The sequence below is a fragment of the Ixodes scapularis genome, unplaced genomic scaffold, assembly GCF_016920785.2.
Source record: "Ixodes scapularis isolate PalLabHiFi unplaced genomic scaffold, ASM1692078v2 PGA_scaffold44__24_contigs__length_19508400, whole genome shotgun sequence".
NCBI lineage: Eukaryota > Metazoa > Arthropoda > Arachnida > Ixodida > Ixodidae > Ixodes > Ixodes scapularis.
Window position 1 is genome coordinate 19,230,347 of NW_024609873.1, and position 72,089 is coordinate 19,302,435.

At 47.7% G+C, this 72,089-nt stretch overlaps 2 protein-coding genes across 2 annotated transcripts; one reads left to right on the forward strand and one right to left on the reverse strand.

Annotated features, from left to right (window-relative positions):
* Positions 1–5,268: 5,268 nt before the first annotated feature.
* Positions 5,269–35,686, forward strand: LOC115325195. Its single transcript, XM_042293104.1, has 2 exons — positions 5,269–6,042; positions 35,558–35,686. The coding sequence occupies exons 1-2, from the start codon at positions 5,269–5,271 to the stop codon at positions 35,684–35,686; spliced, it is 903 nt and encodes a 300-aa protein (XP_042149038.1).
* Positions 35,687–38,325: 2,639 nt separating this feature from the next.
* LOC121837502 lies at positions 38,326–40,563 on the reverse strand. The gene has a single exon (XM_042293105.1). It carries the CDS (start codon positions 40,561–40,563, stop codon positions 38,326–38,328), a length of 2,238 nt encoding a protein of 745 aa, XP_042149039.1.
* Positions 40,564–72,089: the final 31,526 nt, after the last annotated feature.

The window sequence follows — 72,089 nt, forward strand, 5'->3', positions numbered from 1 at the left end:
ACAACTACCAGCTAGGTTGCTCGCGTCGCTGTTTCCCATGAGCTATGATCTGCCCACGCTCTATACTTCCTCTCCAACGTTTCCCTAAGATACGTTGATTGATTGGCACCCTTCCGCAGATTTGCGGCCAACTATTTTTAACAAACCCCTCCCACATCTTTCTTTCCCACTTCCCCGTTGCCTATGCGAATCTTTCCCCTTCCTGGAGGATAACAATCTGCATAGGCATTAAACCCCCTTTCCCGTTTTATACAACCCCTTCCCCCCCCCCCCCTCGCCAACCGTCTGGAGCGTGCGTGACGCAGTCATAGTTGTACTTCACAGGAGGCAGCGGTAGAGCACGAGACGGCTCGTGATCGATACTCGCAAGCCTACAGCGGCGCTCACCCTCGTGCGGAAAGACTCCACTTCCCGCAATGCATTGCGCCGGAGGAGGCGTAGCGATACTGGCGGTGGGTCGGTCTATTACCTCAAGCCCGGTTCACACATCTGCATTCCGAGCAACAGAAACAACACGACACCGGGACGATTCTGTTCGCATTACATAACGTGACGGAGATGGCAAAGAGCAGCTTTATCAAGCAATCATGTCCCACGGTTGTCCCGGTGTCATGTCGTTCGTGTCGTTTCTGTCATTCCTTTAGCTCGGAACGCAGATGTGTGAACCAGCCTTTACGAGCCTACTCTGATGTTACGCTTGAACCTAACGGAAAATAGGTCTTCCCGCCTTTTCGAGGTGTCGCCACGGGTACGAATACTAGCGGGGTCTATTTAAATGATTTGTTCGGCACACAAGCGTCAGTACAGGTTATGACTAGGGATGCCGCGAACCTCTTTCGAACCGAAGGTTCAATGATCGAATCAGGCGGTTTGAAAGATCCGAAAGATTTCGAATTTTTGAACTTTCCATATCTAGAAATTCGACGGGTCGAATTTTCGAACTTGTTAAACTAAGAAGTTCGGCGCTTTTAGAAATTTCCAGCTCTACACATTCAGAAACCGAATGTTTTTCGAGCCTTCGAACTTATTATGCTAAAAAGTTCAATCCTTTTCGAACTTATTACGCTGCGAAATTTGATGCTTGTTGAACTTTCATACTTGATAGACTAAAAAATCGATGATTTTCGAACTTTCGAATTTCTTCCACTAAAATGTTTGAAGCTTTTCGAACTTCGAAACTCCCTACGCTTAGAAATTCGATCATTTTCGAACTTTCGAAGATATTTATCTAAAGAATTCGAAAATTTTCGAACTTTCAATTCTTGAAAAGTCAAAAGTTCGAAGCACTTCGAGCTTTTAGGGTAAAAGTTCCAAGTTCGTCGACCTTCGAAAGACGGGCGGGCGGTTCCATTTGGATTCAAGTCGTAATGTACATTCGTAATTTTTTTCTCGCATGTCGACATGCGGTGCCGCATTCCTTGCGAAAGACAATGCCGTTTATTTCAATGTTCTGGCATGCTTAGTTTTAATGAAATAAATTCCCGAAGGAGCAAGCAAGGACGACGGTTTTTTGACAATTGTCGTTCGTGCCATATTTGAAGCGCGCTATAGCCGAAGCTATTTTTGTTAAAGATGTTAAACGTTTTAAGACTTATCTAAGTATAGCCTAGGTAAGTGTCGTCTTAAGATATGAACATCTGTTCAAGTTGAGTTTGGAAGAAATGTCCAAACATGTATCTACGGGCAATTATGCCCTAAACTTGGTAATTTGTTTCGTCTAAATTCTTTGAGGTATTGCATTTAAATTAACACCACAGAGAGTACATATTATTGCCATCTGCAGAATACAAAATGATGTATTCATTGTTTTTTCACGTTCAGGAATAAATTAACTCATGGGAGAAGATTTCTAATATAATTCAAGTTCAGCACATCATTAAAAAAAATAATTTTTCGTTTTTTTTATTTTCGTTTTTCGTTTCTTGGAACGTGTTTCTTTTAGCCTGTACACATCTTGGTAGGAGAAACTTGTTTCGTTGTTCTGGGCCTCTGAATCTGCAAGAATACAACACTTCCAGGGGATTCTTGGGAGTTTCTTTTTTTTTTTTTTGCCAGCTTTTTATTTCCGCATTTATTATGTTTCATTTTTTTATTATTATTGGCACAGTTATTTAGGTTGCAAAGACATAGCTTTGAACTTCCGAACCACTAAGCATGTCACGAGTAGTGCCTTCTGGGCCCGTTTGCTCGAAGCGCTAACCGCAGCTAAAGTTAGCCGCACTACCTAGGAGAGGGATTTTGAAATCACGTGAGTGGCTCGGTAGGGATTTGGGGAAACATGGCGGTGCCCCGGTGAGTGAGCGCCGCTCACTTTGGAAATAATATTTCCGCGCGCGCAGCTGGCCAAGTAGGCAGCGCGCGCGTTGCCTAACGGTTATCGTACCTGGCTCCCACGCGAAAAGCCAGGGTTCGATTCCTGGGAGCGTCAAATCTTTTGTTATTCCTGCAATTTAGTTTTTTGGTGGATTCGAGAATCATGTTGCGTGTTCGAGGTCCGAATGTTCTACGCGTCCAACATTCTACGCCGATTATTCCAGAAGCTCACGCATGTACAGTCGGCACGGAACGAAACGCGAACAGTGGGTGCATGGTTTTCGCTAGATGCTGCACCATTTGAACCAGATGGGAGCTGCAGGTTGATGGCTCCTCCTTCGATGTGTTAGACTCTTGCTTGCATCCAAACCTTCGGTGTTGCGTCTCTAGGTGACTCAGCGTGGGTCGAAAACCATGCGCTCCTTGTTCGCGTTTCATTCCGTGCCGACTGTACATAAGGGGCGCCGCGTGGCGAACCGGACTCGGGCCTGGTTCACACTTGCAGCTAATCGGCTGCCGCCGAACCGGAATCGGCCGCGGCAATGCACAGTGGATGCTACGCCCGGCGGCCGAATCCTTGCAGATTCGCCCGCCGATTCGCAAGTGTGAACCATGCCTCAGTCTCGCCCCAGCGCTCGATCCTGTGGTTTCGCCGACATCGACGCCCGCGACGCTCTCCTGCTTTCTTTTTTTTCCTTTTCCTTTTATTAATTTGGGCAAAAGTTCGCCCCCATTAAACGTTTAGTTTACTTCAGTTTTCGTCGCCTCATCACTTGTCATCCGTGACATTTTGGTGGAGGTGCGGGGTAATCGTCCTATGCCCGTAAAGCGTACCCCTACGAAGACACCCCGCCCGAGTGAGGTGCTCAGCCCCGGAAGGCTACCCTTTAGCGGAAGACGGCGAAGCCTGAAGAAGCCGTCGGACCAGAGGTCAGTCCCCCGAATTGGGTCTGAGGGGTAAAGGCTTACCCCTCATTTTATTTACATATATGCGTCTACCAAAGGCTACCGAGGGTCCACGGTGAATCGCTCGAAAAGGCTCTTCCACGAGCTGTGTCTGGTCAAGCTTCTGCTTCTTCTTTCTCGATGTCCGATGTTCCTACAGGTCTCTTGCACTGGTTCATGGTGAGACGTGCCCTGTCAAGTTCGTCGTTCTGCAAGACTGTTCGAGGGGCGTTATCCTCGGAATGGACTTTCTCTGCGACTATGGTGCCGTCATCGACCTCGGAGAAAACCGGCTGACGCTACGAAAACCTGCTCCATCACCGGAGGAACCCAAAGCGACGTCATCCCCGGTACGAGTCCTCGCAAACCATGTGAACCTACCACCGCGGTCAAGTGTTTTCGTACCCGTCGGGGTTGATGAGACGTTCTGCGGCGACGTTTTGCTCGAAGGAAGCCTCCAGTTGCTTCTAGGAAGAGGGATCGGCATGGCAAGAGGCGTCGCGGAGCTCCAAGACGGCACACTGTCGCACTCGTAACGAACTACCCACAGGAGGCCCAGCACCTTACGAAAGGCACCGGCTTGTGTCACGCCGAGGAACTCCCGGACTCAGCCCCAATTGCCGGAATATCAGAAGACCTCTCTTCATGGCCACCCAAAACAACGCCGCCTTCGCAGTTTGACATCGACCCAACCCTGCCTGCCCCACAATGACGACAACTCAGCGACCTTCTCGCCGAGTTCATTGAGTGCTTCTCCACGTCGTCAAAGGTGCGCCAAACGACCGTTGCGAAACATCGAATTGTTACTGAAGATGACGCGCTTCCTGTTCATCGGTCACCGTACCGTGTCTCTGTGAAAGAGAGAGAAGTCATCCAGAAGCAGGTCCAAGAAATGCTCGATGACGACATTGTCCAGCCCTCAAGCAGCCCGTGGGTCTCACCGGTAGTCCTCGCGAAAAAGAAAGACGGGACTCTTAGGTTATGCGTGGACTATCGCCGACTGAACGCTGTAACAAAAAAAGGACGTCTACCCGCTGCCACGCATCGAAGACATCCTGGACCGGCTGCGCCACGCCCGAAACTTTTCGTCAATGGACCTGAAGAGTGGGTATTGGCAGATCCAGGTCGACGAACGAGATCGTGAAAAGACTGCCTTCGTCACGCCGGACGGGCTGTACGAATTCAAAGTGATGCCGTTCAGACTATGCACAACACCGGCGACGTTCCAGCGCGTAATGGACACAGTTCTTTCCGGCTTGAAATGCAAAGTTGTCTCGTCTATCTCGACGATGTCGTGGTATTCGCCAGTGACTTTGACGAGCACCTCAGTGTGATAGACAGCCAGGTGGCGCCCCCTGCACACCTGGTATATAAAGAGCATGTCGCACGAGATTAAAACAGATGAACACTTGGCAAGCTTGTGTGCACTCGTCAATGCCCCGCTGTCCCGGGAACTCGCCGAACATTACAGTGCCGACGAGGAAGTGGAAGTGTTGAACTGCTGCCGTCGGACCGTGCGCCTGTTCTGAAATGCCGGTGGTCGGCAAGCTAGAGCCGTTTGACACTGAAACGAACTGGAGCGAGTACCGGGAGCGGGTTGAACAGTACTTCATCGCCAACGATGTCAGGGATAAGAAAAGGCGAGCTGTTTTACTTATGTGTTTTGGACCCGCCACATATTCGTTGCTTCGAAATCTTCTGGCTCCTGTCAAACCGTCGGAGGCCAGTCTAGAAACCATTTTCGAGGTATTAGGCGAGCATTTCTCACCGAAGCCTTCAGAAGTCGTCGCAAGCTTTAAGTTCAATTCACGGATGCGTCATGACGGTGAGACAGCGGCGGATTTCTTTGCTTGTCTGAACAAGCTGGCGGATGATTGCGGATTCGGCGCCTTCCGAAATAGAATGCCGCGAGACCGAATCGTCGGAGGTATTAACGACGAGATGATACAAAGGCGACTCCTAGAGATTCCAGATTTGACCCTTGACCTCGCAAAAAAGACGGTCGTTGCAATGGAAGCAGCGAAGAAAGATTCGCAGATGCTATCGACGTCTATTGAGCCAAACCTCGCGTCAGCCAACACAGTGTCACGCGATGCAGCTGTGAACCCGAAGCGGAAGACTGGCACCACCTCGTGTTTTCGTTGCGGAGGCGAGCATTACGCCACACAGTGCCGTCATGCAAGTACCACTTGTCACAAGTGTCGGGGAAAGGGGCATCTGGCACGAGTGTGCAAGGGGAAGACAGCGGATGCGACCGCCGGTGGCCCGACGACGTCCACTAGAATACCGAGATCGGTCCACACCTTGGACGAAGCGGGCCAGTCGCAAGATGTCTCACTGCCAGAAGTCTACGAGATGTGGGAAATGACATCTTCTGCAGTCGACGGCCAACCTTTCCGAGTGGAAGTTACGGTGAACGGGACTCCATTGCTGATGGAACTTGGCACGGGAGCTAGCGTGTCTGTTGTGTCTGAGGAGACATTTCGACGCGAATTTCCATCAAGGCAGCTGGAGCCGTCGCGCATCATGCTGAAAAACTATTCAGGTGAACTTTCCCCAGTTCAGGGAAGCCTTACTGCAACGGTGAGACTTGGAAACCGCGAATGTCAGGACATCCTCTATGTTGTCCCTGGCACGTGCCCATCTCTGCTAGGACGTGGCTGGATGAAAGGCCTTGGCATCAAGCTTTCCAACGCGAAGGATGTCAACTTCGTGACTTCTGTTGCGAACCTCGTTGCTGAATACTCCAGTATCTTTGATGGAGGTCTAGGAACTTTCAAGGGGGTGGCCGCAAAGATAACTCTTCAGGACAACGCCAAACCAAGGTTTTTCAAGCCTCGTTCAGTTCCATTTGCGATGCTTGACAAAGTCAACGAGGAGTTGCAACGCATGGAACGGGAGGGAGTCCTACGTCCAGTGAAGACTTCGGAATGGGCTGCCCCTATTGTACCGGTCCTGAAACAAAATGGGCAGATTCGCATCTGTGGAGACTTCAAAGTCACTGTGAATCCTGTGACTGCACCTGAAAAGTACCCCATCCCGCGAGTGGAGGACCGGTTTGCTAAGCTGAGCGGAGGCGAGAAATTCAGCAAGTTGGACTTAAAAGATGCATACCTACCAGTGTTGCGGAGTTGCCACTCCGGAATTGGAATGATTCCGGAATCATTCCGCATTTTCGCAACCCGGAATGGAATGGGAATGGAATGGCGGCAACGTTCAGGGGAATGGAATGGGAATGGAATTATATGCCTTTTGCCCGGAATGGAATGGGAATGGAATGGGCCAGGTTCTTTATATTTTATTTATTTATTTATTTATTTATTTATTTATTTATTTATTACGTTCAGCTATACCGAGCCAGTAAGGGGGTCGGTTGTACAGAAATAATTGAGCGGGAAACTGCGAACCCGCGTAAGGCCCTAGCAGACTTGTGCGCAAAAGAAAAACATGCAATACGAAAAAAACAAGCGTCAAAGCAAAGAAGAAGAGGGGGAGGGGGGGGGCGGTGGCGCCTTTCACCAGTGAAGTTGAACACATATCCGAATGTGTCTGTGCCTGTAATATTGCACGGCTGGTACGTCATCAGCCGACGTGAACGTGACCCGCTGCTCTGGTGATCCGATAACCAGGAAGGAGGCCAGACGAGGCCTCGCTGTGCGGACCCAGACTTCGCACACTTTCGACTCGTCTCGAGCGCGCTGTTTCTCGAAGAGCTCGATCTGTGCCGGCAGTATAAGGTCGCAATCCACGAGGTCCCTGTTTGAATGATGCTAGGCGAAACTTAAAGACTGCCATTCATGCGTTGGAGGCGGAGAGTTGGCAGGTAGGACCGTCACAACAGGGATGCCACCATATCGATTTTTCAACCGTAACAGAAGATAAGACATGTGCTACAGGATGCTTCAGGTGGTCCACTTTTCTCGAAAATTCCAAATGCAACTGCCTGCATGGTCTTCAACGAGGTCAGCTACAACGAAAGTATGTCTTGTCCTTTCATACAGCAGCGTGGGTAAAGTTTCATGTTCAAGGCAACACCTATACAGATCCACGAATACTGGTTCATCCCACCGTGACGTCATGCAGTGCTGACAGGGGCGCCCTTATTGGACAGAGAAGTGGCGATGTTTTGATGGAATTTATTTTAGAGGTCGAAGTCTTTTCGCATCACTGGTCAGTCAGACAGGACGCCAGGGAAGGGACCGCGGTCAATCCTTGATGGAACGTTTTTTAAACCCATTTAGGACTCTTCGTCCGGAACCACTACCTTCAAGACGAAGTGCCAAGCCTGCAAAAAAGTAATTTCGGGACAAAAAAAAAAAGAAACTTCCACTTCAAACTTAAAGCCTCATCTCAGTTGGCGTCTCAAAGAAATTTGAAAAATGTATTGTTTATCAGTATTTATATTTCTGCCCTCTCTAAAATGTCTTCTTGTATTTGTATTTCCAAGGACTTTTCCTCTTTTAGAATGTATTTCCGATACGTATTACGATACATTTTTATAGATATATTTGAGACTTGAGTGTCAGTATCTTAACAACTATTTTCATCTATCTCAGTATTTGTATTTCAAAATACATTTCTGAATATTTCTGCCCAACCCTGCAACGTAATGCAGCTGTCAAGTGACACTTTAGCGTTTAGGAATTGGAGGAATGGAATGGAGTGACTCAGCCATTCCAGGAGTGGGAATGGGCCCAGTGTCCCCATTCCTAGGAGTTGAAGGGAATGGAATTATCGAAAACTCTAATTCCCCGGAATTAAATGGGAATGGAATGGGGGTGCCCATTCCGCAACACTGATACCTACAAGTTAAACTTGATGAGAAGTCGTCACAACTGGTTACCATCAACACTCCACGAGGTCTGTACCAGTACAGTCCCCTGCCGTTCGGTGTGACCTCTGCACCATCGATCTTTCAACGAGAGATGGAGAACCTATTGCAAGGACTTAAGCACGTCGTTGTATATTTCGACGACATTCTCGTGACAGGGCGAAACGATCAAGACCACCTGGAAAACCTGAGCCAAGTGCTGAGTCGGCTGCAGCAAACTGGGCTGAAGCTGAAGCTGTGCAAATGCGATTTCTTGGTTCCCCAGGTTAAATACTTGGGTCATGTCGTTAGCTCTGCGGGATTTCAACCAAACCCAGAAAAGACTGACGCAGTACTGAAAGCTCCAAGGCCTACTAATGTAAAAACGCTGCAGAGCTACCTGGGACTGGTCAATTTCTACCGTCGGTTCCTGCCTAACTCGTCCAGCGTTCTACATCCGTTAAACCATCTTCTGGGGGCAAAGACGCCTTGGACTTGGAATGCGGACCAGGAACAGGCTTTTCGTCAGAGCAAGGAGTTACTGCTGTCTGCCGCGGTATTGGCGCATTATGACCCGAAGAAAGCAGTGGTGCTTATCTGCGATGCGTTGCCGTACGGAATTGGGGCTGTCCTTGCTCACCGAGAAGATTCAGGTGCTGAGAAACCAATTGCGTTTGCATCTAGAGGTCTTCTGCCGGCTGAGCGCAACTACAGTCAGCTTGACAAGGAAGCCCTGGCTCTGATATTTGGTGTGACTAAGTTCCGGCAATACCTGTGGGGCCGTGACTTCGAAGCGGTCACAGACCACAAGCCCTTGCTGGGGCTGCTTGCTACGGACAAGCCTGTACCTGAGACCTGTTCGCCACGTGTGCTGCGTTGGGCACTGATGCTGTCGGCTTACAGCTACAAACTGAAGTACAGACCTGGTTCACACATAGCAAATGCGGATGCCTTGAGTAGGCTGCCGCTGCCAGTTCCTCCATGTTCCATCAAGCGGCCAGCCGAGGTATTTATGCTCGAGGGGGCCTATCCTCGCGTACTACTTGCGTCTGTCGTGGCCGACGCCACTTCAAAAGACTTTATTTTGGCGAAGCTTCGAGATCATTTGTGGTCTGGAGCTGAGCTGCATGACCCAGACTTAAGAACTTACGCTCCTCGAACAACTCAGCTGTGCGTACAAGAGAACTGTATCCTGTTGGGGTAAAGAGTCGTCATCCCAGGAACCTTACAACCAGAGGTTCTACGACTCTTGCATGAAGGTCATCCAGGGATCGCCAAAATGAAGGCCGTGGCTAGGAGTCATGTATGGTGGACATCATTAGATGAAGACATTGCGGCTACAGTAAGGGGATGTCGTGTGTGTCAAGAAAACCAGCGACTCGCACGACCAGCACCAATGATGCCATGGCCATTCCCAGAAAAGCCATGGTCTCGTCTTCATATCGACTTTGCTGGACCAATGAAGAACCGATATCTACTCATCGTGGTCGACGCCTACTCAAAATGGATTGAGGTCGTTCCTGTGTCCACGCCGTCGGCAGAAGCCACGATCCCAGGCCTGCGGCTGATGTTTGCCTGTCACGGACTACCAGACCTCGTCGTATCCGATAACGGGCCGGCATTTGTAAGCGGTAGCTTTAAGAACTTCCTTCAACAAAATGGAATAAGGCAGATTCTAACACCACCGTATCACCCTGCGTCAAATGGAGCCGCTGAGCGAGCGGGTCAAACCAAAAAGTTGAAGCTGAAGAAGGCAGCTGATGGAAGTTTCCAGTGTCAGCTGGCCCGAATCCTGCTCAACTACAGAACTACACCTCATGAAACCACAGGGTGCACTTCGGCGGAGTTACTGATGGGCCGCAAGTTTAAGACTGCTTTGGCTCTACTTCACCCGTACCTGAGGTCAAGCGTACCGAAAAAACAACTCATCCAGAAGATGGCGCACGACAGGGGTGCTCGACTGATACCAACTGTCCAACCCGGTGATGCCGTTTATGCGAGAAATTTTCGACAAGGTCCACCATGGGTACCGGCAATTGTGACCGACACTCCAAGTGACCACATCAAAGATGTCGCACTCCCTGATGGTCGGTGTTGGAGACGTCATGAAGGACATCTGCGTCCTGACCTATCCCAAGCTAGGGCATCGTCGGGTCCGCGACCAGAGCCGGTGGATCAGGCCGCTCCTCCTAATGAGAATGTGCCTGTACCACTAGAGGATTCTGCCCAAGCGGTACCTCAAACCGTAACAGCTAAATATCAGCATGACGATACTCAGCCTGTTCCTGGCATTCCGCTACCAAGGAGTCCTGGTACTCAACTACCGAGGAGAAGTAATCGAGCACGAAAGCCTCCTGTGCGCTTTTCACCGTGAAAATCGATGGGACCTTGGCTCATTTTTGTTAGGGGGGGGGGGGGGGAGGAATGTGATAGAGAGCCAGGTGGCGCCCCCTGTACACCTGGTATATAAAGAGCATGTCGCACGAGATTAAAACAGATGAACACTGGGCAAGCTTGCGTGCACTCGTCAATGCCCCGCTTTCCCGGGAACTCGCCGAACATTACACTCAGACGTTTGCGAGCCGTGCTACAGGCTATCCAGAATGCCGGACTGACACTGAAGCCGTCAAAATGTCGGTTCGTTTACGGTGAGCTCAAATTCCATGGCCATGTCGTGAGTGCTCAAGGTGTAAGTCCTGACCCTGAAAAGACATTCGCTGTCGCCGAATTTCCGAAGCCATCAGACAAGAAAGCCGTACGAAGATTTCTTGGGCTGTGCGCATACTACAGACGTTTCGTTCGCGATTTTGCCACGATTTCTGCACCGCTCACGCATCTGACAAAGGACGACGTGAACTTCCTGTGGGAGGAGGAGCAAGAACAAGCGTTCAACGAACTGAAGGACAGACTCCAGTCGCCCCCTATCCTCCGACACTTCGGTCTATCAGCGGAAACGGAAGTTCACACAGACGCCAGCAACGCCGGGCTAGGTGCGGCGCTCGTCCAAAGACAAGAAGGAGCAGAGAGGGTGATCGCTTACGCAAGCCGGGCACTGTCCAAGGCAGAGAAAAATTACTCGACAACCAACAAAGAATGTCTCGCTGTCGTCTGGGCGTTAACCAGGTTCCGCCCATACCTGTACGGGATCCCGTTCCGCGTTGTCACGGACCACCACGCTCCCTGCTGGCTCGCCAACCTCAAGGACCCGTCAGGACGCCTTGCTCGCTGGAGCCTTCGACTGCAAGAATTCGACGTGACCATTGTGCACAAGTCTGGCCGCAAGCATAATGACGCCGATTGTTTGTCTAGGGCCCCAGTCGAATCTCCTCTCGACAGCACCGATGACAATGATGACGCCCGTTTTCTCGGAGCAATTACAGATACCGACATGGGAGCACTTCAACGAGACGACCCCGAACTTCGCGCCGTGATCGACCACTTCGAAGGTCAAAGAAGCTCAGTTCCGCGAGTCTTGGCCCGAGACTTGCCAAGCTTCGTTCTGCGGCGAGGCGTGCTCTTCAAGAACTTCGGAACGAGCAACCCTGCCTGGCTGCTGGTTGTTCCGGCCAGCCTGCGTGAAGAAATCATTCAAGCCTGCCATGACGACGTGACGGCTGGACACGTTGGCTACAGCAGGAGGCTCGCCCGCATTCGTGACAAGTATTACTGGCCGAGACTCCCGAAAACAGTCCACCTGTACACGCGGTCGTGCCATGAGTGCCAACGACGTAAGAAGCCTCCGACGAAGCCAGCAGGACTCCTGCAGCCGATACCTGCACCGACTACGCCCTTCCAGCAGGTCGAAGGGATTTACTTGGGCCGTTCCCAACATCGACGCAAGGAAATCGGTGGATTATCGTCGCGACCGATTACCTTACACGATACGCCGAGACGAAAGCCCTCCATCGGGAACAGCGGTAGAAGTCGCCAAGTTTTTTGTCGAGTCTATTCTCCTTTGACACGGCGCACCTGAAGTGCTGATCACAGATCGCGGGTCATCCTTCATGGCACAGCTGACTCAAGAAGTTCTTCGGCTCAGTCATACCAGCCATCGACGAACAACCACTTATCATCCGCAGGCCAACGGGCTAACGGAGCGGCTCAACAAGACGATCGCCGACATGATCTCCATGTACGTCGACGTAGAGCACAAAACAGGGGACGAGGTGTTGCTGTACGTCACGTTTGCGTACAACACAGCGGTGAAAGAAACCACGGGAATGACACCGTTTCAACTGGTACACGGCCGGACGGTCGCCACACTGCTCGACGCCATGCTGCCTCACGTGCCGGCCGACGATGGCAACGAAGATGCTCAACTGATCTCGCAACGCGCGGAAGAAGCTCGAGAACTGGCAAGAATCAAGATTCATGACCAACAGCGAGTCGACGCACGCCGCTATAACCTTCGTCGCCGGGACGTCCACTTTCAACCCGGAGACCGGGTGTGGGTGTGGACGCCCATCCGTCGCCGCGGCCTCAGTAAGAAACTGCTGAAACGGTACTTTGGCTCATACAAGGTACTTCGTCGCCTCGGCGAACTGAACTACGAGGTGATGCCCGACGGAACACGAACATCGGCACGCCGCCCACCACGACCTGAGGCCGTCCACGTCGTGCGCCTGAAGCCGTACTACGCTCGATAGGACTGTGGCCCTTATGTGCTCCAAAGGACTCTTTAGTTTATTGTTCTTTTTTATTTTTTTTTTGTCTTGCGTTGCATCGGGGCGATGCACTTTTAAAGGGGGCGAGCAGTGCCGCGCGCGCAGCCGGCCATGTAGGCAGCGCGCGCGTGGCCTAACGGTTATCGAACCTGGTTCCCACGCGAAAAATCAGGGTTCGATTCCTGGGAGCGCCACATCTTCTGTTATTCCTGCAATTTAGTTTTCTGGTAGATTCGAGAATCATGTTGGGGGGCGGGTTCGAGGTCCGAACGTTCTACGCGTCGAACATTCTACGCCGATTATTCCAGAAGCTCACGTATGTACATAAGGGGCGCCGCGTGGCGAACCGGACTCAGTCTCGCCCCAGCGCTCGATCCTGTGGTTTCGCCGACATCGACGGCCGCGACGCTCTCCTGCTTTCTTCTGTTTCCTTGTCCTTTTATTAATTTGGACACAAGTTCGCCCCCATTAAACGTTTAGTTTACTTCAGTTTTCGTCGCCTCATCACTTGTCATCCATGACAATATGTCGTTGTAGCTGCAACATTGGGCGCGTTAGTCAGCACGAATGGTGCAGGAGGCTTTCGCTTGGCCTTAACTCACTTAAATCACAAAGCATGAGCAATGATCTCGCCGCATTTTTTAGATATTCTTTCGATTATGGCCATTCTTAAGCATAAATGAACGTGATAATTGTCGGCATGGCAACGCCTTGACTCAATCGGCCGGGTATTGATAGCACACGAAAGCAGACAGCGTCCATATTAGCTGCGAGATGTTTCGGTGGCGCCCTCGTTTGGTTACCTTTCGTGACGTCATTGCTTTGCGAACAGCAAGTTCGATGGTGTTTGTAATGAGCATGGTGAAAGCCTGAAATCATAGCGCTCTCAAAGCAACACTGCCAACACCGTCAAAATTAAGTTCTTACATTCCTCTTATTTCCGTCGTTGAGAAAACCTTTGCTGACGTCATAGTCACCACTCGGCCAATCGTAGAACGCCGACCAAAGCGACGCTCTTGATTGCGCACGTTGCCAATAGACCTCTTTCTAAATTTCCCAAGCACCTCTGCCAAGCACCGAGGTGCATGCTACGAGCGTAGTTACACGCCTTGCACGTGCTGGCGTTTGCAGTAGTAATTTTTCTAAAGCAAAAACTCTAAGACAAATTTCGCCTTGCACGCGGGTTCGTCAAAGCCGTTTTATGATTATTTACTTGGAAACTTTATAAGAGAAAGGCCAGCACACCCGGACCGTAGAATTACACTACCAGTGTTCTCCCCGATGCTTGAGTAATTTAGAAAAAGATCTATTGGGACGCTGTCTACTTCGGTGTGCTATCAACACCCGGCCGATTTAGTCAAGGAAAGCAATCCGCTTTCCAAAGACGTTCCCATGCCGAAAATTGTCGCGTTCATTTAGGCTTAGGAACGGCCAGAATTGAAAGACTATCTGAAAAATGCGGCGAGGTCATTGCTCATGCTTTGCAATTTAAGTGATGCAAGGCAAAGCAAAAGCCTCCTGCACCATTCGTTGCTGACTAACGCGCCCGATATTGCAGCTACAACGAAATATTAGTTCCAAAGCGAGCGGCGCTCACTGACTGGGGCACCGCCATGTTTCTCGCATCCCTACCGAGCCAGTCATGTGATTTCAAAATCCCTCTCCTGGGTATTAGCGGCGAGATTAAAGCCCCTTGATAAAAGCGTTTTTTACAAGTACCGCCAACCATTGTTGTGGAAGCGCTCGAGATACGTGCCATGAGCAGGTGCACCGCCGCCATTCGCTTCCAAGGCCCGCTCATTTCAGTGCTGCGCCGCCATTTGCTTCCAAGAGCCGCTCGAGACATGGGTCTCGCGCACTCGCGCATTTGACGCTACTTGCAAGACAAGCGAAAACACATCGAGGGGCTTTAGGCGAGATGTTTTGGTGGCGCCCTCCTATGGTTCCCCCTTGTGACGTCATTACCTTGCGAACAACAAGTTCGATGGTGTTTCTTATTAACATGGTGGAAGCTTGAAATCATTGCGCTCTCAAAGGAACACTGCCAACACCGTCGAAATTAAAGTTCTTTCATTCCTCTTATTTCCGTCGATGGTATACCCTTCCCGACGTCATAGTCAGCTTTTGGGCCAATCGTGGAAGGCCGACCACAGCGACGCTCTCGGTCGCGCACGTCGCCAATAGCGGTCAGATTTAGCCGCGGTTAGCGCTTTAAGCAAACGGGCCCAGACAACGAGTTTCTAACAACGACCATCTACGCGATCTTTTATGCTGTGAAGAGCGACAGTAGCTATACATATGCATAAATAATTTCAGATTAAAATAAGCTCGACTACATCGTCTTTCCCCGTATTGTTTTCTTTAGTGTCCGAAATACCCCCCTCCCTCCCCCCCCTTTTTTCGTCCCCAGTTTTTCTTCTTCCGACGTCACTGGTATGGTAGAACGCTCCTCGACCTCGAGTTGTTTCGGCTTCTGTGCTTTTTGCTCAGCGTTTCTTCCGTCCCGGAAAATAGACATCTAAAGCAATTACAATCTAAAAATTGTCAAGGTGCAGGCGAGCTGGTGCATGTTGATCGTGATGCAAAATCCTGAGACTGGGGATGAAATTTGGAAGAAAAAGTGTACGAAGACAGAAAAAAGGGGACAGGACAACGTCTCAAACTCGACGTTGTCCTGAGCTGAGTTTGAGACGTTCTCCTGTACCTCTTTTCCTGTCTTCTTGCACTTTTTTTTCAAATTTCATTCTCAGTCTCAGGATTTTGCACCATGTACAAACTAAAATTACTATAGGCCAGCGTCACTCGGGCGGCGTTCGATCGGATTTCTACCAGCGTGCAAGGGGGTAGGGCGCAGTTTGGCCAGATAGCTTCAAGATTTTTCTGAGCCTCAATCACTTGCCTTCCCCTGGCCGTTTCATACTGGATGAGTACCGACTGTTTTGTTAAGCATTGCGTTCATGTGATCACTACTGCGTGATGCGCGTTAATGACCCCCCCCCCCCTTCCCTCCGACCGGGCTTGCGGTCACAATCAAAGTACTATGGTCACACGTCACTCTGCACTGGCAAATATTCCAGCACATCCGGGACACTCGTTGTCTCATATAATTGCCTGACCAACTTCGCACAGTCTAAATATCGCACCCGAACTTTTCTAAGCCTGATTTCGCGAAAACCACTGAGGCATATATTATAATTTATGCTAGATAATTATAAAACTCGCGTCGTTTATGTAATCATCGGTTCGAGACAGGTTTTTCGTCGCTCGGTTGACAAGTATTCATTCAACGCAGTAGCTTACTTCAGGTCTTCAACGACCCGCTGATCAATCTTGCCCTGTGCTACACCATTGTAAAATTTCATTGCGGGCTTGAATCATCGCGATATGTATCACAGGCCTTCAAACGATAAGAAGTGTTTTAGAATTTAATTGTAAAATGTTGAATCTCAAATATATTATTTTTGTTTTACAAGAAGTTCTTACCACCCTCTGAGTACCCATGCATTTGTAGCGGCCCGCTAGAGTGAAGAAGAAGAGGACTACTCAGGCAAGCAATCGGGTGCGCGTGTTGTGCTCCCGGGACTCGAGCCATTCTAATCCTACGGATAGGCCCGTAGCTCTCAAGTTTTGAGCAGCGCTCCAGGCGAGCAAAATAGAATATTTGGCTCGCGTTTCGAACGTGCGTCATTACACTTCCCCCCACTAGTGTTTTTTAATACTCCGTTCCATTCTATACTCTGTTTCACCTTATGATGTACCGCAGGAAAGGCTACAAGCGCGAGCTCCTTGCTCTAGGACACATCTCGGCGGCACAAGCTCTCGTGCGTAAAGAGTAGCTCCCGACGCTATGAGCTCGCGCTTCCAGCTTTGTCTGCGGTACAACATAAGGTGAAACGGAGTATAACCGCCAGCGTAGCAGAGGCTACAAGAGCGAGCTCCGATCTTGCAGTGTCCCTTCCAAGCACGCGCGCTCGTGCAGTGCAAGCACCGTTCAGGGGAACATGTTTTTGCAAGTAGCTTCAGCGTCGCTATCACGTAAAGTGAACATACGGGCTCACGGAAGCGATGAAAGAACGCAATAAAATAATGAAGCTGAATGGGACGCTGAGTCCGCGAGCTGCATAATTCTTTTCTTTTTTTAATTTTAGTTTTTCTTTTTTTTGGACGTTTTGTTATCGCCCGTCCACAGATGCTGACAGATGCTTGCATTCGAACGTTGCACGTGCAAAATCGAACGTTACAGCGCCGCCTGGATTGTGCTACCAGCATAACATGGTCGCGTCTTGCGGACGCGCTCGCGCCCCCTGCCCGAGAGCAACGGGCCTATGGGATAAAGCGGCTGTTTCAGACATGACGTCTCACGACTCCACAATGGTGACACGGACGTGATCGACCCACACGTCCGGCGTCGTCGAACAACGTAACCATGCAAGCTAACGGTGAGCCTACATCACTAATTGGAGTTGTCTCCCTCAAACTTCCACCCTTTTGGCCCGCTTATCCGGCCTTGTGGTTTGCCCACCTCGAACCCCTATTCGCTACGCGAGGCATATCATCGCAAGTGACCAAGTTCCACTACGCTGTCAGCGCGCTCAGCACCAGGGAAGCTGCCGAAGTCAGGGACATCGTCATGACGCCGCCCACAGAGGTGCCGTACGACAGGCTCAAGCACGAGCTTGTCAAGCGTACAACGGCGTCGGAACAGCGACGTCTTCGACAACTCCTCACCGAGGAAGAACTGGGAGATCGCAAGCCATCTCAGCTACTGCGACGCATGAGACAACTGATAGGGACTGCGGCCATAGATAACTCGATTCTTCGCGAGTTGTTCCTTCAACGCCTCCCATCAAATGCACGCATGATTTTGATTACCTCATCCGGCGTCTCCCTGGACCCGATGGCAGAACTCGCGGATAGAATTTGGCAGCGGCGGCAGCGTCTTGTCAACACTGCTAACCGAACAACACGCCTATTGCAGTTGCTGATTCGGAGGCCTGTGCCCGCTTTTCGCCGTCGTCTACATTCTTCGACGCTGCTGATTTCGAGGACCATCTCCTGCCCCGTCATCATTGACCCTGCGCTACACTGCCAGCGAGTTTGGAAACCGTGGCGAACTTTGTCTGCGCAAGCGCAGTTTTTGGGCGTCGAGGCAAGGTAAGCGGCGGTTTTCTCCGTGCTAGTCATTTGGCAGCGGCGGCAGCGTCTTGTCAACACTGCTAACCGAACAACACGCCTATTGCAGGTTGGTAAACTTCTTTATTCTTTCATCTTGACCGAATCCATGCTGTCACTGCTGCCGCTGCCACTGGGACTTCAGTAACGTCTTGTGTTGTGTTTCCTCGTGTTGTGTGAACGATGTCTGACGCCTGTTCATCCTGTCAGGTACCGTTCCTTGAGGATGACGGGCCTGTGGAATGTAGCATGTGCGCGTGCAGGTACCATTTCGGGAAATGCGCCGGTATAAAAAAGAAATCCTTTAATGGGAAAAGTGAAGCGACAAAGTCGACATGGCGGTATCCTCCTTGTAGAGGCGCCGGACAGCGTGCTAATAACAGTGGGGATGAGGAACCTGAACCTGATGTGAAATCTTTACTTGCATCCATCAACCAGAAGCTGGACAGTCTGCCTCTGCTTAGAGAGAAAGTATACAGTATGGAATTGTCTGTCCAGTTTCTGTCGAAGCAATTCGACGAGTCCGAAAAGAAAATCAAACACCAAGAAGCTGAAATCAAAGAACTGAGAAAGAAGGTAACAGACTTGGAGGAAAAAGAAAAAAATGAGCAGAGTAGTAAACGGTGAACTCCAGAAAGAAGTAAATGACCTAGAATTCCGAAGCAGGCGTTTGAATCTAGAGATTCACGGCATCCCGGTGACAGAAAATGAGGACTTGATTACCGAGCTAAATAAAGTTGCTGACAAAATAGAGGTTCCTCACCTAGAGGTTTCCGACGTTGTAGCTGTACACAGGTTGCCGGCAAGGAAAGACCACGTTCCCGGAATTATTATTCACTTTGTTAGACAAGACACCAAAGACATATGGCTGAAGAAAAGAAGCACTCTAAAGGACGTTACCCCACGTATATTTATTCAAGAAAACCTCACTCGTTTCAACAGAGAACTTGTTCGGGCCATAAAAACATGGCTAAAGAAAAAAGCTACGCTTTCGCGTGGTACGGGAATGGAAAGGTTTTTGTTCGAAAGTCTGCAGGCATGCGTGCCATTCCGATAAAGGACAGAGATGACCTTGACAGACTCTAGATAAGATAGGCTGAGGCGTTTATGTGTTTTTCTTGTTTGTTTCTGTGCAGATGACCAACTTAGACGTCTGCTTTCCTTCCGATTTGGGAAGGGTTTTTGATAACAAGAGAGTAAAACCATATCTTTTTTTCATTTAAACGTACGTTCGGCACGTAATAAAGGCGACGAGCTTGGCATTCTTCTTAATGACTTCGGATTTTCTTTTGACGTGCTAATGCTGACCGAGACGTGGTTTATGCAAGAATCAGATGTTTTGAACTTCGATAATTATTCGACATTTTATTTAAATCGCTGCTCAAGGCGTGGTGGCGGAATAGCCATGTATGTAAGAAAAGATACTCAGTGCAGTCTCATAACAGACATTACTTCTATGACTAAAAATTACGAATCCCTATGTGTGAAACTCGGAAACACTCTACTTGCAGTATTGTATAGACCTCCAAATGCTGATTCATCTGCTTTTTGGAGATTTCTTGAAAGAGTATTTCAGTTAGTTTGTGAAAACTGTTACAGTTTAATTTTGGGTGGTGATTTTAATATAGATATGAGTTGTGCTACCGCTTGTCAAGTTGAGTTTTCTTCTTTGTTTCAATCTTACGGTTTTTCTAATGTGATCACGCATCCTACTCGAGTGACGTCACGCAGCGAAACGGTTCTTGACTTATTTAGTACAAACATACCTCTGACCCAGATTACCGCGGGTGTTGTGTGCTCTGATGTCAGTGATCATTTTCCAATTTATATTTTTTCTGATTTCGAAAACCTAGAAAAACCGTGTCATAATAGTGCATTTTTTTCTCCGGTTGTTAACGCCTAAACGCTAGGTAAGTTTAGACACCGTGTGGAATCTCAAAACTGGAACGGGATACTCTCAATGGATTCGGCCGATGAAGCGTATGATTGGTTTATTAATACATTTTGTCTATTATATAAAGAATGTTTTAAACTTCGAAAAATAACACCACACAAAAAGTCTAGAAAACCGTGGATTACCAGAGATATACTAAAAATGATAACAAAATAAAAACAAGCTTAATGAGCGTTTCGTGCGGACGAAAGACCTGGATGTGCTTAAAATGTTTAAAAAGTGTCGGAATGAAGTAACTAGTATGTTAAGAAAAGCAAAAAGTGCATATTACTATAAAATGTTTTATAATGAAAATAGAAGTGACGTTATCTGGAAAAAAGTTAATAATATCCTAAATCGTAACGGTAAAGCAAACGCTATCAAAGACCTTGTAATAAATGGTAGAACTTTCAGTGGAGTAGAGTTAGCAAATAAATTTAATGACTATCTTACGAATCTATTTTCCCCTGTTCAGTTACAAAGTGGTGATCTTTGTTTAACTCAACGCATAGCAGAAAACTGCTTCTTATTTCCTACTGATGAGTGTGAAGTACGTTCGGTGTTTTTAAACCTCGAAAGCAGTAAATGTGTTGATTTTAATGGTATACAGGTGCAGCCGGTAAAATATGTGATTGACATCATTACGCCGTACCTCACACATATTTTTAATTTGTCGCTCTCGACTGGCGTTTTTCCAAAGGGTATGCAGATTGCGAAGGTGTCTGTTTTATATAAGTCTGGAGATAGAAATGTCATGTCCAATTACAGACCAATTTCAGTCTTACCCGTTTTTTCTAAGGGCTTAGAGAAGATTATACACGCTAGACTTAACAACATTTGTGAAAAAAATTCGGTATTTACTGATTTTCAATATGGCTTTCGGAAAGGTCGCACTACTGAACTAGCTCTTCTACAGCAAAAAGAAATTATTCTAAATAATATAGAAAACAAACTCTTAACGTTGGGGATATTTATCAATTTTTCAAAAGCTTTTGACCGGATAAATCATAAAATTCTATTTAAAAAATTAAATTTCTATGGCATTCGAGGGCATTTTTTTGTTTTAATTGAAAGTTACTTAAGCGGTCGGATGCAAACAGTTGAAATTAATGGTTTTTCTTCTATGCTGAAAGCAGTCCGAACAGGGGTACCTCAAGGTAGTGTCTTGGGGCCACTGCTTTTTAATTTATTTATAAATGATGTAGCCGCTATTGCAAGTAACGCCTCATTTGTCATGTATGCCGACGATACTAGTATATTTTTTTCAGGGAACAATATTGATATAATGATAGCCGATGCAAACACATGTCTGCAAAAGCTTAGTTCATGGACTGTCTCAAATTCCCTAAAAATAAATGAAACCAAAACAAAAGCCGTTATCTTTAAATCAAAAGGTAGAGTGTGCAATCCTAATGTAAAGTTAATGTTGAATTCTTCGGAAATTGAATTTGCAAGCACAGTTAAAACTTTAGGCATAATTTTTCATGAACATATGTTATGGGACTCCTATATTCAAAATCTTACACTTAAAGGAGCTGTGCAACAATTTCAGGGCTTTGCTTAAATAATTGTGGAAGTTGATGCCTGACACTTCTGCAGTGAACTACAGAAAACAGATTTTGCCTGGATACCCTAGTTTTTACTTAAAAAAATGAAAAAGATCCAGGTTTTTGCCGCCTCTCAACTCGTGCATCGTCTTCCGGGTCACGTGCACAGTGACGTCACTAGAGTAGGCGCGGAGTTCCGGAAAAGTTCTCTCTTTAGAGCCATCAGCGAGCAGCGAGAACTCATCCGCTGCCGACCGCGTGACCACCCGTCCTTGCCAGTGTGGCGCTGTCCCCCTCCCCCTCCGGCTTCTGGCGGCTGTTCGCGGTTTTGTGGACCTAGGATAGATGGCGCCACTAAAACTCCGTATAATAAAAGTTTTGTCGATGATACCAGGGTGTTTACGCATTTATATATATGTTGGAACGACAAGATTTGTAAAAAGAGTTACCTTTTATCGAGCAGGTATTCGCACAACTTGCTATCTTTCTTACAACGACCCAAGTGACGTCACGCCGCTTGTTTCTCATGGCCGCCGCTCGTGGCTGCAGGTCGGGAAATATTCCAAGTTTTGCCTCGCTATTACGCGGCGGAATCGCAACATTGCGATGAAAAGAGGTGTGTTTTCTGCCATTTGTGACACAGTGAACAATATCAAAAGCAGAAAATGCCAATTCCTTCAACGTTAAAATCGTTGCACAGCTCCTTTAAGCTTTCAAATATCGTAGGAATTCTATATAAGCATCGCCATACATTACCATCTAGTATTAAACTCTTAATTTATAATGCATTGTTCGATTCTCGTATATCCTACTGTAACCTGGTGTGGGCAACCACGACCAGTACAAACCTTAATAAACTTTTTTTATTGCAGAAGAGAGCAATTCGAGTCGTAGCCAATGCGTCGTATTACGCACACACCGATCCACTTTTCTGTAAGCATAAAGTAATAAAAATACAAGAATATTACAAATATAAGCTTGCGACAGTATACGCGGCATCCCTTAAGTATTTTAACCACCCATTACTGCGGTTTTCTAGACTAAGTGTTAAAAATACGGTATACGGAGTACGTAGCGCCGGGTCCCTGAGAGTACCTCGTCCTAGAACAAATTATGGGCTTCAAATGTTACGGCATACATTGCCATCATTACTGAACTTTTTAAGAGACCACCATGTCTGTCTTGATGCACTAAATAAGAAAACAATACGCACAATATTCACTTCTAACTTTTAAACTTTTTTCTCCTGCATAGAACTGCCTGTTTTGTTTTTTCGCCTTTAAAATATTTCTGTTAACGTTTCCTGTCGGCCGATCTGCCGATAGGAGGCAGGGGCTTTGTCAAGCTGCACAGTTTGCATCTTTTTTCCCTGTCTCCGTCACCCATATGTACAAATGGGAGTAAATAAATGAATTGAATTGAATTGAATTGAAACCGTGTCATCGACCGTGGGTTTGCGGACTCTTGCCATCACGACGCTAACATCTCAAGATACGCAACTACAGTGACTTCAAGCGCAAGTAGACAGGCTCACACTGTTAATCACCGAAAACTTGCATGAACCAAGACCTCGTCGCCCGATTCACAGGTCGCGATCCAGACAACGCCGCAGCAGCCATTCCAGGGAACGCGGCGGTACAACGTGCTGGTGCCGCGCTCAGTTCGGGACGCAAGCCCGCAACTGCTATCCTCCTTGTTCTTTTGCGGGAAACTCTCCATCCAACAACTGAGGACGGCCAGTGCTGTTGGAACATCTCCAGACCGTCTGACACTATTTTTTCTTACGGAACGACAAACTGGCTTGAGGTTCTTAATTGACAGTGGTGCCGAGGTCAGTGTAGTACCCGCTAACAGTTACGACCTGACGAAAACCCTCAACACTAACACACTCGAAGCGGCAAATGGAACTCCCATACACACGTACGGCGAACGTTCTGTAATTTTAGACCTAGGACTGCGTCGTACTTTTTGATGGGTATTCATCATCGCTAAAGTCCGACACGCCGCAATCGGAGCTCACTTTTTAGCTCACTTCCACCTTCTCGTAGATATGTGTAAAAAACGCCTGCTGGACTGTGAAACCCACCTCACTGTCCGCGGAGTTCCAACTCAACCAGCGATCATTAGTCCGACACTCCTGCGCCCTAAACCAAAATCAAGTTTTGAAAATATTCTCTACGCGTTTCCAAGTTTGACACAACCTTGCAACGCTCAACGTCCGATTAAGCATGATGTTCTTCACTACATCAGCACAACAGGAGCCCCTGTCTACGCACGACTTCACCGACTACCTCCAGAGAAGCTTTCCGTAGCGAAGCGCGAGTTCGAGCACATGCTCGACCTCGGGCTAATCCGTCCATCCTCCAGCAGTTGGGCTTCTCCACTACATATGGTGCCCAAGAATAATGGCGACTGGCGTCCATGCGGCGATTATCGGGCGCTCAACAAGATCACAACACCAGATAAGTACCCAGTCACCCACCTTCAAGATTTCACAGCCAATCTGCAGGGAACGAAAGTATTTTCCAAAGTCGATCTAGTTCGCGCATATTACCAAATCTTGATGGCACCCGAAGATATCCCCAAAACAGCCATCATCACGCCTTTCGGTCTTTTTGAGTTCGTTCGAATGCCACTCGGACACTGCAACGCGGCTCAAACATTCCAACGTTTTATCGACCAGGTCCTACGGGGTTTGAACTTCTGCTTCGCCTATTTAGATGATAACCTTGTAGCCAGCGCATCAGAGAGTGAACATCAACGACACCTCCATCAGCTTTTCGAACGCCTTGACGCTCACGGCATCGTCGTTAATGCCAACAAATGCGAACTAGGTGTTAACCAACTAGATTTCTTAGGACACCACGTGGACCACATCGGCGTTACACCTCTTTCATCTAAGGTCAGCGCCATACGGGATTTTCCACAACCTAAAAATATACGCCATCTACGAGAATTTCTAGGCCAGCCAAACTTTTACAGGCGCTTCATCCTACACTGCGCTCACCAGCTACAACCCTTCAACGAACTTCTTGTGGGAAACCAAAGCGCATCAATTTCTTGGACTAGTGCGGCAGCTTCTGTATTCCAGGCCATAAAGGAGGCGATAGCCAACGCCACCCTTTTGGTCCACCCGAAGCCAGACGCCCCGACGCACGTCACAGTTGATGCTTCGGGTACAGCGGTCGGTGCCGTACTTCAGCAGCAGACAAAAAGTCAGTGGCGACCTCTCGCATTTTTCTCAAAGAAATTAACAAATACCGAGACAAAGTACAGAACTTTCGGGAGAGAGCTTCATGCAGTCTATCTGGCCTTGAAGCATTTCAGACACTTCCTTGAAGGACGTCGGTTGTTCATCCTTATTGATCATAAGCCCTTTACATTCGCTTTGGCTACAAGTGAAATGGATACACGCCTCGAGACCTTCGTCACTTAGCCATCATTTCTGAATTTACAACTGATATCAGACACATTCAAGGAAAAGCCAACGTTGTGGCAGACACCCTGTCTCGGGCAGACATCGGCGTCTTACAAACACCAGCACACCATCATCAGATCGATTTCGCTGCTATGGCCGCTGCGCAACAAAAAGACAATGAGCTGAGAAACCTTCAGCCGTCATCATCCTTAACACTTGAGGAAATCGAACTGCCATCCTCCGCTCATCCTTTATTATGTGACAAGTCGACAGGCTCTCCCCGCCCATATGGGCCACTTAACTTCCGCAAGCCAGTATTCGAAACGCTTCACCGTCTCTCTCACCCTGGCATCCGGGCTACGCAGAAACTGGTCGCATCGCGTTTCGTTTGGCCAAGAATGAACACAGATGTACGCGCGTGGACACGTTCCTGTCAGGAATGTCAACGACAGAAAATCCAACGCCACACTAAAACACCCTTATCAACGTTCCCCTTACCGAATCGACGCTTCGATCATATCCACATTGATCTGGTTGGGCCTCTCCCACCGTCTAACGGTCACACATATTTACTCACCTGTGTAGACCGCTTCACACATTCGCCTGAAGCCATTTCTCCACCCGACATTACCGCAGCTACTGTGGCTCAAGCTCTTATTACCGGATGGATCGCACGATTCGGCGTTCCTTCCACCATCACCACTGATCGAGGTCGAAAATTTGAGTCGAAACTTTTCGCCGACCTCACGCATCTCCTTGGAGTCGCTCGAATACACACCTCATCATATTGTCACGTAGGCGAAGGAGACGTTGGCAGTGGTAGGACCCAAGAAGGGTTTAATGAGCGTACTGCGAAGCAGGATCAAAGAGAAAAAAGGCGAAGGGCCGGTCCTATCGATCTGCTGGCAGCTCTTCGAGATTGCGCGGGGCACGAGAGAGCGCCAGGCGCGAGCCCCGTGCCGAACCGAAAAGGACCGAGGCGCGCTGTCATGCGCGAACAATCGAGGTGTTTGTTAACTGTGGCATTATCCCCCCTTAAGGCTGCGGTCCCACGGCAGCCATCTTGAACAAGGCGTTAGTTCAACCAATAGATGGCGACACGCACCCGCGGCCGTGGGGTGACCGAAACATTGGTTCACAGTGGGATGGCTCGAGCACCATCACGTTCCCCTCGTGGCCTTGCTCGCCCCGCTGCCAGCTGTACTCAGAGCCTTTTATACTGGGAGAGTTCGGCGGTTCTTTGATCCAGCCGCCAGTCTGGCAGCACTGATCAAACAGTCTGGCAACTGTGCGCATCCGCCATGATGTGCCTTGCCGTCTAGCTTGATTGCACCTTTGCATTTAATTGCATTATAATTATAACCTTAAATTGCAAGCTTCACCCTTGTAGGTGTAGGGCTGATGACGGCTGATAAAACCCGTTTGCCCTACTGACTCGAGCCGGCAGTCAGCTCGCTAGAGTCCATGGAGCGAGAGACGACGATGAAAATGATCGTTCTGCGCTGCGCTCTGCCAGACGTTAGATGAAAAAGAAATGGGGGGCTGCAGTGCCGTTGGGTGCTCGAACAATGCGAAAAAGGGGTTCAGGATGTACCGGTTCCCGCAAGGAAAAGAAAACCGCGCAAAGCACAAGGTCTGGGAAACCAAACCAAGAAGGGCTGAATGGAAGCCGAGTTCTCGATTGTGCGAGGTAAGTTTATGATTAACGTATGATTAACGTAACAAAATGCTTGATTTTTCGACTTTCTCCTTACGCCAACAAAAGCGCAAACGGCAAAACCTACACGCGTATACATCGCATGTCAATGGGGACCCACTCGCCGGGAGGCACATCATGGCGGAAGCGGCGCCCGCTGAGTCCGCTAGACCTAGCGGGCCGTAAGCCCCTCCCACCCGCCGAACTCTCCCAGTATAAAAGGCTCTGGCTGTACTCAGCCAGCTCAAGTAGCGTGGCCCATCAAACGGATGTTTGCGAGAATGTCAGGCTGGGTATAAATTGTTCTCTGATATAGGGACATGCGGTTCGGCGGTTATGACGGGCTTTTGCAATAAATCTTACCAAGAAGGAATCAAATGTTGATTGACGTGTCAATATTCTATCGACGAAAATTTCCTCTGCAGGAATGCATGCTCAGTAGACTCAATCTTCCAAGACGCCAGTGGAAGCGGACGTCAAGTAAACTGCTTCGCGATCTACGGTAGTTACCTCACCATTTTAATTACGACTAAAATAACGTCACGAAATATTATGTTTCACGGGGTCCGGAAGATGTTGTAAAGGTCGTTACATTATAGGGTTCCCAGAAAACAAACGCAGTTGCAATATTTTCGGAAGTACCGACACAGATAATGTTGTAAGTACAGCTTAGGAGTAATATGGTGAAAACCATCAGAAGAAATAGGAAGACGTTTATTTGCAATGATGACGCTATGAAATGAACGGCCTTTATACGACGGCAAGTTATGAGCGTTCGGGAATTCATAAGTTCACGTGATTGCTAACTATGGACATGCGTTTTTGTCGGGAGATGGTGTTGCGGTGATGACCTGATATCGGACGACTCGTGGCAAACGAACAAGCAAGTTTCTTCTCAGCGAATGGTAAGTGTCCAGTGTCAAGCACAACACGTGGCTGCCGATGTTGTCGACGTTTCGAACACTTACCGCTTTCGACAAAAGTCCTGGTACCTAGGCTAACTCTCTGGAAAGACTCGGAGTCTTCCTTGAGTCCAACGCCATCATGAACAGTAACTGAAAACGATCCACTATTCAATCGGTGGGTGGCGAAACGTATCCGCATCTGCGGAGTCATGGTCGATGCGTACTCTAAGTGGCTGGAAGTTTACACGATGCTTGCCATGCCGTCCAAACACGTCATTGACGTTCTACGGTCTCTTTTACCTACTTTCGCCCTACCGAAAATACTTTTCTCTGATAACTCGCCAAATCTTGCTTCAAACAAAATAAACAAGTTTTTGAAAAAAAAAAAAAAAACCGGCATCAGGCATCACATTAGTGCACCATACTATCCTGCAACTAACGGGCATGCAAAACAGATGGTGTGCGAAAAAAAAGAAGCCTTTTGAAAGTTTACGGAAGAAGCAGTCCAGTGAAGAATGGCCAGGTTGTTGTTCCAGCAGCACGCCGACGGTCTCATCTTACACTGTAAAAACACCCGCCGAAGCAATATTCGGCGGACGAAGAGCCACACCCCTCGATCTCATGATACTATGGCTTACAAACGAAGATCGAGAGATTCCCAGATCGGGAGTAATTGCAGTTTATTCGGTCGGACAACTCGTCTACGTAAGGAATTTCAGCGGAAGTCGGGCCTTCCATGTAAAACTTGAGTAGAAAAGGCTCTATGTCGGTTGACCAAAAGGTGTCATCTCTCTGAATACGTTGGATATCAATGCCCTTGAGTGTAAATAAAACTAAATCACAAAGCTCTCTTTGTGTATTGTGTAACTGCCCCTGTATTTCATAGTAGAAGCTACGGTGGTGATTTGGACCTTTCACACCAGGCTCCATTTTCTTATTTTTCGCCTCATACTCCTTTGCGGTTTAAGTATGCTTCAAGAATCTTTTGTAACGGGGACACTTTACGTCAACGAGGCCATTTGTTCCAAGTAGTCAATCAGGGAATGCTGCTAGAATTCCGTCCCTCCTATTAACGAATAAGCCGCACTTCTGCACAGTGCAGTTTTCCTGTTCCACGTACAGTTGTAAAGCAGCGTCCTCATTGATTCTACCATATTTTGTTGCGGGTAAAGAAAGTCTTTGGGTACACGATATTTAAAACAAGTCTGGCACTGTACGTTGTGGTTCGACACCCACTAATGTCGTCGTCCTTATAGAGCCTCATCATTTAATCATTACCTCGCCACCTCATATTGCTCTTCATCAACAGCAAGTACAATAGGCTACCGCCATGTTACAATCCAAGAATTGAAAAATTGAGTCGTTCAGCGTTCAGTCCTTCAACAAGTTTATTATTTATATAATGTTATTGCGTTACATTACCTCGAGACGATCGACGTCTATCGTCGATCTTCAAATACTTATACCTGTATATAAATTAGACGCACAAGGGGGGGGGGGGGGGCGGTGGCCGAGTGCATGGTTTTGCGCACACCAGCTCGGAGCACTTGGAGCGAAAGCTCGCGCTGCAGAAGCCACCCCGCCCCTGCCCGTTTCGATCTGGAAGGAGCATCGTACCGGCGTGCGGTTGTACCACACTGGCTAAATTGCTCATCTACAGCTGAGAGTCAGACGCCCACAAAGGCGGACTAACTTCCGGCTGTATAAACATACACACAACAATTTGCAGTTAGACGCATAATAACAAAGAGCACAGCGTGCCGCCACTTTTCTTTGGGTGCTTTTTTTTTTTTTTTTTTTTTTTTTAAACCAGCGCAAGCTTGCGCGTTCTTTTTTTTGAGACGGTTAGAACGGTCGCATATAAAACCCGCGTTTCTCCTACCCGGCCGCTTCCTGCTCTCATTATGTGTAGTTGGTTATAACTAAATAAGCTATAATAATGGTGTATTATTCATATTTACTTTCAGTTTCAGTCAGGGAAAAGGAATTTCGCGGGAACTAGAGCAAATAAATTAGCTGCGCTTAGAGTATCGGCACCCTCTTCCCCAACAGTGTTGGGAACGCCGCCATTCTGGTGCATGTGCAGAGCAGGCGCAACTGCCGATCGTCATGATTCAAAAGTGCGACATCCTCAGCATTATATTCGGTGTTAGGAAGCTCATGTAACGTTGCTTTGGTTTGTCGCACACAGTTTAAAGTAGAGGACGGAAAAGCGTTTCTTGTGATTTCAGATAAAGCTTCAAATAACTGGCAACCATGATTTTAAGTCACAATATGGCCAAGTGTCGCTACTCTGACGCGTAGCTTATTTAATGACACTATTTATGCTCTTGTTCAAGAGGCTTGTAATACCTGGAGGGGCCATGACGTAAGCCATGTGGATTCCACAAGCCACTTTTGGCACCTGCCTCTTCCTCATTTTTCCCTCTTGTGCGAGTAAATTAGCTACGGTTCAGAGTAACGACACTTGGCCATATTGTGGCTTAAAATCATGGTTGCCAGTTACCTGAAGCTTTATCTAAAATCACAGGAAACGCTTTTCCGTCCCCCACAGATGTTTAAACAACGCGCGACAGAGCGTTGCAATATTACATCAGCTTCCTAGCACCGCATCTAATGCTGAGGAAGTCGTACTTTTGGATCATGACGATCGACAGTTGCGTTTGCTCTGAACAAGACCCAAAATGGCGGCGGCCAAAACAATTTTGGGGAACGGAGTGCCGATATTTTAAAGCTCATTTAGTGACTCTAGGCATGAAGTGAACTCGGGTGTATTATTATCCTCTTCGTCTTTATTGTTCATTGATTTCAATCATATCGAATAATGAACACATTATATCACGCTACGCGTGTGTAATTATTTGTCTTAGATTTATTAACCTGACCCAGTGCTTAAAGGGGAACTCCGGCGATATTTTGAGCAACCCCAACTAACCATATATTCGAAATCGCCGTCCGTTGCTCTTTTCGGTATGCTATTTAGTATCGCGAAATTCAGAATAGTTTTTGTGAAATCGGCAAATGAAAACGACGCCAAAACGAAGATTCGAATATACCCGCGCTTTTCATTGCCCTGACGTCACGGTTGGGCTGGATTGCAGTTCGAGCAGGCAGTCTAAATATGAACTATGCCGAGCATTTGTATCGTGCTCCTGCGCGGGGGCTGGAGCGACCTTCCAAAGCATTCATTTGGCACTATGAAACTGTTTGTAATCAGATGTGAACAAAGTCTACAGCCCAAAGAGTGAACTCCTACCCAACCATGACGTCACTTTTTCAATGTTGCCCGTAGAGCTTTTCACTTTGAAAAACACGATGAGGTCCAAAATTGTAAATTCTGTAACTGCACGAAAAAAACTTTATTTTGTCCAAATATTTGGGTTACTAGCTCAGCGATGTTTGTTGGTGTGTCTAACAAGCTTTTAGGCAAATCGGGGACTATGAAGAAAACGGCGGAGTACCCCTTTAAACCATTCATTTATCGATAGTAAATCTTCCAATACATTTTTTTAAATGTGAAGGTAAAAATACATGGAGATTGATGATGATACAGACGCCAACGCCGCCCTCGGAAATTTTTTGAACACTAGAAATCAGCAGTTTGTCTGCCATCCGCCAGGTAGCGCAACCAAACGCCCAAACAGTTTTTAATTGTTTTTAATATTAGCTAAGCTCTACACCTATTAAGAAACCAAAGCAAGATCATTGTGAAAGTTTAATACATCGCAATGTATATCTATTCCAAACAATAAATGTTATTAGATGCAATAAATCTGTTTGATGTCCAAAAAAGATATGCGTCAAAAACAGGTAAGTTTGAAAGGCTCCTGGAGCGTAATGAGTTTGAAAATGAAAAAAAGCCATCGTCCACCTCTTGGGCAACCATTGTAGCTCTAAATGTTATAAAAGATTTGATCATAGTTTAATTATTTCTTCAGCGGCATTTGAAGTACCATGACTCGAAGCACAGAAAAGTGTTACGTTTGAAGTAAAATATCTAAACAAACAAATTTTACACAACATTAAATTTTTTTCTGCATATTATTAATTATAAGCACTACATCTGTAGCTAATTCCATTGCCCTAGCGCGTGTCATTAAAAACATATTTGTGCTGAAAGATGTCAATTTTAGGGCAATATTTGGAGGGATGAAAAAAACAAAGTAGTGCAAATACCAAAAAAGTGTATCGTTACATTCTGCTTTGACACCATCTTAACAAAACTGCTATATTGGAAGCGTGCTATCTTTAATGGATCGTTCACAAAACATGAACTAGCGGAGCAAGTGAGGGTCCGCGCCATCATATTCGCAACGCTACAAACACGCATGAACAGTAAAAAGCAACACATACATAATATCAAATGAAAGAGGATTGCATTGCCTTTCGAATGGCATCAATCCCACAATACAGTATTTAAAAGGAGATGAGTAATGACCTGCTAAAAAGTACCTAAACTGTCACATTCAGTGGGACCGTGGCCTTAAAGGAAGGAGTGACCCGATGCTTGAAGGTAAATCTTCGCGGGAATAGACGGGCACATATGTTCTTTCAACGTCTATCTGGCATAGTATGGTTTCAGGCGGACTACATGAAAAACTTCTGGGTGTGAATGGCGGCGCCGTGATGGCGAGTTTTCTTGGGGCATGACCTCGTAGGTTAATTGTCCAAGACGGCTGACGACCTTGTACGGGCCGAAGTAGCGACGGAGGAGTTTCTCGCTGCGACCTCGTTGGCGAATAGGGGTCCATACCCAAACTTGGTCGCCAGGTTGGTATTGTGCGTCATTTCGTCGAAGGTTGTAGCGTCGGGCGTCGCGTTGTTGCTGGTCTTGAATTCGGATCTTTGCTAGCTGGCGGGCTTCTTCTGTGCGTTGGAGGAACGCATCCACGTCGTCGGGATGGACGTAGTCTTGAACGTACGGTAACATGGCGTCTAGTGTACTTTTGGCCGCTCTTCCGTATACGAGACTGAATGGCGTCATTCCTGTCGTCTCTTGCGTTGCCGTGTTGTACGCGAAAGTAACATAAGGTAAAATTTCGTCCCACGTTGTATGTTCGACGTCCACATACATTGATAGCATGTCTGCGAGGGTCCTGTTGAGGCGCTCAGTCAAGCCATTTGTTTGGGGGTGGTAGGCAGTTGTCCGGCGGTGAGCGGTTTGGCTGAAGTGCAGAATGGCTTGCATGAGCTCGGCCGTGAAGGCTGTTCCTCGATCTGTGATGACGACATCGGGAGCACCATGTCGCAGGAGGATCGCATGCACGAAGAATCGTGCTACCTCCATAGAGGTGCCGCTGGGAAGGGCCTGTGTTTCGGTGAAGCGGGTTAGGTAGTCGGTAGCCACGATAATCCATTTGTTACCGGTAGCAGAAGTAGGAAAAGGACCCAGCAAATCCATTCCTACTTGTTGGAAGGGCTGCATGGGCGGCTCTATGGGCTTCAACAGTCCTGAAGGTCTTGTAAGCGGCGCTTTTCGGCGTTGGCATTCTCGGCAAGTGCGTACGTAGTGAGCGACGGTGGTAGCGAGACGAGGCCAGAAGTAGCGTTCATGGATCCTGCCGAGAGTACGCGTAAATCCCAGATGTCCCGATGTTGGCTCGTCATGCGCCTCTTGAAGGATTTTGTCGCGGAGGGCTGTGGGGACCACGAGAAGGTACTGTGCCTTGTTAGGGGCGAAATTCTTCTTTACGAGCATGTCGTTTCGCAGACAAAATGTGGATACGCCGCGCTTGAAGACTCTTGGGACTATGGTGGTTTTGCCTTCGAGGTAGTCGATAAGCTTGTTTAGGTCTGGATCAGCTCGTTGTTGCTGAGCGAGGGTACTAGCACTAATCGCACATAGAAACGTGTCTTCGTCGTTCGTGTTTTCTGGTGGTGGGTCGACAGGTGCACGCGAAAGGCAGTTTGCGTCCCGACTTGTGTAGGACTATGAAGTCAAACTCCTGCAACCTCAAGCTCCAGCGTGCGAGGCGTCCGGAGGGGTCCTTTAAACTGGCGAGCCAACACAAAGAGTGGTGATCAGTGATTACCTTGAAAGGCTTGCCATATAGGTAGGGCCGAAATTTGGAAATCGCCCATACGATGGCGAGGCATTCCCTTTGAGTCGTGGAGTAGTTTTTTTCGGCTTTTGACAAAGCGCGGCTGGGCTAGGCGATAACTTCCTCAAGTCCGTTCTGGTGTTGAACAAGAACGGCGCCGAGGCCTACAGAGCTGGCGCCGGTATGAACTGTTGTTTCGGCGTTCTCGTCGTAGTGGGCCAGTAACGGGGGCGACTGTAGGCGCTGCTGAAGCTCCCGGAATGCGTCTGCTTGCTCTGACTCCCAGGTAAACGGTACATCATCGTGCGTCAAGCGCATGAGGGGCTCGGCAAGTTGAGAAAAGAACTTGACAAAACGTCTGTAATAAGCGCAAATGCCTAGAAGCCTACGAACAGCTTTTTGTCGGCTGGCTGCGGGAAACGTGCAATAGCTGCAGTTTTCTGGGGATCCGGATGAACTCCACTTCCGCTAACGATGTGTCCGAGAAATTTTAGTTCCTCGTAAGCGAAGTGGCACTTCTCCGTCTTAAGGGTTAGTTCTGAAGACTTAATTGCTTCGAGTACCGTTTCAGTCTCCGTAGGTGTTCATCGAAGTGCGTTGAGAACACGACAACATCATCGAGATATACGAGGCAGGTCTGCCACTTGAGCTCTACCAACACAGTGTCCATAACTCTTTGAAACGTTGCTGGCGCTGAGCAGAGGCCGAAGGGCATGACTTTAAACTCATACAGCCCGTCGGGGGTTATGAAGGCAGTTTTCTCCCGATCCCTCTCGTCGACCTCGATCTGCCAATATCCCGTCTTGAGGTCCATCGGAGAGAAGTATTTCGCGTGGCTTAATCGGTCTAGAGTGTCGTCGATTCGGGGCAAAGGATACACGCCCTTCTTAGTGATCTTGTTTAGCCGGCGATAATCAACGCAGAACCTGAGGGTGCCAACTTTTTTCTTCACGAGAACGACAGGCGACGCCCAAGGGCTTTTCGAGGGTTGAATAATGTCGTCAGAGAGCATCTCTTTAACTTGATGTTGAATTGCCTCCCGCTCCTTGAATGAAACTCGATAAGGAGATTGTCGGAGGGGGCGTGCGTCCTCGTTAGTTATGATTTGATGTCTCTCAATCGGGGTTTGCCGGATTTTCGAAGAGGACGAGAAAGAGTCGTGGTAGCGTTGAAGTAGGTGCTGTAGTCGGTCCTGTTTTTCCCGAGACAAAGCAGGGTTTACATCGAATGCGGGAGCAGCCTCTTCCGTTACGGAAATTGTCGAGCTTGTATCGGAGAGGGTCAGAGCATTACTGACCTCTGCGGTGTCCTCTAGGGAAGCGAGTGAGGTGCCCCGGCTGAGATGTTGGTATTCCGAAGTGAAGTTTGTTAGCAGGATAATCGCTTATCCTTGTTCAAGGCGAGCGACTCTTCTCGCAACCGAGATTCCTCGTTGAAGCAGCAGAGATCTGTTGGTTTCAACGACTCCCTCGTAATCTCTGGATACAGCAGCTGTTACCGAGACAAGGACACTTGAGCGGGGTGGTAACGTAACATGCTCGTCGAGTAGTGTAAGTGACGTCGGCTGGACGTTGGGCGGGATGGCGTGCTCTGTAGAAAATGTGACCAACTTTGATTTGAGATCGATGACAGCGCTGTGCTCAAGAAGAAAATCCATACCCAGGATAACGTCCCGCGAGCACTGGTGCAAGACGACGAACGTCGCAGGATAAGTGAAATGGCGGATTGTAACCCTCGCTGTACATCGTCCGGTGGGAGTCACAAGATGACCTCCCGCTGTACGAATCAGAGGGCCGTCCCAGGGGGTCGTCACTTTTTTTAGAGCTCTTGCAAACTGTCCGCTGATTACGGATGTTACGTTTCTCCGGGAGAATCGACGAATCCGGAGACCGACGTTTATTTGGCAGCGTTTATTGTTCGGCAGCCGGAACCAAAGGAGCGCAAAGCTTGCCGGCGATGCCGCTTATATCGGCAGCAAGCACCAGAGGTACGCCCCCCTGACTCAGCAGTTCTGCTGCGGCCGCGACAGCGATAAGCGATAACATCGCATCGTAACAACTCCTCCCCCTTTTAGGGCGAAACCGCATAAAACAATTTTCCCGCCACTCTCCAGGTTTCAAGCACGTCCTTGGGAATGTTCGACAGAAAAACGAACGGCGTAATCCTAGTGCTGCTTGCGCAGAACTTCACAGTCGTTGCTCGAAGAAACCTTCGCAGCGAATACAGGTTCAGCTTGCGCTGATCCGAAGGGCGGGAAGTCCTGGAGACGCAGGGCCCAACACCGTCTGCGAAACTGGCCGGAAGCGTCGACGCGCGGCCCAACACCGTCACTGCAGTTTTCAGTGTCCTTGACTGGTCGGAAGCGTCGACTGTGCGGTCCGAGAGGAGCAGGAAGGAGCGGTGATGGCGTTCCTTGCGACCATGAGCCAAAGTCGCCAGCGGCCCAGGAGTAGCAGCGGCTGTCACGTGCCGTCGGTGCCAGGACGTCGGAATGACAACAGAGGTCCGTCGTGTTTCTGAGGGGAATAAGAAGGGCCAACAACAACCAAGCACCACAGAAACTGCGGAGGCACCCGAAACGCCCTTTCCACTCACCGAGAGCACGAATTATTCAAAAGAAATAGCTTACAAAATATGCCCCAAATGCAGCCAGAATTTTTTGAAAATATCGTTCCCGATCTTTCGGGAATAGACAGCTAATGAATGAAATTGAATGGAACTATTTACAAATGTGCAGATGAGACAAAAGAAACAGAAAATCGCACTGTGCGCCGGTTAGAGCGCTCGGCTCAGACAATCTGCGTTCGCATGAAGCTTTCCTTTTTTATGTCGAACCAAGAAAGAATATTCCTGGAGGGTCAAGCTCCAGCGTAACAAGCGACCGTTTTTGGGGGACAGCTGCTGAAGCCATGTGAGCGGTCTATGATCTGTAATTAAAATAAACTCCGAACCATAGAGATAGCAGCGAAGCTTTTCTACAGCCCATACGAGACAAGCGCATTCTTTTTCGATGGTACTGTAGGCTTGCTCCCTTGAAGTTAGCTTCCTGCTGGCAAACAAAACGGGGTGCTCTTCCCCTTCATTTTCTTGGCTTAGAACGACGCCGAGTCCTTTTTCGCTGGCGTCGCACTGCACTAAGAAGGGTCTTGTGTAGTCAGGGCTGACTAATATGGGCTGAGTCGCCAAGGCTAACTTAAGAGCCTCAAACGCATGTATCTTGCGATCGTCCCATTTGATCTTAGTGGGCTCAGTTTTCTTGAGCGCATCCATCAGGGGACTCGCCTTTTCAGAGAACTGGGGAATGTACTGGTGGTAGTAATTCACCAGTCCGATAAAGGACATCAAATCTTTTTTTTGTTTGTGGCAAGGGAAACTCTTTAATGGCCTGAACCTTGAACTCTTGTGGACGTCTCATTCCTTGACCGACTACGTGTCCGAGATACGATACTTCGCCTCGGCCAAACTTACACTTTCTCGCCTTGACTGTAAGTCCTGCGTCTTGCAGGCGCGAGAACACCTGTTCTAGGTGCTGAACGTGCTCTCTCCACGTGTCCGAAAATATAGCGACGTCGTCTAGGTACGGCAACGCAAAAGACTCGGTTCCGACAAGTACCAGATTCATCAGTCTCGAAAACGCATAGGGTGCGTTTTTCAGTCCAAAGCTCAGGACAAGCGGCTTAAAAACACCAAACGGGGTCATGAAGGCGGCAAGGTTACTGGCGTTCGCGGTAAGTGGCACTTGCCAGTAACCTCTAACGAGGTCGATGGTTGAGATGAACTTGGCTTTGCTTACTTTCTCAAGGCAAGTTTCGATATTAGGGATTGGGTAGACTTTTGTTACCGTTACCGCGTTTAACTTTCGGTAGTCCACACAGGGACGAGGTTCTTTTCCTGGAGTCTCTACCAGAATCATAGGAGACACGAAGTCGCTCTCGCACCGCTCAATCAACCCTAGCTCTAGAATTTGATCTACGGACTCCTTTAATAGCTTTTCTTGGCGGGGGGAAAAGCGATAGGCCTTACACTGAATATTTGACCGAGTCCTCACTTCGATGTCATGTTCGACTAGACTCGTTCTTCCGGGAATAGTTGAAAACAATTTTTGGTATTTGCCAATTAATGCCGTAAGATCCGAAAACTGGTTTTGGGTGAGCGTCTTATCGACTGCGGCCTCTACGACTTCGGCGATTGTCAGGATCCCGTCGGTTTTTCCCAGCTCAGGAATTCGTGTAGGAACTTCCTCTGGTTGGTTTAGTGCAATGCTGACTACTTGCACCCTTTCCATGTACGGCTTCATGAGGTTGCAATGGTATATGCGGACCTCTTTTCTGCGACCTGGCAGTTTTACCACGTAATTTGTCTCTGATAGCCTCTGCTGGACCGTTGCTGGTCCTTCCCATTGCAATTCCAACTTATGAGCCTTAGAAGACCTCAAAAGTAGGACTTGGTCACCCACCTTAAACGTTCGGAGGCGGCTGTTTTTGTCATAGTAGGTTTTACCTCGCGACTGCGCTTTTCCCAGGTTAGCCTCAACTAGCTCACGCGTTTTGTGGAGACGGTTTAGTAAGGAAAGCACATACTCCACCACTGTTGGGTTCTCGGCTTCACCCTCCCAGCCCTCGCGCAGCAACCGCAAAGGTGAACGCAAATTGCGTCCATAGACCAGTTCCGCTGGCGTGAAACCAGTTGACTCGTGAGCAACGATTCGCAACGCGAAAAGCATAGCGGGCAATGCCAAGTCCCACTCTTTTTTCTGTTCGTGACAAAGGGCCCTGAGAATGCGCTTCATTACCGAGTGCGCTCTCTCTACGCTGTTACTTTGCGGGTGGCTTACAGAACTGTGAACAATCTTAATGCCACACCTCTCGAAAAAGCTGGTTGTTAGAGCACTGGTAAAACGCTACCCAGATCACATTGAATTTCACTAGGAAACCCGATCCGAGAAAAGACCGAGAGCAAGTTATCTACTACTTCGACCGATGTCTGCTCTTTCATTGGAACGGCTTCTGGGAACTTCCTGGCCGGGCATAATATCGTTAGAAGGTACCTAAAACCCGTCTTAGTTGTAGGTAGGGGTCCTACGACGTCTATCAATAGCCTTTTGAAAGGTTCCGTGATTATGGGCACTAGTGTGAGAGGCGCCTTTCGGCGCTCGTTTGGTCGTCCTGTTCTTTGGCAGGTGTCGCAAGAACGGACGAATCGCTCAGCCTCCTTAAAGCAGCCCGGCCAATAATATTCTGCCAAAAACCTGCACTTGGTCTTTGTGATTCCTAGGTGTCCCGACCACCCTTCTCCGTGAGCAAGCTCGAGTAATGCAATTCTATACTTGGATGGAACGACAATCTGATCTACCTCGTTCCCCGATTTGTCCTTGAAACTACGGTAAAGAATGCCGTTGCTCATAACGAAGGAGATGTTCGGCTTGATTTCTTTTCCCACGCTATCACGACACTTTGAAAGACTCGGGTCGGATGACTGTTCGGCGATAAGCGTAAGCTTATCTACACCGGCTAGCGCACGAAAATTGCTGCTCTCCGGCGAAACCAGCGTGGTCATGTCAGCTCCTTCGTTCGGCTCTTCATCGGGCCCGCTGCTGGTTTTACCAGTCGTCGCGCTCGCTTCCGTCTGAAGTGTTTCCGGCACTGCACTAGTTGTCATTGAGCGCGTGACGACTAGAACAGGATTCATGTCAAGCGGTATACCCGACTCGCTCAATTGCCTTGCAGTTCTGTTTGACAGTATGTACGGACAGTTTGGAAGCACTCCGTCAGAAACAACTGCTTCCGTTTCCACTACTCCGAAAGGTCCGTTTAGTTTTACCTTAGCTACGGGCAGACTAACTGCCCGATTTTCCAAGGCCTGACGGATCCACACACAGTCGCCTGTAAAATGTTCTTGCTCCACTAGCGAAGAGTGTACCAGATCATACGTGGCGCCGGTATCTCGTAAACCTTTGCAGAATTTACCATTTACTTTCATGTCATACAGATACGGCCTGAGTAGGTCCTCCGCTTCTCCCAGACACAAGTTAACGGGAGCAACTTTAGGGACGCGGCAACCAGAAGCGACATGACCAGGCTGTTTACACCTGTAGCACACTATTGGTTTACGCTCCTCGAACGCCTTCATTTTACGTTTCTTTTCGTCTGAATCAGACACTCCCTTTGTCGGTACTTCACTCTCTTTGCACTTTTCGGCGCCTTTCTTCACGAACGTGCGAGGTCCGCATCGTTCGTAGAAACGGTTTGAGCTACGGTTTTCTTCAACAACTTTCTTCCCGTGCCTAGAGCAGTACTCATCCGCGTAATCTGCAGCTTTTCGCACCGTTTCTACTTCCGGTCTATCCTGAATCCACTCCTTTAGACCTGTCGGAATACAGGAGAGAAACTGCTCTAGTGCTATCTGCTCCAGCACCTTTTCACGATCCTCGTAAGAGTTGACACCACGGAGCCAACTTTCCAGAAAGCCTTTAAGCTTATAAGCGAACGCCGCGTAACTTTCATCCGGTCCTTTCCTTGTCTCTCGAAATTTCTGTCGAAAAGCTTCAGGCGACAACCTGAACTTCCTAAGCAGGCAAGACTTTACGGACGCGTAGTCATCGGCTGCTGTAGGATCTAGTCGGGCCAAAACGTCGGCCACCTCCGCTGGCAGTAAACTCAAGAGCCTTTGAGGCCAGCTCGACTCTACAAGACCCATCTTAACGCAAACCCGTTCGAAATTTACTAAATAGAGACCCATGTCTCCGCCGACGCGAAAAGGTTGCAAAAGGGCTCGCATGTCAAACTTTTTCGAGCTGTTATCCACCACAATGGCCTCACCAGCGTCAAAGTTACGTTGAAGCATTTCTAGCTCAAGTTTTTCTCGAGCAACGCGAAGCCCCTCTTGAGCCGCGTGAAGCTCCTCTTGAGCGGCACGTTGGGCGGCGCGAAGTTCCGCTTCCCTTCGTCTCTTCTGCACCTCGCTCCAACACTCGGAAATTTCGTCGGCGCCCGCGCCACAATCTTCAATGGCCTTGATAATCTCGGGCTTTCTCATGGCCTTGACCACTTTAACACCCAGCTCTTCCGCTAAGAGCATTAAATCGGGCTTCACAATCGCCGCGAGATTTATCGGATCCATGTTCAGAAATTTCCAAAAAAGTTTGGCTACTTTTGCCCAGCGCCCGTATCAACCGTTTGGCGACACCACAGAACTAACTGCCTTAAACACTTAAGCTGCTCGGTGAACGGAAAGGAAGCCTCAGGCACTCACCGACAGCACCCATGGAACCCGGCGTCGTCGATCCATCCCACCGCTGCCACCAGCTGTTACGTTTCTCCGGGAGAATCGACGAATCCGGAGACCGACGTTTATTTGGCAGCGTTTATTGTTCGGCAGCCGGAACCAAAAGAGCGCAAAGCTTGCCGGCGATGCCGCTTATATCGGCAGCAAGCACCAGAGGTACGCCCCCCTGACTCAGCAGTTCTGCTGCGGCCGCGACAGCGATAAGCGATAACATCGCATCGTAACACGGAGTAGGCAGCGCCCGTGTCGACGAGAGCGGTTATGTCGCGTCCGTCGAGAGATACGTTCAGGTCGGCAGTGGTCAGCAGGGCGTCGTCGGAACGTCGTGACGTCGAATCGCGGCTGCGTCGGTGCTGGTTGGGAGGATGTTCGCGACCGTGCTGTACAGCAACCCCACCTCCAGGGGTTGCTGTTCTCAGTTTCCCCTACCGGAACTGGCCGACCTGCGTCTCGCGCCTTCTGAAGAGGGACGGCGTTGTGGCGAAACAGATCGACAAGGCGATGGAGACCGTGAGAAGCGCCGGGGTCCTCGCCCAAGCTCAGCTAAATAGTGTTGGATTTCTTGTGGTCGCTCTCCAACCCGGGGGCGTGGAGCGTCGCTAGAAAAACCTCGAAGTCCAAGTCGGCGGTATGGGCAGAAGCGGTATACGTGACCGGCTTCTCCACAGTGAAAGCAGAGAAGGCGGTGATCAGGCGTGCGCCAGATTTCGCTCTTCGGCGTGCCAGGGCGTCGTGGGGTGGCAGAAAAAGTGTCTGCGGGAGGCGGATGGTGATCCGATAATGGTTCCCATTGAGGGTTCGGAAGGTGGGCAGGTCTACGTGCCGCGGCAGCATACGTCATAGCCTTGGGTCGTCGGGCTTCTGGTGAAATATCCATTGAGCTCAACGCCTGCTGCAGTTCTTCTCGTATGACCTCGAACAATGATGAGGCTTGAGGTTGCTGCGTCGTTGGAAATAGCTTCCGCAGCTCTTCACGCACGACGATTCGAACGGTGTCCCGCAACGTCTGGGCGCCAACTCCCCGGGTTTCGGCGTAGGTGGCGGAAATCGCTGGCACCTGTCGATCGTACTGCCTCGTTCGCATGTCAAGGATCCTCTCAATGGTTGAGGCCTCGGCGACAAACTCCGCAATAGTCTTTGGAGGGTTGCGTACTAGTCCGGCGAAGAGCTGTTCTTTCACTCCCCTCATAAGGATCCGGAGCTTTTTGTCTTCGGTCATGTCGGGGTCGGCGCGCCGGAACAAACGCTTAATTTCTTCAACAAAGACCACCACTGTCTCGTTGGGGTGCTGAAGACGTGTTTGGAGCAGCAGCTCGGCTCGCGCTTTTCGTAGGACCGTGGAAAATGCTTGTAGAAAGCAAGCCGTCAACGAGTCCCACGTAATGAGTAGGCGTTCCTGGTTCTCAAACCACGTCCTTGCCGAGTCTTCTAGCGCGAAAAACACATGGTTGAGTTTTTGTTCAGCACTCCACCTGTTAAAGGCAGCCACCCGTTCGAACTGTTCCAGCCAGTCGTCGGCATCTTCTTGCGGAAACCCGTGAAAAGAAGGGGGGGGTCCAGTGGTCGTTGGAACATGACCGGCGATGGCTGTGCACGTTCTTCCCGGTTGTTGGCCATTGTTGTTTTTCTTGTCCTCTTCACAGAAAGAAATCCGCACTCCTGGGACAGACCTTGGAGGCAACGGCTTCTGCAGTGCACGGGGGTGACGCCAATGGGGCTTGGTCGGCGAGGACTGTTATCTCGGCTGCTAAGAGGAGTCCGGGGCATACGTAGTACCCCGCACCTCCACCAGATGTCATGTAGGCGAAGGAGACGTTGGCAGTGGTAGGACCCAAGAAGGGTTTAATGAGCGTACTGCAAAGCAGGATCAAAGAGAAAAAAGGCGAAGGGCCGGTCCGGTCGATCTGCTGGCAGCTCTTCGAGATTGCGCGGGGCACGAGAGAGCGCCAGGCGCGAGCCCCGTGCCGAACCGAAAAGGACCGAGGCGCGCTGTCATGCGCGAACAATCGAGGTGTTTGTTAACTGTGACAATATCACCCTCAAGCTAATGGGATGGTAGAACGTTTCCATCGTCACCTGAAGACAGCACTCCGAGTTCATCAGACCACTAAGTGGACTGAAGTAATTCCGATAGTACTTGGGTATCCGGTCCGCCTTCAAAGAAGATCTGGGCTCTTCGCAAGCGGAGTTGGTTTATGGAACAACTCTACGTCTTCCTGGACAGTTGTTGCAAGCAAAACCTTTAGCGTCAATCCCTCACATCACAGATCGTGTGGCTCGTCTACGCGACAGAATGCAGCTTCTACAACCAGTCAAGCCACGAGCAACATCTAATCGGTGTGCATTCCCCAGCCAAGATCTACAAACATCAACCCATGTATTTGTGAGAAGACAAAGCCCGAAGATCACTCGATCCACAATATGATGGTCCCTACAAAGTACTTCGCAGAGACACAAAGACGTTTACTTTAGAGATGAATGGACGACACGAAGTCGTGAACTTAGACCGCCTAAAAGCTGCCCACATCGATAACAGTGCGACTTCATGCAGAACCAAGCCTGTGAAACACGTACACTGGGCAACTATAAACATAATTCCTTCGCGCAATAGTGTATCATCATCACCATAAACTTTATTGTCCCACAAGTGGGACGACTTTGATGTCAAGGTCAATGCCCTCAGTGCAGGGCTCCGTTGGGCTACCCCGATCTTGCGGGCTCGCCCAGCCAGCCACTGCTGGCGATCGAGCTCTGCGCAGCAGCTGCGATGGACTGATCTCACTAAGCGTTCGGCGCATGTGTGCCACCGCCATAACTTTAGTTCATAGGAGGCAGACGGCCGTGCATGCTAGGCCTCGTGCCGTCTCGTGCTCCACACGCGCAGAGCTCCAGCGGAGTTGTTGCACGTGCAGAAAGACTAAAGTTCCCTCGATGCATTGCGGCAGCGGTGGCGTAGTCAAACTGGCTGGTGAGATCGGTCTATTCTAGCAGAGGGGCACCTGTACCGGCCCGCTAGAGTGAAGAAGAAGAGGACTACTCAGGCACGCAATCGGGTGCGCGTGTTGTGCTCCTGGGACTCGAGCCTTTCTATCCTACGGATGTTATAAAGCGGCTGTTTCAAACATGACGCCTCACGACTCCACACATTCAACCATAATAACGTAAAAACGCAGTGTGAGTAAACAACGGGCAAGGGGAGCACAGCGTCATGCAAGAAGCCCGAGAACCCAGGGCAATGTCGCGCCTAGCCGGCGCGCCGGCAACCCGGCCGTGGCCGTGTCCAGGCAGGCGCCGCGACGTTGCGGCGCCGCGCGCCGCCGCCCTCTACTTCTCAGTGTAAGCAGGCACACGGCAGACGGGGAATTCTACGCATCCCGTGGAGCCAGTAAATTCATTAGAGTGTAACACGTGGGTAGGCCAGGGCGACCCGGGTCGCGCGGGAACTGTGGGCGGGCGCATTTAGAAACCGCGTGTAAACGTGGCATTTCGGATCGGCGTGAGCCTTTTTGGAACCGTTTTCCGTTAAAGAAAGTCTCAACTTGACGTCTCTATGGCCTCACCAGGTTCCTGTGACATTTCGCCTACTCCTAGAGTTTCTCCCAAAAATAAACGTCGCTACTGCTGCGTGAAAGACTGCCACAGTCGCAAACGTGACTCAAGCGTCCAACTTTACCGCTTCCCTTCGAGATTTTGGGAAGCGACACGGCGACAGAAGTGGATTACTGCAGTGCGACACATCAAGTAAGTGAATTTTATATTAATTGTTGAAGGGAACGAAAGTACATGTGCAGGTTTGGAAAGTGGTCTGACAAACTCGTTTTGCAGACTACTCGGCGAAATAACATATTTATACAAGGTGTTTTACGAGTCTCTGAGACAGCCACGTAGAGAAATACGGTAGGAAAAATTGGGCCGATTGTTCCTTCGCTGTGACGTCGAGAATCAGGCCATTTGGTCTTCAAGCGAGATGCCCGTCGGCCCGTTCCGGAACTCGTTTTATAGACGCTTTACACACGCGCCAGAATACAGCCGCCATTGCTGACCTTCTCTTGTTTTACCGAGATACCGAGCCACTGAAATTGGTGTGGACGAGCCTCCACAAAGGCCAATGCTGGGGAGAAAGACAGAATAAAATCTAGGATTGCAATGACCTAGCCTCCTATGGTAATAATGAAGTGAAGTAAACGTAATAGGGGAAACAAAAACTGAAGGTCAGTTATGGCGGCGCCCATGAACAGCTGCTTCAAAGCGTCTATAGGCGTGCATTTTGTTGCGATTGCGCGCGCCGTTCGGCACGCGCGGTCGCAACCAAAACCTTCCAAACCTGCGAGTTTTCCAATAATGGATTGTCGTAGAAAAAATGTTTTGTTTGTTTCGGCTACCAAATTTAATCCTGAGTCTGGTAACAAATGTGACGGCGTGCAAAAAATAGAATGCAAAAGGTTTTCTTTAGAAAAAGCTCATGCGAAGCGTAAATAACCTTCTCACATGTGAACTTCGTTGCCTGTCGCCTTTTTACGCCAGGCTTGTGTACTGTTCTCTAGCATGCAGTGTCGGGGGGGCGTCAGGAGAAAAAGAGGACGGTCGTGGGAGGCGCGAGCGGGGGCCAGCCGGCGAGGAAAGAGGAAGAGCGTGCTGCACGAGGCTGGGGCGGGCAGGAACGATAGAGCCGTTCTGGCTGGTCCGGCCCATGTCGATCCGCTGAGCATTTCGCCAGCGAGGTTCGGATCAGGACTGGCGGAAATGGCGAGTTCTGGCCATAGCGTGCTAGGCCATGACGATCCAGGAATGGTTCCGCAGCGAGACTCTGGCTGTGATAGCCCAAAACAGCTAGCCTACGCAGCGCTGGCGTGGGAAGGACGATCCGCAGGCCTGGACACGGACTCCGACTGCGAGCTATGAAGGACGGGAAACAACTAGGTTCGACGGGTCCAGACTGCCGGCTTTCGAAGACGGGTAACCGGGAAGAGCAGTAAACCCGTTCCCTGTCTTCTCATTGTGTTGTGTCACTTCCTGGGTGACGAATGAAGACAGACCGATCGGGCGGCGATTATTATAGAGTGACCCCAAAAGTGGTGAAGACAACTCAAACTGGTGTTCAAATAACAACTCTAGAATATGCTCTAAACACTTCGACCTATCAAGGCTCCGATGGTCTTAAAAAATCGCATAAAATGTACAGGGACATGACGCGCACGTGCACACGGGGACTGCTGAAATCGGGGTCGCCGCCGCTCGCCACGGCCTGACGGGCAGACTGGCTGCCCCATTAACAGAGACACCTCCGCTTGTGGAGCTGGATGCAGCACTCTCGTAGCTCCGCCCGGCCATTGCCGGTTGGCTATTATGCACTTGCGCTATCTTGCCCGAACGACACATAAAAGCATGATATGGCACAATGTAAAAGATCTCGCTCGAAGCTTCGATCTATCATGACACCGCCTTTGTTGCACTTTTTGAGTGATGACTCATATGCGAAAGGTACGGTGCGGTGCGCGGAAAGATAAAATTGTTTGTTCGACTGGGTGCTGATGAGGATCATTCGAGTCACTTAATTTTGTCGCAGCCGTGCGAACGTTATAGTTGACGCAATCATAAAATTCTATGCCCACCGGCACCAACTTGGCAATGGTAGCCGAAATCCACATGAGCCTTTCTATGCCACAGAGAGAGGAGCGCTAACCGTTTGGAGCGCTTCCCCAAATCCGACGTTACCGCGCCGTCTCGAGGCGCAATCAGTCCGTTGAAGTCCCGCAGTCTGCCGGGAAGCGAAGAGGGAACGCCGAGGAGAAGCGAAAGCGACCCCCCCCCCCTCCCCCATACTCCCTCTGCCCTCCACAGCTGGTCGAGACATTGCGGAGGGCGCTGGCAAGGAGGAGCCCGCAAGAACAAGCACCCCCCTTCCCCTCCTCCTCCAGCCGCCACAGGACCCAGCACGCTTACATGGCGGAGGAGCAGGCGAGCGACACCTAAACCACCCCTGAGCCCCACACAGTATTTGCGAAGCAGGAGTCTCCTCGCCCACTGAGATGGCCCGGGTGCTCACACGTCATCAGGCAGGCTAATGCAATCACCGGACTCATATCTACCCTAACCGCTCATTCACACTGGAAACGAATGCGCGTTCGCAAAGTGGTTGCGAACGCGGTTGTATAAAGATCCAGTAAAATTGCACACGCACTCGATGACATCAAGTGCTTGTGCAGTTGTACTGGACCTTATACAACCGCGTTCGCAACCGCTTTGCGAACGCGGATCCGCTTCCAGTGTGAATGAGTGGTAAGACTCACGACTTGATCCAGGCTCATGCTCATGAGCCTTGAAAGTCACAATCATACTCAAGAAATCTCAAAACTCACGCTCATGAGTACTTCACTTAGAGCTCAAGCTCACACTCACACTCATGAGTCCTCAGAACCCACGCTCACACTCACGCTCATCAGTTTTCAGAACTCACACTCAAACTCAGGAGTTCTCAGGACTTAAAATCAGATTCAATGGTTTTCAGAACTCACGATCACACTCACGATCAAACTCACGCTCACGTGTTCTCAGTACTCGCGATCAGACTTACGCTCCTGAGTTCTCAGGACTCACACTCACACTCAGACTCATCAGTTCACATAACTCATGATCACACTCGCACTCACACAAGAATTCACATAATTCACGATCACACTCACACTCACACGGACAATTTTTCGAGACTCGCGGCCTCACTCAGGATCACCTCAAATCTGACGGCGAGCGTGAGTGATCGTGAGTGATGGTGAGTGATCGGACTCATGAGTGAGAATGCCGAGGTATGCACACAGGCCGTCACGGTGACTCCAAGGCAATGCGCCGGCCTACTGATCCCAAGGTGGCGGGTTCAAATCCCAGCCGAGGTTTCCTCAATCGCGATAAGCCTCCGTTAAGAGGCTTATCGCGCAAAAGAAGCCATGTGACCGAGCTTTCGGTTGCGCGTCAAGAGATCCCCAGTTGGTCCAAATTAATCCTTAGACCTCAGCGGGTGAGTGCCAGATGCCCGTCGTTGGTTTGGCACGAGGAACCCCTAAATTGGACTTGATGGCAAACACGGGAGTGACGAAGGCATACGTCGCAAGGCGGTTTCCATAGCAACCGAAGCGGACACGTGGCGCCACGTCACAGCGTCCGCGGCTGTTGCTATGGAAACTGCTGCGCTGCGTGGCAGCTGTTTTTCGCCGCAGATCGGTCTTGAAGCGCGAAAAAGGAGTGCGCCAAGCCCGCTTCACGTGGCGTCGAGAAGCGGCGAAAACATAGCACTGACCGCTGATGCTATGACGTGACCCAATGCCGTACCGCCACGCCCCAGCGTCAGCGACGGTGGTGAGCAGTTAAGGGCTGTTAATACTCCGTCGTAACGTCAACTTGCTAGCTGAGACTGTCAGCTGTCTATACTCCAACGTCAAGTTGAACTCGGCGCCGCGCTGAGCAGCTCGACGCGCGCCAGCGCAGCTTGCGACGGACTTGGACATGCTCTACGTTCAACGTTGGACGTCGACGGCGACGACGGAGGCTATCCCAAAAGCCCTCGCGCAAGTGCCGAGCTCATTCAGGAATCCGGTTGACGGGGCCAGCCGGAGTGTGCAAGATGCTCATTTCTGGGATTTGAACCTATCGTTCTTGCTGTGTGTCGTGTGCTGTTGTCGTGTTCCCGTGTTGGTGTGCGTATTTAACGTTCGTGCGCTTGACTGAGCGATTGTGTGCGTGGACGTGGACTGCTCCCAGGATGCGCTACCCTCGGTTCTCGATAGGCCTATCGAGCTAACGAGCCGGTGGGCCGTGTTTTTTGGGTGCCGGTAAAAGCTGGAAGCCCGATGACGCGCCAGAGGTAGGGTTAATTACATTTAAGGATGACCTAATGTGTCTGCTATTTATAATCATGTGCTAGTCGCACTCACCGGCAGTGGTTCCCGATTGAAAAAGCGTCGTCGAATGTACGGGAACGGCGGACACAGTGAAACCTCTGAACTATTTAGCCGGCCAGAAATTTTAATTTGGGCAGTCCTATCTTGTAAGCGGTCTCAGCATGTAAACGATAGTAGCGGTACGCTCTGACAATTGGACTGCATCCTGTATTGTTTTTATAGACTTTGTAAAGTGCGTTAGAATTTCGAACGCGTACATTGCGTAATTTAGGCATTGTCCGCTCTCTTCAGAGTTCGTTTCATAAGTCAGCGTGAAAGTCTACAATGATGAGAACACACCTACTATTTGTCAGAAAGATGTCTCTGTGGAATATCGAGTGCATCGATTTTATCGAAGCATTCCGGCGGAATCGCTGGAGCCGCTTGGCACGATTCCGGCGAATCTGCGCAGCAGTTAGGTTCGACAAACGCAATATCGGGCTTTTTTTTTTCGTTTTTTTTTTTTTTTGGGGGGGGGGATCTGTGTGACTTACGAGAAAAAAAAATGCTGGTTTTCACTTGTTGTCACCATCATGTGCTTGTTTTTGAACTGCTAACCGCTACCCCGAATGGTCCTTCTGACGCGTGACATGACAACACGAGGACGAACCAAACCGACCGATTGCATCTAGGCTGGGTGGCGCAAGCTACCGCCCATAGATAACCCGTACAGACGATGCGGTTGCCACGAAGACGCGCATGCGCAAAGTGGGGCAGTTCGTCGGGGCACGCTGGACCAGCTTTGGTCTACGCTGGACTGTAGACACCATCGTTCGAGCGCTTCTCGACGCGGCGTAGTGGTTGACGAACGTCGGTCTGCGCCGGCGCGCATTGCGTTCGTCGACGTCGGAGTATAAACAGCCCTTTAGGATGCTTAGCGCTGCGACTCGACGTAGAGTTTGCTGGCATGTGTGGCAAGCTGCATGTTTGGCGATCCGGCCTATGTTTATCTACGTAGCTTCTTCAGAGCTCAGGATCATGATTGGTCGCGGGAAGATGGGATCTGGGAGAAGAGAGTTTTTTGTAAAGGTGATAAAAGAAAGGGCGAATGGACGCGGGCAACTCTGCAAGGATGCAGACGAGTGAAGAATGGCGCAAAGGGGAATGGTACTGTTATATCACGCAAATGTGAAGTCGATTAAAATATCAAAATCAAAGTAGAGTAAAAATACAAATTATATATATTTTCAAAGTAAAGCACAAGTATACTTCATCAAAATCACATTTATTTTATTTAATTCAGTGTATTTATTTAAATCTAATTTTTTTTACATAACAAACTTTTATTCTATGTAGAGTCGTATTAAGTTTGTTTTCTCACTATATGGCTCGTGTACTTAAGGATATTATTTTTTATTGCACGCAAGTTGAGATTGGTGGGTGTAGGAATTCGCCATACAATTAAGCACTCTTTTAGTCTCGTTGAAAACCCCATAATTGTTTTCGTTGCAACAGGGTGTGCGCCATTTTTCGTTTTGTTTCATGTAGTGAACGTCTATTTTACCAGGATGAATGCATCAAAAATTCAAAACTTAATCCACTGCGAGCGCCTAAAGCAGCGATGATGCACAAAACGGAACTTCTCATAGACCGAGCGACTTATATCTTAAATATTTACTTAGTTTTTGAAGTGATTCAGCGGGATTTATTTTTGTTGCCTTCCCGCGCCTCACACTTTTGGCCATTTCTTCTTTGTCGGCTCCAGCCCCCCCCCCCCCCCCCCCCCAAAAAAAAAAAAAAAAAAGAAAAAAGATAGCGGTCTCTTTAAGTGCGCCAAAAGTGGAAAGGAAAATAAAAGGTTATGCCAACTACGTAGAAAACAGTGGCATTCACACTATGGCGCAGTTTGTGGGATGCTCGTGTGTAATCGACCCCTTGCAATCGAGCGCGCCTTCCTGTAGCTACTGGGCCGTATCTTCGCCATTGGCACGGACCCAAAGCACGCACTGGACTCGAGCGCTTGCGTCAGCGTTCAGAGCCAACTCGAATCGAATCACACATTTCGTACGCAAGAAATGGCGGCCGTTAAGGCTGCGGTCCCACGGCAGCCATCTTGAACAAGGCGTTAGTTGAACCAATAGATGGCGACACGCACCCGTGGGGTGGCCGAAAGATTGGTTCACAGTGGGATGGCTCGAGCACCATCACGTTCCCCTCGTGGCCTTGCTCGCGCCGCTGCCAGCTGTGCTCAGCTAGCTCAAGTCGCGTGGCCCAGCAAACGGATGTATGCCAGAATGTCAGGCTGGTTATAAATTGTTCTCTGATATAGGGAGATGTGGTTCGGCGGTTGTAACGGGCTTTCGCAATAAATCTTACCAAAAAGGAATCAAATGTTGATTGACGTGTCAATATTCTATCAATAAAAATTTCCTCTGCAGGAATGCACGCTTAGTAGACTCAACCAGTGGAAGCGGACGTCAAGTAAACTGCTTCGCGATTTACGGTACTTACCTCACCATTGTAATGACGACTAAAATAACGTCACGAAATATTGTGTTTCACGGGGTCCGGAAGATGTTGTAAAGGTTGTTACATTATAGTTCCCGTAAAACAAACGCCGTTGCAATATTTTCGGAAGTACCGACACACATAATGTTGTAAGTACAGCTTAGGAAAACCATCAGAAGAACTAGGAAGACGTTTATTTGCAATGAAGACGCTATGAATGAACGGCGTTTAGCGACGGCAAGTTATGAGCGTTCGAGAATTTATAAGTTGACGTGATTGCTAACTATGCACATGCGAACAATGAAGACCAGTTTTGTCGGGAGATGGTGTTGCGGTGATGACCTGATATCGGACGACTCATGACGAACAAGCAAGTTTCTTCTCAGCGAATGGTAAGTGTCCAGTGTCAAGCACAACACGTTGCTACCAACGTTGTCGACGTTTCGAACACTTGCCGCTTTCGACAAAAGTCCTGGCACCTGGGCTAACTTTGTGGAAAGACTCGAAGTCTTCCTTGAATCTAACGCCATCATGAACAGTAACTGAAAACGATCCACTATTCAGTCGGTGGGTGGCGAAACGTATCCATCTACGGAGTCATGGGCGATGCGTGCTCTAAGTGGCTGGAAGTTTACATGATGCCTCCCACGACGTCCAAACACGTCATTGACGTTCTACGGTCTCTTTTACCTACTTTTGCCCTACCGAAAATACTTTTCTCTAATAACGCGCAAAATTTTGCTTCAAATAAAATAAACAAGTTCTTGAAGAAACAAAACCGGCATGAGGCATCACATTAGTGCACCATACCATCTTGCAACTAACGGGCAAGCAGAGCAGATGATGTGCGAAACGAAAAAAAAGCCCTTTTGAAGCTTACGGAAGAAGCAGTTCAGTGAAGAATCGCCAGGTTCTTGTTCCGGCAGCACGCGACGGTCTCACACGAAAAAAAAACCCGCCGAAGCAATATTCGGCGGGCGAAGAGCCACACCCCTCGATCTCATATTACTGTAGCCTACGAACAAAGATCGAGAGACTCCCAGATAGAGAGTTATGGCAGTTTAATCGGTCGGAAAACTCGTCTACGTGAGAAATTTCAGCTAAAGTGGGGCCTTCCATGTAAAACTTGAGTAGAAAAGGCTCTTTGTTGGTTGACCAGGAGGTGTCATCTCTCTGAATACGTTGGATATCAATGACCTTCAGTGTAAATATAACTAAATCACAAAACTCTCTTTGTGTATTGTTTAACTGCCCTTGTATTTGATAGTAGAAGCTATAGTGGTGATATGGACCTTTCACACCAGGCTCCTTATTCTTATTTTTCGCCTCGTACTCCTTTGCGGTTTAAGTATGCTTCAAGAATCTTTTGGAACTGGGACACTTTACGTCAACGAGGCCATTTGTTCCAAGTAGTCAATCAGGGAATGATGCTAGAAATCCGTCCCTCATATTAACGAATAAGCCGCACTTCCGCACATTGCAGTTTTCCTGTTCAACGTACAGTTGTAAAGCAGCATCCTCAATGATTCTACCTTATACTGTTGCGGGTGAAGAAAGTCTTTGGGTACACGATACTTGAAACAAGTCTGGCACTGTACGTTGTGGTTCGACACCCACTAATGTCGTCGTCCTTATGGAGCCTCATCAATTAATAATTACCTCGTCACCTCATATTGCTCTTCATCAACAGTAAGTACTATAGGCTACCACCATATTACAATCCAAGAATTGAAAAATTTAGTCGTTCAGTCCTTCAACAAGTTTATTATTATTGTTATTACGTTACATTACCTCGAGACGATCGACGTCCATCGTCGATCTTCAAATACTTATACCTTTATATAAATTAGACGCACAAGAAGGGGGGGGGGGGGGGGGGGGGGTCGGTAGCCGAGTGCATGGTCTAGCGCACACCAGCTCGAAGCATATGGAGCGAAAGCTCCCGCTGCAGAACCCACCCCGCCCCTGCCCGTTTCGATCTGGAAGAGCATCGTACCGGCATGCGGTCGTGTATCACTACTGCGTGGTGCACGTTAAAGACCCCAGGTTTGCGGCTGTACCGCACTGGCTAAATTGTTCATCTACAGCTGAGACACCAGACGCTCACTAAGGCAGACTAACTTCCGGCTGTATAAACATACACACAACAATTTGCAATTAGACGCATAATAACAAAGAACACAGCGTGCCGCATCTTTTCTTTTGGTGCTTTTTTTCTTTCTTTTTTTAACCAGCGCAAGCTCGTGCGTTCTTTCTTTTGAGACGGTTAGAACGGTCGCACATAAAACACGCGTTTCTCCTACCCGCCCGCTTCCTCCTTTCATTATGTGCATTTTGTTATAACTAAATAAGCTATAATGATGGTGTATTATTCATATTTACTTTCAGTTTCAGTCAGGGAAAAGGAGTTTCGCGGGAACTAGAGCCAATAAATGAGCTGCGCTTAGAGTATCGGCACTCTCTTCCCCGACAGTGTTGTGAACGCCGCCATTTTGTTGCTTGTGCAGAGCAGGCGCAACTGCCGATCGTCATGATTCAAAAGTGCGACGTCCTCAGCATTAGATTCGGTGTTAGGAAGCTCATGTATTGTTGCTTTGCTTTGTCGAAAACTGTTTAAAGTGGAGGACGGAAAAGCGTTTCTTGTGATTTCAGATAAAGCTTCAAATAACTAGCAACCATGATTTTAAGCCACAATAAGGCCAAGTGTCGCTACTCTGAGGCCTAGCTTATTTAATGACACTATTCATGCTCTTGTTCAAAAGGCTTGTAATACCTGGAGGGGCCATGACGTGAGCCCCGTGGATTCCACAAGCCACTACCTTTTGACACCTGCCTCTTCTTCATTGTTCCCGCTTGTGCCAGTAAATTAGCTTGCGGTTCCGAGTAACGACACTTGGCTTAAAATTGTGCCTTAAGATCATGGTTGCCAGTTATATGGAGCTTTATCTAAAATCACAGGAAACGCTTTTCCGTCCCTCACAAATGTTTAAACAACCCGCGACAGAGCATTTCAATATTGCATCAGCTTCCTAGCACCGCATCTAATGCTGAGGAAGTCGTACTTTTGGATCATGATGATCGGCAGTTGCGTTTGCTCTGAGCAAGACCTAAAATGGCGGCGCCCAAACCAATTTTGGGGATCTGAGTGCCGATACTTTAAAGCTCATGTAGTGACTCTAGGCATAAAGTGAACTCGGGTGTATTATTTTCCTCTTCGTCTTTATTGTTTATTGATTTCAATCATATCGAATAATGAACGCATTATATCACGCTACGCTTGTGTAATTATTTGTCTTAGATTTATTAGCCTGACCTAATACTTAAACCATTCATTTATCGATAGTAAATCTTCCAATATATTTTTTTAAATGTGAAGGTAAAAAGACACGGAGATTGATGATGATACAGATGCCAACGCCGCCCTCGGAAATTTTTTGAACACTAGAAATCAGCAGTTTGTCTGCCATCCGCCAGGTAGCGCAACAGAACACCCAAACAGTTTTTAATTGTTTTTAAAATTAGCTAAGCTCTACACCTATTAAGAAACCAAAGCAAGATCATTGTGAAAATTTAATACATCGCAATGTATATCTATTCCAAACAATAAATGTTATTAAATGCCAATAAATCTGTTTGATGTCCAAAACAGATATGCGTCAAAAACAGGTAAGTTTGAAGGGCTCCTGTAGCGTAATGACTTTGAAAATGGAAAAAAGCCATCGTCCACCTTTTGGGCAATCATTGTTGCTCTAAATGTTATAAAATATTTTATGATAGTTTAATTATTTCTTCAGCGGCATTTGAACTACCATGACTCGAAGCACAAAAAAGTGCTTCGTTTGATATAAAATATCTAAACAAAAAAATTTTACACAACATTAAATTTTTTTCTGCATATTACCAATTATAAGCACTACATCTGTAGCTAATTTCATTGCCATTGCGCTTGTCATTAAAAACATATTTGTGCTGAAAAATGTCAATTTTAGGGCAATATTTGGAGGGATGAAAAAAACAAAGTAGTGCAAATATAAAAAAAGTGGATCGTTAGATTCTGCTCCGACATCATCTTAACAAAACTGCTATATTGGAACCGTGCTACCTTTAATGGATCGTTCATAAAACATGAACTAGTGGAGTAAGTGAGGGTCCGCGCCATCATATTCGCAACGCTACAAATGCGCATGAACAGTAAAAAACAACACATACATAATATCAAATGAAAGAGGATTGCATTACCTTTCGAATGACATCAATCCCACAAAACAGCATTTAAAGGGAGATGAGTAATGGCCTGCCAAAAAGTACCTAAACTGCCACATTCAGTGGGACCGTGGCCTTAATGTTGCTTGGTGGGGTTTTCGAAAGGGCCTATTTCTTCCTTCTTTCATGTACAGAGGCGTGTGCGGCAGTAGCGTGTTATAAAGAAGTTGGTGCGTGTATGTAAGAGAAAGTGGCTATAGCAGTTGGTGCAATATAAACCTTCGACCATAATACGGTCGCAACTCATGGGCCTCCTCCTTCAGAAGGAGGCCCAATACACGGGCCTTCTTCTGAGAACACCCACTTCTTTCTTTCATTTTTTTTAAAATTAAGTACAACTCTACCGGCGGCATGTATTCACCGACTTCGAGCGTTTGTAATGGTGAAAAATCACAGCTGATATTAATCGCGGTTTCTCTAGTATTCCAGGGATATGTACAGTATATGTACAGGGGATACAACCAAAAAATAACGGTACTTTTTATGTTAAAAATTATCTGCGCATCGTTGGACGCTCATTCACCACGCGAATGCTGCACTAGAGGCTTGAACCACAAGCCAAAATTTCAGCACTACCCGTTTTATTATTCAAAAGTTATGTTGTCATAAAATTTTAAATAAAAAAATGTAGGTTCAAAGAGCTTTCACAAATACAGGGAGCTGTATGGCGCCAGTTATCAAAAACGGGCATAACCGGGACCAATTTTCGCCATAAAAATTCAGAAAATCGCCTTTAACTTGCTGGATAAGGTCACCGTTAGTTCTATAAGTTCGGCATCTGATTACGACCGGTAGCGCTACATTTTGGATGGAAAATTAGCGTTCGGCGATGCGATATTCATTTTTCCGGTGAAGAAATTCCTTTAAATTTTTTGGGGACACGCTACTGAAAACCTTAACACTGTTAGCCTTCGGCGCATGCGCAGTGCAGAAGACGCTGTTTCTTTCCGTACGCGAACCGTTTACGTCGGCTGAATCTCCCTGTTAGCCAAGTAGCTAATGGCGTCACCGGGAGTCTGCGCGGCGGACAAACCACGCCATTTGCCGGGGTGGAATTCCCACGAGCAGCCGTCGCTGTAAAATGGTTTGCGGCCCTTCAGAGCAAGTAAATGCATACAGTTGCGCAAAAACCCCAAAAGGAATATTTGACGTCGCGCCGTAATTTTCAACTCGGTGTCGCAACTTTGTAGTAGCATCATTCCCTCATTGACCCGGGTTCCCTCTCACAGACCTCATCGCACCGCACTATGGGGCATCATCAGCTGAACAATAAGAACACAAACAAAAAGAGTCACTCGTTTGCGTTTGTAGAAGTGTGTTCTTTTGCGAACTGGAACAGCGACTAGATCGTGGCCAGGCTATTCTCCGCCCGTTTCATCTAGACTTCGCATCCTCCTCACTTCGGCAACTTCCACGGTCTAGCTGAAATCTTCTCTCGACCTTCCTATAACGATGCTATGCTCTAGGAGTGTTGGGTAAGCCCATTTGCAGCAAGATGAAAAAAAAAAAAAACCGAGTGCCGTTGCTCGGACGCAATTTCAGCGCAGCTGAATCTTTCCTCTTATGTTTTTGCAATGTTCTCGAAATTAACCTATTTATTGGTCGCATCTTTTCTCTATGGTGAATCCTACGTAACTGTCATTTCGAGGCTTTTATAGACAATCCCGTGGGTTTGTAATTGTAAAATGTTGTAAACAAGATGTTTTGAGATGACGCTAGCTGTCGGGTCAAGCAATGAAGGGGAATGGAATAAAGTCACCGTAGGTGCCGGGCCCTTGGCACCGCATTTGGTTCATGTCCATGTCCGTATTTGTCGTGGCATATTTGGTAAGAACCAGCCCTATTCTGTGGTACGCAATTATAAATCGAGCTCTCCTTTGTTATTTTAGACAAACGTTTGTAGAGCACTTAGGGACAATCCACGTAAGAAAAATATCGCAAAGTTGGGCGCCGATTCTGAAATTCATAGCAGGCCGCAGCGCCTTGAAAGTCCTTTATTTTCTTTTTCTTCTCTACGTAAGACATTTCCAGATAAGTGTTTTCTCTTTTTTTTTTTCTGTCTATACCGTGACGTTTGAATGGAGCATGCAAAGATAATTTCAGCGATGAAGACTCGTAACAAAGGATACTGTCACGAACACTGACAACTGATTTCTCTTTTTGTCTGCCATTTGCTATGTTTGAAAAAAAAAGCAAGAATATTAGGTTTTCAAGATTCCAGTGACCCTATATTTGCTGGTTTAATCACAGTGGAAACTTTAATTAGCACTTTATCAGGATTCTTTCTTTTATAGCCATCCGAGCGAGGCACTGTACTCCCATTTGCGTCGCTTACCGACCGCACGAAGTAGAAACCGCAACGTAATTGATTTTTTCAAAATACTGGCAATGTTTTGTTACTATCGATCTTCGAAAAACTAGAAGAGGTTTATACGCACTCCTTTTATTAAGAGAAATACAGTCCATTAGGTTTTCTAGCCGAACTGCATTTGTCTCTTTTAGCGCCATAAGCAGGAGCGTTGTGAAAAAAACAAAAAAAAACAAGAGGATTTGTTATATTTCCTTTGTTATATTTCTGGATCCACAAAACCTGAATCTTTCATTGTCTATTTTCAATTTTAAAAGGAAGTTAATACATAATGCCGTCCATGCTCGTTTAAATGCGCAATAAAATGCGAGCTTTCTAATATCATCGATATCCTTGTCGCCAACAGGCTCTGACAGTTGCACGACCATACCTCTCATGTTTATTGCGGTGGCTAATTGAGATTAATTGAAAATTAGTTTGATAATTCTTCTTTTTCTCACAGAAAAGAAAACCCAAGGTGCAGTCGAGTTACATTACAACACACGGGATAAGGTCGGTATCCAATGAAAAAGGCAGTGAATGCCTCTTTTCCTTTTGAAACGGTGTGCGTGAGGCGTCTAGACTTTTTTTTAGACCTCAGTTTTCTCCTTTTAAGGTTCCATGGGCTATCTAGTTGTCACTACGGGAGACATCTCAGAGAGGAACAGCGGACATTTTAAAACACGAAATGCCTTTTAACGAACTCCCCCCCCCCAATCTCAAAGTTGTGTCCGTGCGTCCACGCATTTCCCGCTATATTTAGCCGGGAAACTAAATTTGATTTGTGTTTAGGTCACGTGACGTCATGTGATGTTATGTGACCTCACGTCACGCGGCTTCTACACCGATTAAGTTTAACAGCTAAATTTGGCAGATAAATTTATGTCAAGTGACCTAAACACTTTCGGCTTCCCCGCTAAATTCATCGAGGAGGTTGACATCACATCAGCTGACAACACGTGACACATTAATATATTTTGCCAAATAAATCCAGCCAGAAAATTGACGCTCCATGACCAATTTAGTTCGCCCGCTATATTTAGCGGGGAAATTGACGCCACCTTACCTACGCATCCTGATTCCCAGTTCAATGCACCGAGGAAATCGATAAATAATTAAAGTGCTTCACTCCCCGAAACGACGGTTTAATGTTTTCTAAATAATTATAAATAATGGTACATTAAATTCTGCATTCCAAGCATTATAAGTGGTTGGATAGAAAGGTCGCTGCCAATTTCGATGAACACAATAGAGGAGTATCAAAAGCCTCCAGGAATTATCGTGTTTGTACTCTGCATATTTCTTGCGGCACACAGCTACATCTAGAGATATAGACCTCACCTAAAAACATGTGTTTGTCGGACGCGCACACTCAGCTGCTTCTCTCACGCGACCGCTACCATCCCCCACTTGTCCGTGGACATTTTGAGAGCTACATGAATGCTAGGCACCCTTAGTTGCTTGCTGGCACATGAGGACTTTATCAGCGAGGATTGAGCATACTTCGAGTAAGACCCAATAGTGGACAGCTGCCCGAGCGATGTCTTTAGCCACGAGAAAGGGCGACGACTCGGCGACGTCTTCGTGCGAGTCGGCTTGGTGGTCGGCCCTGCTTCTTTCGAAAGAAGACGAAATTGCTGGTACAGCGGACGATATCTTTGAAATACAGGTCCCACTCCCATCGTCCGCCGCCACCGCCATCCAGCCCGCGATACGACGCAGTGTCGAGAATTATAGAGTGAGCTCACAAAATGCTTCCAGTTCTCTGTTAAACTCTTTTTGTAGCGTGAGCTACACTGGCCGAGGTCGAGCAGTTTCGCGTGGCTTGCATAATGAGCCGTGCTCCGTGCTGCACAAGCGCGAGGAGCAGTGACGTCACACGGCGCACAGCTGGCGTGCCGGAGCCGCTGCCGCAGCGAGCTCCGCCGCCACCGTCGCGCCTCGCCGATCTTCGCATTCCAGAGGAGTGACGTCATAGCCACGGCAGACGCACTGGCGCCGCCGTGTGCCCAGCTGTGTGCCTCCGCTGCGCAGTAGCCAGGTCTGACGCTGCACCGGAGCCGCTTGATAGCGCCTTTCATTTAGTCCGCATAAACTCACGCTAAGTATATGCTGGTATAGCCGAGCTAAGCCACCGGAATTTTTTCTTTATTTTTAGTCAACGTATTTGGATGCTTTCTAGATGCCACGAAAAAAGGGTTTCATCGTTTTTTTTAAATTAATTTTCATATTGAGTGTGTGCTTTGAATGACCCACGACTTAGACTAAATTTGCTGTTTGTGTCTAAACCGTGATTACAGAGAAGTGAGTGAGCGCGACTCAAACCGGCCAGTTTTCGCTCGGCGGTTTTCGGGCGTAAGGAAACCGAATTTCGAGCCACAAATTCTGTCCTGGATAGTTGGGTTCTCACATGTCACGTAGTTGGGCGAGCACAAAACTCTGTCAGTGTGCCTTTAAGCGCGCTGTCTAATGCAAATCAGCCGAGTTGAATGTAAACTCCTAGTGAGTACTTGGAAATTCTCTGAAAAGCTTCGCTTTTTTGCCCTCTTAACGTGATTTCTTCCGATGCAACTATTTGGGACGTGTTTTATCCTTCCTGGGATTAACTGCGTCTTGAAAAAAGGTATTCATTAAAGCTTTTCTGCACGTAGCAGAAACGCATCAAATGTAAGCGGACGTGGCAAGGTCCGGCCGTTTAATCGAACGCGCCTTGTTCCCATCGCTTAATCCGCAACTGCTGAAGCTGGAACATATTTTTGTTAAGCAAGCATTATAATATGTAACAATATGTAAGAAAAATAAAATCTCCAGACGATTGACAGTCATCAGTGCTAAAAAATGCCAAGATATGTTATGTTATCAGTGATACCAGACACCGTCTTTCTGGGAGGCGATTTTAATTTGCCAGACTTTTCGTGGTTAACTGGGACGACGGCAAGAAGCAAATTGCGTGTTTATTCTGTGTTCACAGAATTGATAGATAGATTTGGTCTGATTCAGTATGTCATGGAGCCGACTCGACTGACGGCAGTTTCAGATCTCGTCTTATGCAATGACCCAAATATTGTTTCTAGCGCCCAGGTATATCCTGGAATAAGTGATCACGATGTTGTTGTTACCGAGTTGAATGTATCAGGCGTACCTGAACAGAAACAAGAGCAATGCAGAGTACCCATCTATGAAAAGGGTAATTTTGACGCCATCAATAATGCAGTACAGACATATTTTCTAACTTTTTCATGTTTATCTGAGTCTTGTACAACAGAGGAGATTTGGATTTTGTTACGCAATAAAATATTGGAATTAGTTGAGGCTTTTGTACCTTCAAGAACTTTGCGGCAAAGGCGTAAACAAAAACCTTGGTTTAATGCCGAAATACGGAAACTACTGGGGAAAGCAAGGCGGGCTTACAAAAAAACGTTGTAAAGATAACTCTGTCCTTAATTTGCAAGGAATAATCAATTAAAAGTAACAATAAAGTAAGCTAAGCAGTCATTTTTTACCAGGCTAAACTGAGATCTTAAACGAAACCCAAAGGTATTCTGGAAATATGTGAAGACATGCAGGAAAGACGATATTTCTATCCCAGTTCTTAATGTTGACGGGCAAATGTTAAAGGAAAATGTGGAGAAGGCAGAATGCTTCAATTCCTACCTTAAATCGGTATTTTCTCAGGGACTCTCTGGGTATGTGGTAGAGTCACCGAATAGTTGTTTTACTGGCATGATGGCGGATATTGATATTGATGTTCAGGGTATTGCCTCTCTTTTGCGCGGCCTAGATCAGTAGGCTACTGGCCCTGATGGTATATCACCTGTTATTCTCATTAAGTGTTCCGAGATTGTATCACAGTACTTGTGTATTATAAATAAAACGATACTTGAGACAGGGTTGGTCCCAATAGATTGGAAAACGGCGAATGTGATTCCTGTTTTTAAATCCGGAGATAAGGAACTTGTAGAAAATTATAGGCCTATATCACTAACGTCAGTTTGCTCTAAGCTTTTTGAGCATAATTTATATAGCGCGATGTTCAAATATCTTGATAGCTTTAACTTTTTTACTCCATCCGAGCATGGCTTTCGGAGTGGATTTTCATGCAACACGCAGTTAGCAGAATTCCAGCATTACCTATTAAAAGCAAATGACAAAAATACGCAAGTAGACGCATTCTTTCTAGATTTCAGCAAAGCTTTCGACACGGTACCACACTACCTTCTACTGATAAAACTAGCCTCTATAAATATTGTTAGTAAGGTACTAAATTGTATACGAAATTAATTAAGTGACCGTGAGCAATGTGTTGTCTTAAATGGAAGTAAATCCTCAGTCGCTCCGTGACTTCAATGGCCTCCCAGGGTAGTGTTCTGGGACCGTTACTGTTTTTATTTTGCGTTAACGACATTGTACAGTCCTAATCACACTTGTCTATAACGCGCGAGCGTGCGGCTTTCTCCGGGGAGCGCTAGACTGGTGCCATTCGCGGAAATTAAGCTAGTCACGTGGTGCAACATGGAATGACCCGCTCGAGGGGTGTCCTGCCCACTCTATCAGCTGGCGGCGAACGCGGAAGGCTGCTCGCATGCTTTTTACAAACATCATTGCTCGAACAATAAACAAACTAATGCATGAAGGCGTATCAACGATGGGGTCATCAAAAAACAAAAACAAAAAAAATATCATAAGAACTTTACTTTTATCGCTTATCAAGCTGGTATAAGGCTTGCTACTATGCAAAAAACAAAAATATATCAATGAACCGGATACAACAGGATTGCGCATAGCATCGAGAGAATCCTACGGGAAAAAAGCACTGATCGCTGGCAATGACACCACGAGTGCCGAAAGACGTCCGAACAAGATAGTCGGAATGAGTGAAGCGGGGTTGTTCCAGCGACACATCTCATCGAAGACAAACGTGTCTCTAGTGACGGTCAACCTAATCATAAAGGCGTACCGGGACGAAGGCCGCATCGACGATGCTTCCCGGGGTCGTCCTCCTTCGCGTACGGCTTTGAATGAAGACCTGCTCATCGTCGCCGCCGCCGTGGATGATCCGTTTATGTCGGCTTCAGAGATTAGGAAGCTTTTAAACCTCAACATTTCTTTAAGCACCATTCGAAGACGGTTGTGGGATGCAGGCCTCCACTGCCGCATAGCTGCCGAAAACCACGTCTTTACGAGAGCCATCGACGCCAGCGACTTCTCTTTGCGCAAGAGCACGTGTCTTGGGGTTCAGACGAGTGGAAGGAGGTGCTATTTTCTGACGAGTCCAGCTTCACCACATGCTGGGACCAACAGAGTGTGTGGAGGCCAGCCTGTGCCAGGTAATACCTCCGTAAAATCTATTTACTTCGAAATGTATTCATATTTGACGATGCTTCAAACAGGCTATACGCAAGGTGCTTCTAAAAAAGGGGCAACAATTATAATGCGAAACTGCACATCGCATTGACAGACTGGTGATGAAGATTTTTCCACTGACAAGATGAGCTTTTAGAGTGCAAGGTGCATCCTTTTCACTAGTAATAATTGTTTGATGATTTTCGAATAAATAACGCTTGGGTTAGTAAAAAAAAGAAGTAGCAAACCGAGGCCCCTGGGGTGTATCGCAGTAGGTGTCCTCACCAAACCCAATAAAGCGTCATCTTAATGTTTATTATTGCAATAATTAAGTTGTGAAGATGCTCACAAGCGTCTTCATAACATTTGGAATTGAGACAGGGCCGTTCAGATCTCCAACTGTCGTTTTGAATATATAAAAACCATTTCATGTAGCGGAGTAGAAAACCCTTGGTGAAAACAGAAACAACGAACGAGTTTATTTTTTCGGCGTTTCGTCCGGAGTCCGGCCTTTGTCCGAAAGGCCGGATATCCTGGTGGAGGCTGGACTCCGGAAGTCCAGCGAAGGCCGGACTCCGGCCGAAACGTCGAAGAAATAGGCCGGTCCGTTGTTGCTGTTTTCACCGAGGGTTTTTTACTTTGTTATACCTACGCCTTCTGCCTCCCGCCATCATGCCCGTTCTATATATATATATAGCGCTCCTAACTTTCTTCAAATAACAAAGCCGTCTCAGCAACCATCACAGAGGGATCGCATTTTTAATTCATTATTTTTTTTTTTTGCAGATATGATCCACCATACGTAAGACCAATTGCGGCTAGTGGCAGAGCCCCTGTCAGTGTGTGGGGCGCTATTTTTCTACACGGACTTGGTCCGTTGCATAGAATTGATGGCAGCCTGACAGCACTACAATATGTCGACATTCTCGACCATGTCATGCTGCCATATGCACTTGACGGCCCCTTTCCTGACGGCGCTTTCAAATTTCAACATGATCGAAGCCCCGTCCACAAGGCAAAGGTTGTCAGAGACTACCTAGAGGAGCGTTGCATCACAGAACTTCCATGGCCACCGTGCGGCGCGGACATCTATGTCATTGAAAATGTCTGGGGCATAATGAAACAAAGTTTGGTTAAGAAGACACTGAGGGACTCATCGCGTGACACCTTTTGGGCGGTTGTTTCGGAGGAAAGGCAACGACTGCGGGAAGACGGAGAACTTTGCCCTGCACTTTACGGATCCATCCCTCGCCGCATCAACAGTTTCATCTCGCAGAAAGGCGCATACACCCACTATTGAACTTCAGACTATTATTTAGCCACAAGATCGTGGTAGCAATAACAAGTATTTCTTATGATTTTACACAAACAGACCCCGCAATAAACCTTTATAAACGAATATTTTAGTGTCCTCGTATTTTTTTTTTTTGTTTTCGCAGTGCCTTCAAGCCATTAAAACGTTCTGAGCACATTTTCTAGGAAATTAGTTTGCAGAATTAAGACAACAGAATATCTAATAGGCCTCAAAATAACATTATGATATGTGCAGATGCGAACCACGTCTAGGGGAATTGGAAGAAGAAAAGACCACATGCGAAAAAAAAGAACACTGTTGATATGCTCACAGCAGCGCGAAGCGATAAACGGCCAGATAAGCGCTCAGAAGCGAGCTTGAAGTGTGCTGCGAGCAGCCTTCCGCGTTCGCCGCCAGCTGATAGAGTGGGCAGGACACCCCTCGAGCGGGTCGTTCCATGTTGCACCACGTGACTAGCTTAATTTCCGCGAATGGCACCAGTCTAGCGCTCCCCGGAGAAAGCCGCACGCTCGCGCGTTATACACAAGTGTGATTAGGACTGTACAAAATATTCTGTGAACAATAAAACTTTTTGCTGATGATTGCGTTATTTGCAGGGAAATAAATTCGACGAGAGACATCGAGATCCTACAGAGCGATTTAGATAAGGTAGCAGACTCGTGTAACCAATGGAACATGAGCCTAAATATTGGAAAATGTAACCTCGTTAATTTTGCTAGAAACGTCTCTAAATTTTTTAGAAGTTATACTATGAAAAACGTGACAATCGGTAAGGTCTCTGAATGTAAATATCTTGGTGTTTATTTTTACCAATCACTTAAATGAACTAAAAATATTGACTACACAATTAATAAGGCCAGTAAAATGTTTTTTATCCGCAGAAATTTCAAACATGCGTCCCGAGACGTAAAAGAAACTCTTTACTTCTTGCTCGTAAGGTCAATGCTTGATTATGCGTGCGTTATATGGGATCCCTACCAGCAGAATCTGATCGATAGATTAGAGAAACTTCAAAATCAAGCAGCGCGATTTCTTAGTAACAACTACGATCCATATGCTAGTATGAGAGAGGTTAAAACCATGCTGGGATGGGAGCCCTTGAGCATTCGAAGGCAAAAATTAAGATTGAAGTTTTTCCATCGCATTTATTATAATAATACTGGTATTAATAAGAGTGTGTCTCTAAACCGTGTATTTTTAACGTGTTGCCTCGATTTTATTTTATAGATACCTTTCATTGTAATAAGTAATATTCTGTGTACATGCTCTAAAGCTATCGTAAAATAAATTGAGAAAAACCTTTACTGCGTACATGTTTTAGTGTGAAATTGACGGCTGTGCAAAGTACCATAGCAAGACCTGGACAATCCCCTCGCCTCGATCTTCGAAATGTTATAAATCCAAAAAGAAAAGTGTCTACGGCAGCATTCGTACATAGGTGAGTGCTCCTCCCAAGAACATGGCTTTCACATATAGTTTTTACACAGACAAAAAAAAAAACGTGACCCGGACCATCATCGTACTATCCGACGTGGAAACACCCTCTAGACGCCCCAATAGCGCGTGGATGAATTAAACAGGATCCTCCTAATCCATTTATATGCCCGTCTTTTCGTTTGTGCCTCCACGCATACCATATGGCAGGGCATGCCAACGCAACCGGTTTTGTGACCATACTGAGATTACAGAAACGACGCATACGGAAACCTAATCCCTACTGAAAAAAACAATTTGGCGCCTGTATGAAAATAAACGAGTCCATACCGGTAACAGTTTAGCCATACCGGTCACCAGTTTGTCAAAGGGGTCGCCCGTATGGCTCAAAGGGGTCCCTCGTATGAGCCATAACGGTCACCTATTTGAGCAAACAGGTCACTTCTTTGGCAAACGGGTCACTCGTCTGGGAAAATGGGCGACTCGTTTGGGAAAAGTTGTCGCACGTTTGCTCAAAGTGGAGACCATGTTGCACAGACGGGTGACCGGTGACCGACATACTGTACCGGTTTAATCAAACGGCTCCCGGGAGCCCGTTTGATATGGAACGTACACATCGGCGGCGTGGGCACGCGTGTTTCAGCCGTGGCAGCCAATGTTTCCGGAAGGCTGGGAGCGCCGGTTCATCGATTTCAGATCGTCCGCGTAGTGCAGGTAATTATATTTATATTTTAATTGCGCTGATCTCCGCTTATACTGCAACTAAAACTGACACTTTTTGTACGTAAACGCGCGACGTTGGTGAGCCGATATTTTTGACAGAACTTACAACTTTGTCCATCTTTGTTGCCTCAATTTACTTAATCCGCTCGAATCTCTCTCGGAGAAGACGCGACCGTGTGAAGGAATGTACTTCTAAAGTCCGTTTCACTTCATTTCAAGACGCAGAGAATGTAGCGCGCGAACACGTGCCTGCAAGAACATCGAGCATTGCGAGCGCACGCCCGCCGTTGCACCAGACTTAACTACGAGCTCGCGCCTGGCCGCCGCCATTTCCTGCGTTCGAGCGTGCTGAAAGGCGCGCGCGCGCGCGCCTGCTCACCGAGGTTACAAAAAGTACGTCTCACTGGAATGCCTGGGGAGAGGGTTCGCGGCTGTCTCGGTGTCCGCTGCCCACATCGGGCCCTCTCCCTCCTTTATTGTCACCTTGGTCACGTGACCCGCAGCAGCGCGCGAGCTCCACGCTGATAAGCATCAAGGTCCGGAAGGTCGCGCCTTGCAGCCGCGTTTTGCTTTGTCTGTTTGTTGGAAGTTGCAGCTTGAACTGCGGTCTTATTGGGATGTCTCTGGACAACGTATTGGATGTGCACCAAAGCTATCAGTGTTCGAAAAGACCTGCGTGTATATCGGCAACAAGCGATTCTTCGAAGAAGTCAGGAATTCTTGTGTTTGCTTGGGTTCGGCAAATCACAGCTTGTGCGCCGCATCGTGTTGAAACTTCCAAGGAGCCGTTCCCTCTCGTTTGTTTTTGTGTGGTTGTCCTGCTTTGACCGTGTTGACAAATATCACGGATTACAACTTTCAAGTCCGCTATTTTTATGGTAAGTGCACTGCAACCAACTTGTTGGCAAGGATTGACCGTTCTTCTACGCGTACCAGATTATCTATAGAATTATGCAGCGCCTATTCACGCGGCAGCCGGGAGAATTTTTTTCCCGAAAGTCTACCTGTATAGTCTAGAATTGCTTCGGTTCTTGTTTGCTTTGCAATCTTCTCAGTTCTATAAAAGCTTAAAGTGCCTCTCATATTTCACAGATTGCTTGCACGTTTGTACTTGTCTACAGAAGAGGTAATAAACTTCGAGGAGAATTGAAAACAATCTTTTCTGTCTGTTTTCCTGTCCATTTTCAAGCACCTACGCGAGCGCATTTGTTCTACGTGTTTTCTCCGTGTTATAAATGCGTTTATGAGTTTCGGGACTTCTTAAATAAGTTTAAGATAACCAACTTCCCATACGATACCCATTTAAGGCTAGCGCATAATTTGCCAATTCGAATGGCACGTTCAAACGTGTGGTCACGTGCCAGGTCGAACGAGCACCCCTATCATACGGGCACCCGTATCAAACGGGCACCTCTATCAAAGGGGCATCCGTATCAAGCGAGTACCGTTTCAAACGGGTAACCGTATCCCATAATCACGTTTGATTCAAACGGATCGACAAGTTTGCCACCCGTTTGATTCAAACGGTTAGACCAGTTTGCCGCCCGTTTTAATTTCAAATGTTTTTTTTTTCAGTAGGGTTCCAAATTAAACCGATATACAATCGTCCAGAATATATTTCAGTAGGTATTCAGCGTGCTCCGGAGGCTGAGAAAGGTCGACAGGCGCAAGAGTCTTCATCTGAAGTGTGCAGATTTTGAATGTTTATTATACTTAAGCGATAACGTACCGTGACAAGCGACGAAGTATTACCTAACAATAAATATAATTATAATCAATAATATATTTATAAAAAGAAATACGAGAACAAAAATATTTAAGAGCACAAAAAAACACCAGAAATCTAGTTGAAGAAGACAGAGGAAGGGGGAAAAACATTTAAAGATTTTACATGCGTCTCCTCTCACTAAGCTTTCACTGCGATACTTATTTTTCTCTCGCAATTTTATCTGATACCAGAACAAACAGGAAATATCTTTCTTTGAAACTCGTCGTGCACATCGGAAGGAGCTGCGCTGAACTATTATTCGGATTAGAAATAACACAGGCATATGGTTTGCCGATCTAGGTTTTTTTAACACGGTTTTTTTAACACGGTAGCTCTTTATGCACAAAGAGGGAAACTAAAGAAAAGAATGAGTGAATAGCGTGCAGGGTCGTCAAGGCGCTGAACTCGGATTGGAAGGACAGTGGGTATAGACAAAAATATATAGCGGCATTTATCTCTGACCCCCGTCTCCTTCCAATCAAAGTGAGCAAGAAAATCGTCCGTACCTGGCGCAGTGACTTGCACTCGAACACCGGACGCCAGCGTTCGAAAGAGTGCGAAAAGTAAGTCGAGAAAAAACGACTTCACGTCTGGTCCGCTATCCTTCCTGAAAGTTTGGCGCTCTGAAGAACAACCCGCTCTCTTATTCTTTTTTTTGTTAAGTAATTGTTTTACTTGCACGTTTAGACATTTTTGAAGTTGGTACGTACGCCTCGACGAGTGACCTGTCTCACAGCTGTAGATAAGATATTTAGTCAGTGCAGTACAACCGCTAAAATGATATGGTATCTTTAACGTGCACCAAGCCATGGGAATTACATGAACGCGTGCCATTACGAAACACATCCAAATAAAAACGGGATGGGGTGGGGATCCAACCGAAGTTCTGCAGCGCAAGCTTTCGCTCCACGCTCCAAGCTGGGACGCGTTAGCCCAGTCGGCCACGGATCCCTCACTTTCTCTCAGTTCCTTCGCCTATCTACTCTTTAATCTAAGCAATTTCTCTCACCTAAACATAGAACAAGAGAAGAGTGGTGTGCACGAAATTTAAGTTACCGCTTTGTCAACCGGGCTCGTCGAAAGCAAACAGCTTTTTTTGCCGCATCGGACGCTTTTCGGCCTTCTGAAAGTGCACCGAGTTTCTCCCGAAACAAATAGGATTTCTCGAAGCCGCGATCACCAGCGACCGACCCCGCGAGAAGCCGTACCACGATCCCCATGTTACCATAACCCAATATTGGGAAAAACGACGGGCCCTGAGGGGTGTATTCGCTCAGCTCGGAAACTGGGCCCGACAGAGGGTAGCGAAAATGACTCGTCGCGCGCGCCGGATGAAGACAACAAAACATACGGGAGTCTCCCAATGCTTCGGAGAGAATTATGTAAGCGGAGACTAGAATGTGAATGAGAAGAGAGATCAAATTGTTGCGAAGTTCTGGAAGTAGGAGTGATTCATTTCAATATCACCGTGTTTTGCAGGCTCCGTTGACTCAGATGCGAAGTTTGCGGCGGCTGCGCGATGCGATTAGGTGACGAGTTATTTGGCCGATCTAGCAACCGCACACATTTCGAGGAACCTAATGCTTGCCGAACCTCCACAGCTTTCGCTACTATGCCTCTGCAAGTGTAGATACGAGCTGCGTGGAGTTACAAAGAAACGACGAAGCACGCATCTGGACGCGGTGCACGAGCTTCGCAAAGACTTGTAGCGCTCAAGCTCCGAGCAGGGACCCTGCTCTACACTCTGAAAAAAAGTTCCCAAAAGGGTGGAACAAGCAACTTTTACGCTTTCGATTGGGTACAGAAGGAAGTGCCTTGCTTATTACCTCCTCGGGGGGACGGGTACTAGCGCCCTCTATTTGAAATGCATATTTACAGGTAATGTTGGCCCCACGTAACTTCCGTCGTTCTCTTTTGGATTTCTTCAGCGGTGGGACGCTGGTACTTCTCCATGTTTGGCGTAACACCATGTTTTTCCGTAAAAACGAAAGGAAAAAGCTTTTTTTTTTATAAAATTTTATTTGAGATACGTACAAAATGATAGGAGCATGATGTTTGCATACAATTTTACTTTACAGGGTTTTGCGGCACATTTCATATTGTTTTTATAGAACCATGTCTCACCTGTGACTTTCCGATAAAGCGTTCCGACCTATGTGTCCTTACTTCGCCGTATAATCGCGGATCGCCCGCTTGGGAGGCAGGTGTTGGCAACCCTGAACCCCCTTCTACTGTATATGTTTCGGCGCCGAAAGGACCGATGAAAGCCAAAATTTGAGCAGTAGCAGAAAACGCTATCGTATTCGATACTCTGGCACTGCGAGAAGGCGCCACCGGCCCTTTCAACGAATTCGTGCAGCTTTGGAGTTCGCCGAATGATCGCTGCGGGATACATGGCGGCGAAGCGATCGCGTTTAGTTTGGTTTTCGGGTACTGATCGGTGCCACTTTATGATTGCAGGCTCCTGCGCAGTTTCCCAATCAGTATTTAGTAACATTTAAATAGCCTCAGAGAGGGTCTAACCTGCTTAGCTGTTATTGTTCCCTAGAAGCGGTGAAGTTGCACCCTTGAAGCATGGGCTGTCGCTCCCAAAAAAGGTGAAACCTTCAACACAAAAGTATGCCCTATTACCCCTTAATGGACGTAAAATTACACCGTTGAAATAAAGGATATTGCTCCCCATTAGAGATAAGGTTGTCTCCCCAAGGGAGCACAGGTGCACCCTGACATAGGGCGTAAAAGTTCCTCCCAAGCAGAAAGGGTAACATTGCTATCCTTTTGAGACGTACTCCAAGGACGAGCAAGCTGCGCCCTAAAAGGTGTGACAACAGGAACCTTTTTTGTAAGAGTGTAGGAAAAGGGAGTAGTCGGGTGCATCGGGCGACATAAATCCCTTTCCTGGAAGATGCACCCTCCATTACCCAGCCAGTGTACATGTACACGGACAATGAGCAACCTCCTCTCCCTTAAAAACTTCTAGGTGTATCAGTGTACCCAGCTTAGTACACCGCTACGCCAGCCACGCTCCCCGATCAGCTTGCGCTTGGGTCGGATAAGGTTGGATCATTCGGGCTTTGTGTTTGAAGGGGCCTAAACATGACGGCTCCTAAATATTGATTAAAATGAAGCTTGTCTCAGTAATGTTTTGATTATGTGCTAGGATAATTATTCCTGTGCCAACGAAAGGTAATAGTTTCGGTTAAAACCGAAACGGAAACGTTCCAGATCGAACCACACGTATAAGAAAAAGAAACATAACATGGCGACGTAGATGTGCAGAGCGCCGGTTTTGTTGTTAGCAACTTGGTTTTTGACGGGTGCCAGGCAGCGCCGTGACTCTACTGACGCCATCCTGGTGATTGACGCCAGTGGAATGCTGGGTGTACTAGAGTGAGAAAAATGCTCGTATTGAAGTCGCGACGACGAACTGTCGGCGCTCGGAGATTGCTAACAGGCGCCAAAAAGGTTGCGATGCTACGCGTGTGGCTGCTGACAGGGGCTGCTGTGTAGGGTACGACGAAAACGAGAACGTTTTTCGCGTTCGCACGGCAAAGGATTCCCAACTATAAAGAGTCGTCTTGCATCATCAACAAGCTTACACCGCCCGGGAGTCTCACGCTCAAATTTTAGCACAGCGAACGAGGCCAGTCAACGGTCTCACGGTCAGCGTAGTTCCTATTAATACTTAATTTTATATTATAATGTGGGATATACCACGTAAAATATAGGATCCTCAAACTTCCCGTTTTTGGCGTCACTATTGGGGTCGGCAGTTCCTTTCGAAGTGTA

What these genes read in the sequence shown, in the direction of transcription:
- LOC115325195 (XM_042293104.1), top strand. Translation starts at nt 5,269, where the DNA reads ATGGAAGCAGCGAAGAAAGATTCGCAGATGCTATCGACGTCTATTGAG. An exon ending in GTCTAGGAACTTTCAAGGGG is followed by an intron (nt 6,043 to 35,557) that starts GTGGCCGCAAAG and finishes GCCACTCTCCAG; the next exon opens with GTTTCAAGCACGTCCTTGGG.
- LOC121837502 (XM_042293105.1), bottom strand. Translation starts at nt 40,563, where the DNA reads ATGGATCCGATAAATCTCGCGGCGATTGTGAAGCCCGATTTAATGCTC.